The sequence below is a fragment of the Xiphophorus hellerii genome, chromosome 11, assembly GCF_003331165.1.
Source record: "Xiphophorus hellerii strain 12219 chromosome 11, Xiphophorus_hellerii-4.1, whole genome shotgun sequence".
Lineage (NCBI taxonomy): Eukaryota > Metazoa > Chordata > Actinopteri > Cyprinodontiformes > Poeciliidae > Xiphophorus > Xiphophorus hellerii.
The window spans coordinates 25,753,593-25,824,187 of NC_045682.1; the positions used below are offsets into that span (position 1 = coordinate 25,753,593).

At 36.0% G+C, this 70,595-nt stretch overlaps 3 protein-coding genes across 5 annotated transcripts; 2 read left to right on the top strand and 1 right to left on the bottom strand.

Annotated features, from left to right (window-relative positions):
• Nucleotides 1–2,178: 2,178 nt before the first annotated feature.
• On the bottom strand, nucleotides 2,179–23,070 carry rbm27 (RNA binding motif protein 27). Of its 3 annotated transcripts, none has more exons than XM_032576032.1 (21): nucleotides 22,878–23,070; nucleotides 20,406–20,524; nucleotides 18,895–19,022; nucleotides 18,653–18,732; nucleotides 17,920–18,122; nucleotides 17,208–17,519; nucleotides 16,505–16,732; nucleotides 14,529–14,717; nucleotides 13,805–13,951; nucleotides 13,355–13,508; nucleotides 12,475–12,628; nucleotides 12,145–12,369; nucleotides 11,010–11,138; nucleotides 10,483–10,599; nucleotides 10,279–10,353; nucleotides 9,979–10,155; nucleotides 9,695–9,799; nucleotides 6,712–6,939; nucleotides 6,547–6,630; nucleotides 6,347–6,466; nucleotides 2,179–4,495 (listed from the first exon to the last, which is right to left on the bottom strand). In XM_032576032.1, the coding sequence occupies exons 1-21, from the start codon at nucleotides 22,934–22,936 to the stop codon at nucleotides 4,385–4,387; spliced, it is 3,144 nt and encodes a 1,047-aa protein (XP_032431923.1). In that variant the 5' UTR covers nucleotides 22,937–23,070; the 3' UTR covers nucleotides 2,179–4,384. The 3 variants fall into 3 exon arrangements, with proteins under 3 accessions (XP_032431923.1, XP_032431924.1, XP_032431922.1); XM_032576033.1 differs by having other exon boundaries at nucleotides 6,350–6,466; nucleotides 11,007–11,138; XM_032576031.1 differs by having other exon boundaries at nucleotides 11,007–11,138.
• Nucleotides 23,071–23,296: 226 nt separating this feature from the next.
• On the top strand, nucleotides 23,297–45,812 carry lars1b (leucyl-tRNA synthetase 1b). The gene is made up of 32 exons (XM_032576030.1): nucleotides 23,297–23,432; nucleotides 23,695–23,816; nucleotides 24,319–24,406; nucleotides 24,809–24,889; nucleotides 25,208–25,345; nucleotides 25,496–25,657; nucleotides 25,842–25,954; nucleotides 26,676–26,739; nucleotides 26,984–27,072; nucleotides 27,362–27,587; nucleotides 28,648–28,735; nucleotides 29,574–29,650; nucleotides 29,792–29,845; nucleotides 29,957–30,097; nucleotides 30,393–30,470; nucleotides 30,606–30,691; nucleotides 30,893–30,958; nucleotides 31,197–31,279; nucleotides 32,463–32,601; nucleotides 32,968–33,180; nucleotides 34,134–34,191; nucleotides 35,227–35,290; nucleotides 36,511–36,694; nucleotides 37,114–37,204; nucleotides 38,186–38,326; nucleotides 39,041–39,181; nucleotides 40,724–40,834; nucleotides 41,010–41,120; nucleotides 41,980–42,084; nucleotides 42,965–43,060; nucleotides 43,254–43,386; nucleotides 45,034–45,812. Exons 1-32 carry the CDS (start codon nucleotides 23,427–23,429, stop codon nucleotides 45,237–45,239), a joined length of 3,555 nt encoding a protein of 1,184 aa, XP_032431921.1. The 5' UTR covers nucleotides 23,297–23,426; the 3' UTR covers nucleotides 45,240–45,812.
• Nucleotides 45,813–45,940: 128 nt separating this feature from the next.
• Nucleotides 45,941–50,447, top strand: plac8l1 (PLAC8 like 1). The gene is given in 6 exon segments (XM_032576036.1): nucleotides 45,941–47,346; nucleotides 47,644–47,740; nucleotides 47,742–47,813; nucleotides 47,815–47,878; nucleotides 48,398–48,534; nucleotides 48,805–50,447. Coding segments are annotated over 6 exon segments (528 nt in total). The 5' UTR covers nucleotides 45,941–47,320; the 3' UTR covers nucleotides 48,937–50,447.
• Nucleotides 50,448–70,595: the final 20,148 nt, after the last annotated feature.

A 70,595-nucleotide genomic window follows, 5' to 3' on the forward strand; every position in this document is an offset into this window, starting at 1 on the left:
TCAAATTAACAAAAAATAAGCCCACAAAACAACAACAGCAAAAACCAAAAAAACAACAGATTTTCAGATGGCCTTGTACAGCAGGAATGGTAATTCCTTTCAAACCCCACAGTTACATCCACTAACTTCATTGTATTTTATTGGGATTTTATGATAGACCATCAAATGGTGGTAAATGAATAGGAAGAGGAAGGAAAATAATAAATGGTTTTTAATAGTTTTTACAAGGCAAACTCTGGAAGGTGTGGCATGTCTTTATACTCAGCCACCTTTATTCACAAACCTCTAAAAATTCAGAATAAACAATCGCCTTCAGAAGTCAACTGTTATAGGTTTCAAAATACTTTAGACTGGTGCAGAGGTTCAACTTCCACTCTAAACAAGCAAAACATATCAAATGTTAGAATGTCCCAGTCAAAGTCTAAACCTAAATCTAATACAATAGTAAGACTTGAACATGTGGGTTTACAGACACTCATCCAAACCGACTGTCTCAAAAAGTTCACCCTCTATGTGCAAAGATGTTTGCTGTGGGGTAAGAGACTTAATTACCCCACAGCTGTAAATGCAGCAAAGGCAGTTCTAAAGACGTATTCACTCAAGATGGTTGAATAAAAAAAACACTTTACACTTTTTGGATTTTTTTTTTTGAAAAACCATCTTACTAACAGTAATTGTTGTGCAAACTGTAATAAACTGTATTGGCAGAGGAACATAAATGTTCATTGTTTAGACTGTGGTGTTGTGTAAGCCTGCACTTTAATGACAAGCCTTGACCCGTTGGCCTTGGCCTGGCTCCCCTCGACGTGAATGCTCAGTTCTCTGGAGCTGCTGCTTTACCCGACTTCTCATGTGGCTGCCTGGTTAAAACTCAGAGACCCGGATGGACAGACCGAAAGAGGAGCCATGCGGACAGAGGCCAACCTGATGACACAGTGGGTCCATCTGATCCTGCCAGCCGCCTCTCCAGTTCCCCAGACTCTGAATAATTCAGCAACATGGTGGCAGGCATCCATTACCATGGTGGCATCTTCTCATTCATTACGCAGATTAAAACAGGCAACCTTTTCTCACCATGCAAACATATTGCAGCCAAACATAAACCCATTTTTGGGTTCAGAGAGACACGGTTGTGACAGGGTTTGATAAAGTCTTGATTCTGACTGGAAAAATTCAGCTTTTGGTGCATACACACACGACAAAAAGAAAATGCTAAGTTTCGTCTGCCATAAAATCGATCTAATTGTTTTCATATGCCTTGAACAGAAAAGGAATAAAGTTTCACTTTATTCATGAGTGGTACAGTTCATTGAGGACATGCACATTCTAACAATTCTTTTCAGTGTTTGGTAAATTTTGCATCCCTGAGAAGTTACAACTACCTTCTAAAAACATTTTATTAAACTGTAAAATGTCTGCATATCAGATCTGCAAACTCTGGAGGTAGTATTAAAAAGAGAAGTTTTATCATTTGTTTCTTTTTAAAACTGTAGAGTCTATTCACTGCTAAACAGAGGTCATGGATCAGGTCAAATACCATAATTTCCAAACTATAAGCAGCTACTTTTTTCATAGGCACTGTTAGAAAAGAATATTTATAGTACACTTTTTATTTAAAAAAAATAAAATAAAATCTATGTAACTATCTCATGGAGATGTGGGATTTACAGACCTCTTTTTTTTCTTCTCAGTTAGTACATGCAATTTATATTCACACACTAACATGAATATTTAGTATCTTTTTACAATATAAAAAAGATACTAAATATTACAAGACATCATGCTGCTGTATGCTGAAGATATAATGTCTTTGACATGGGTGTTTAAAATGTGGTTAGATAGGTAAACATTAGTTCAGTGCTTCACAGCGATGATAAATTCTCAAACATTTTCAACATAAATGTTTGATTTTGTAATAAAAAACTTGGAAGAATCTGAATGGAAAAAATGGAATTCTTTTCAAGATAGATTTTGTATAGAATGTCACATTTTCTAATGTGTTTTAGCATTAAAGCTAAAACATTAGACATTTACAAAACATTAGAACTTTACCAATTATATCAATTATTTAAAAATATGTCTGAAAGTTCAAGCACATCAATACGTGGGTGATAATGCTCATAAATGCAGCATGGGAAGCAATAAAATAAAAAATACAATGAAGGAGACCACACATTATTTTAAAGGTAATGTTCTCTGGAATGCTTTTGCTTGTATCGTTTTTCTCCCCATGGCCAATATTCTCATCTTTTTGCTCAATTTTCTTTAACTTACTTTTTTTCTTTTCCAAATCCAATGATTTATATATATTTTTTTTCTTTCTTTTTTTTTTTTATCATTTTACAAGCACCCCATTCCTTTGTCTTTATTGGCAAAAGCAAACATGCTAGTAAATTATAAATCCATTTATACAAATAAAATACATGAAGAAAATACACACACATCCTGCAAATATAAACAGTAACAAATCCAAAACTATTATCCAATAAACATTTTACATTTTGTACACTATTGGGTGATAGTAGCATTACAGAAGGTTGTACAAAAACTGGGAGATGCTCAGAATATGTTTACTCCAATGAGAAAAAAAAAAAATCAAAAAAACACAACACTTAAACCTCTTTTTGGCAAAGTGAAATGTAAAAATCTAAAATGAAACACATCAGGTTCTTATCAAACTTCACTGAGACTGAAACGTGTTTAAAAGTGTTCTGTAACCTCCTAAATTGTGCCACTATTGTGGAGCTAATGTATTTACAAGCAAGCAAAATTATGCCTGCTAATAAGTTAATCTCACCTTTAGCTTGGCTTCATTCTGGATATGCTCAACCGAGTTGAGTTCTGATTATCGAAATGTAAACAATTATCTGCTGAAGGGGCATTTAAAGTCATCTTGCTTTTATTTGAGCAAACTCAGCTCATCCCATCCAGATGACTTTGGAACACAGTATATGTTACAAAAAGGCAAAAAAAAAAAACAAAACAGGAAGCAGAATCTTCAGTTGTCAAGCTTGCACACCTAAGCAGGTTTTGAACACTGACAATGTGAGGCAGCACTGCACTCATGCAAATAAGTTAGGGTGTGCTGCGTGACTCAAGTGTTTTCAAAAGTGTTTTAACAACTCAGAGCAACTCTGAGAACTGGTTTAGAGCAAACGTTCTACTTAGATGCGGAGTCAAAGGAAACAAAACAGGGTGGACTGTTCAACACATAGGTAAAATTGTGCACTCATGTCTGACCTCTTCTACCTGATATACAATCCTGTCATTTGTGAAAAACAAAAATGACAAAAAAAAAAAAAAAAAATCCAAAGTTAACAGTAATTTCTCTTCAAAGCATTTACAAAATTTACAAAAGTAAATCACAAATCCTGTAAAAACTCAGCAATGAGCTGATAGTTTAAGGCAAAGAAATTACACATTTATATATATTTCTTTAATAAAATCAAAATGTTCAGTACTACATTCAAACACCTGTCTATGGATGTCACATTTTGGAAATAGGTGATCCGACCAGCTCAACAAGTGAGGATTTTCCACCCTCTCCTAAACGCCTGTGTGGATGTGTTTTCACACCGAGTGGCACTGGACCGAGTGAGAAAGAAAATTAAAGTGGGAAAAACTGGGGATATATGCTACAAATCTGTCAGTTGACGCAGAAACTGTAATTTGTGAACACTGATCTGCTGCACCAGGATCTGTCAGTACCTGCACACTCTCTCTTATGGTTCAACAGAACCTCGATGTGCTGGGCGTGCCAAATCGAACATATGGAATCAAAAATACTTGAGATCTTTAAAAATTTTTGGGGTAATTACTGCCAAAAAATTCCACTGAGAGTAAAGTAAAATTGAAAACCATAGCAGGTACAACACAGTGCATCGATGTGGTGACAAAACATTAAATAAACAGACCTCTCTCTGGAAGCAATAGAGAAGTTTCTACTGGTGATGGAATGGGTGTCCCTGAACTGGGCGTGAGATTGTTTTGTTTTATCTTTTTTTTCCTTACAAAAAACTGGTGAGAAAAAGCTTAAATACAGTATGTATAAAAATACCTATTCACAGTAGACACAAATGTTGTGCATTACTGATATTAATCATCTGATAAGCACACTACAACATACGTAGATTTTTCTATCTATAAGAGCAAAACATTTATCACTCTCAGCAAAAGTGAGATGTTGTACATGTTTCATCGAGGGATACAAAAACTAATGACCCTCTAAGCTTTTTTTAATTGTTTATCACAAAGAAAATATGTTTTCCTTTAATTCAAGTCTAAAATTAATGCAAATAAAAAAACTGTTTCCTTGTATGCAGGGTAAAAATAATAAAAAAAGAACTGAATCCACTGGAGGGCATGCAGGGACACATCAGTCTCCTTATCGTCTCCAAGACCGGCTCTCATTCTCGTCGTCTTCATCGTCATCTTCCTCCTCTTCTTCGTCCTCCCTCCCCTCTTCGTTTCCTGGGAGATACGAGCTTGCTTCCTTCTGTTCAAATCAAAACACACCAAGTAAGGATCTTTATGCTGTTCTGGTTTTAACATATTTTAGAAACGTAGCATCTCACTTTGAGAGAAACTTTACACAATCTGTAAAGTTTCTCTCAAAGAACTTTACAGTTCTTTTGAGAACCTTATGTTCCCTTGCTTTGTAAATAAAGCAAAGGAAAATTACAAAATGTCTTAAGGAAAGAACATAAGGAGGCATGGAAGGACACAAAAAGGTTACAAAATAAAAGCAGACTGTACTTTTACTTTGAAACTTAAAAAATGAAATAGATGGCTGAAATATAACAAGTCACAGACAAAATAATGAACAACTTAAGAATTTAAAGAGAATATATCGGATTTTATAGCCAGAGAGCCCAAAAAAATTATATTATCGGATAAAAAAAAAAGAACATTCCAGTGTGTTTTGTTTTTTTTACAGCTGATAGCAAGTTTTAAAATAAATTGTGACACAAAACAGCAAAGCACAGTAGTTTTCAACAGGAAAGGGATTCTTTTCTTGCCAAAAACAAAACATTATATCAACAGGAATATTTCTAATGGATATGTGCTTATTAGCACTGCTCAGAAAAGATAGATTGAGTTTTCCCAAAGTTATGCAGGCGAAGTGAGTAACAACACAGTTAATAGATCAGAAGGGTCGACTTGTGACAGTTTTTGAATTGTCACGCTTTCACTGCTGACTTTTTTTCAGAACAAATTTTTCAAATTGTTAAATCCTGTTATCAATTTTAAATAATGAATACAAAAAAATTCCTCTACCTTCATGGTACATATATTTTTTACAGTATTAGATTTTATGTTCATCACCTAAAAACAGAAACTGACAGATGAAAGGTGGACATGAGGAGTAAATAAAGCAAAGGAAAATTAGGAAAATGGCTTAAGGAAAGGACACAAGGAGGCATGGAAGGACACAAAAAGGTTACAAAAAAGGAAAAACAACACATGAAAGAAAGAAAAAAGGAAACGTATGACAAAGTAAATATGTGCAGGTAAAGGAGGAAGGACACATGAAAGGATGGACAATAAGGATTAAAAGGAGGGAAGAGAGGGGGCAGACAGATGGAAGGAAGAACAAGTGAGAAGGAAATGTGGGAAGAAATTACAAAGAAATAAGAAAAAGAAAACATGACTGAAGGATGGAAAGTAGCAAGGAAAGTTGTAAGGAAGTGAAAAAGAAGGAGTAAAGATGGAGGATAACGGGTCATAAGGAAGAAAAGAATGACTGAAACACAGAAGGATTAAAGGAAGGGTAGATATAACATTTAGACAATGGCATAGAGAATAATTACAAATGCAACTATTTTTTTCCAAACTCATTCTCTTTTTTCAGCACTTGGTCCTGGAAAAGTCTTGAACCAAATTTGTCTCAGACAAAAACATGTCCATGGATCCTGGACGTGGCTCTGTGAGAAGGCCAACTGCATGCAGACTTAAGGAGATATAGTGATAGCTAAATTAATCCTAAAAAACAAATCTAACCTCGGAAAAAATATGTATATATATATATATAAATACCCTTCTTAAAAAAAGAGCCAAACACATTAAAGTGATACGGTGAAGAATCTGCCCTTAAACAGCTAAAAGAAACCATAGTAGAAAGATTTCACCTGATTTTAATGCAGATTTACTCAAGAGGCTGGAATGCTCTTAGCACAGAGAGGTTCCCCCTCTCTGGGAGCCGCAGTGAAAAATTCACAAGCACTAAAAACATCCAACTCCAACCTGTGAATATAACTAAAACTTCAGAAAAGTTCACCAACTTTTCTGAAAACATGTGTCAAAGCATAAAGCTTGGCCTGAACTGAGTGTGTATGATGTGCCGTACCGCCTTCTCCTCGTCTTTAGTCTCTTCCGCCTCAGGTTCAGACGTAACGGATGATGACTTGGGCTTGTACCAGGAAATCTGCAGAACGCGACCTTTGAACTTAGCTCCCTGATTTGCTGCCTAGAATACAAAATACATTTATTATTTTCAAAACATAAAAAGGACAAAGAATCTGGCATCATTTGGAGCGTGCAGCTTACATTCTCCGCTTCACTTCGTGTCTTAAAGGTCATGATAACAGTGTTGGCATCTTGGTAACGCAGTTCTTCAATTTCCCCAAATTTCTGAAAGAAAGAGAAAAAGCTTAGCACAACAATTACAGACAATTCCTGCGGATAGTTCTGTGAAATTATGTAATTACACACCACAAAATGAGGCATTAGCTCTTCCTTTTCGTCCTGCGTGATTCCTAAAATAGCGAGCGTTCTGGGCCTGTGGTCGACGACCATGCGGTTTACGACTCCACCGCGAGCCATCATCTCTCGGCTTCGGCTCCTGCCGCGGCCCGCGTGCATCGCCCCGGGATCCGGCGCCATCTTCCCTCGGCCTCTGCCTCGACCCGTTGGTGGGATGATGAGACCGAGTCGCTTCGCCTAAAGAAAAGAAAGAGACTGTTTGCTTATTTTCTTCAAGGCACAAAGTAACTAAATTGGAAAAAAAGCATGATAGTTTTCAAAATCATATCAGATAACTATATCACTAAATTATTAAACAGAGGTATAACAATAGCATAAGCAGCATCAACAGTTAATTCATTTCTTAAAGTCATTTATTTATAAGTACTGTTTATTGATCTTTTCCAACACCAGTAGCATGATTATGTTTAACAATTATCTCTCATTATTTACTTTCATTTCTAAAAAGGATTTGAAGACCCCACAATGATCGATTTGTGACCCCTAATTGGATCTTCACCCCAACATTTGCAAGCAGTGCGTCAGAGAATATTCCTAAACAAACAACATCATGAGGACCACCAAAAACAGCAGACAGATCAGGGATGAAATTGTAGAGAGGTTTAAACATGATTTTCCACTAGAGCCTTTAACATAGAGCCAGAGATACAATAGAAGGGGTCTGCTCAAAGAATGTTACTGTTAGAATGGCCTAGTTAAAGTTGTGAACTAAATCATATTAAGAATGTGTGGCTAAATAGCTCAAGGTCAGTCAGATTTGACTGCAAGTGTCTACACAAAGCAAAGCTAAATGAGAAAAAATTTCTATTTCTGTCCAAACCTGGTAGTAGCATGCCACACTTTTCAGAAACCTATGAATTATTTTCATTCCACTTCACAATTAAGCAATTATTTAACTTTGCCTATCACATAAAATTCAAATTAAATGCATTTAAGAAAAAGTTTAAGGGTGTAAATACTTTTGGAAGGGCCTGTATGATTTCTGCTCTCCCACTTCACCATTAGTTGTCCCTCCTCCATTTTTAACATGACATCTCACTTCTTAACCACTCCACAACCTAACAGCTCGTCTCTTCTCCATTTGTCCCTGCCTCACTTCTGCCTTTAATTGTCATTCTGCGATTTTCCGACACAGACCAGCAGCTCAAACTTTAATGAGACGGGCCCACATCAGTGTAAGGACTTGTGTCTGATTTGGCTTCGTTAGCGGCTACTCCTCTGGGGTTGCTTAAGTGGCTGCGGTTTAATGTGCAGAAAGAGGTTTGGGCTTGGATGGATGAGGCGGGATGGGGGGGCAGAGAATATGCATTTTTAACAACCAGCTAATTAAGGACCGCTGGGATGAAGCAAGGATGAGGGACATAGGGTGTTGCAAACTAAAGCTAAGTTGATGTTATGCTGATTGAGGGACTAAACCCATTAGTGTCTATATTTACAGTACATTTAGATGTACACTCACTCTGGATGGTCTGGGAAAAGTGATCAAAAAGGACCCTGATAACACTAACATGAATAAAAAAAACCAATAAGTTGTTGCAGCAAACACAAAGAATGTTCTGACTAGATTTGATCCCAGCTTTGCAGACACTTGGCATTTTTCACCCCACTTGTCTTAAACACTCTCTTGTTGTTTTATTGCTTATGCTTGTTTGTTTTAATACACACAAACCATTGTGCACTAAAGTAGTGCACAATGGTTTAAAGCAGTGCACTGAAGCAGTGCAGCAATCAAAATTAATTCACGGGACTCATGAGTGCAAAACTGTTAAAATATTTGAAATATAGACCTTTTTTTTTTAATGGGCGGGCATTAGGGTAATTATTTTTTAGCTTTATATCATTATATGATCATCCTCTCATCAAACACCTACCCAGAGTGATCTCCCATGGCAACCATTTGGGGGTGTCTTAAAGCCTGTTCCTATTTCCCTAAAGCTCTGCCTTGGAGGTTCAGCTCCCAGCCACAGGACACGCCTCTCACACTCAACTCCCTCAGACTAGCGGCAGCAGCAATTAGCAAACAGCTGGAACTGCATCTACTGAGCTCTGCTTTAAAACTGCAGTTTGGAAAACTAAAAGAAGTCAATGAGCGGCTACAGGCTACAAACTGAAGGCTGTTATATCAGCATATAGACTGACTATATAACTTATTACATCTTGCTACACCAGGATCACTCCAAATACATACATATTTTCCCCCCTACGGCTTGTTTATCCAAATCAGAATGATGATGAAAATCAATGTTCCACCCTATTATGCAATTTGTTTAGTACTCCAGTAGAAGTAAAGGTTTTTCTGTTGCTTTTCTTATTTACGTAAAAAAAGTAATTTGATCATGTAGGTTTTTGCTTTACGTCTCAATACTGGGATGCTGTAGCATGTTCACTCAAGGTCATCACACTTTCAGTCTCATACTGATCCAATAGCTTTCTCTCTCTTTCCCCTAAAGTTTTAACTGAACCCACATTACTGACTCAAATTATGTCTTTTTCACATACACAAGGCAAACTGTTATGTCTGACAGAAGCTGAAGAGCTCAATAAAGACCAAGTCAGCTCTTTTATTTATTTTGTGTTAAGATTTTGGTTTATATGTTTACTTTTGTTGCATATTTATGCATGCGTGGGGAAAAAAAAGTAAAAAAAAAAAAGAAAAAAAAAAAAAAAAAAGAGTAATCTTATCAGTAAACTTCCTCTGTGACATTTCTAAGAATCACATCCTCAAATTCAGCTTGCAGAAACCAAAAATGTCTGATGTTGTCTGTGTGTGTTTGGGGAACCTTAATATATATGGGGCAACACTCCGGTTGTTCAGATTAGTATTAATGAATTTTCATTTTACTCCTTTAAGGTTGATTTATATCAACAAATTAAGCATTAAATGTACTTTTAGGACTGTGTTTAGAAAATGATGTCAGTGTAATTTTTGTACCTCCACCCGTAGCTCCACAAGTTTTCTCTTAAGGTCTGTTGTGTCTTCTCCAGAGCTAATTTTTTTATGAAAGTCTAATTCAGCATCGAGCAACTCCTTCTGGGCCTGATGAGAAAACCAAGACATATAAAAACACCCTGATTATCTGGTCGTTTAATTAATAAAGTAAGTCAACGGAAGAAAAGAAAAGAGATTTTAAGGATTACCAAAGTACCATTACTTATGTTGTATAGCTTATAACTTAAAAATATTTGTACAGCATAGACATGTATTCCTAAACTTACATCAGTTTTAGTCTTAGGTTGGCTGTGGTTGGTTTTGCCACTTGAGACCTGAGAGGTGGGGTTCATTTCATTCTGCAGCTGGGTAATCTTCTCTGTTAGCTCCTTGAGAGTTTTCATAATGTTGGCCCGCTCTTCGGGCTTCATCGCTCGGTTTTTCTCCAAGCGGTTGATCAGAGCCTTAAGGAAAAGCAGTAAGAGGAAAATGAATTGAATGCAATTAAGAACACAAGGCAAGAGAAAACCTTAGAGCAAAGGTCGCATCAAAACCCAGTGGAGAGAAAACAAAAGAGGGCATGTTACTTTCTGACACTCGATCTGCGTCTTCAGCATCTCCTGTTTCTTTTTCCTCATGTCTTGTTGGAGTTTCATCGCCTCCTACAACAGAAAACAAACCCTTAGCACACTACTAGCTATCAGTAGAAAAATATTTCACAAACAAAATACTCAATCTTTTGCATCTATTCTGGAATATGTTAGCAAATAAAAAATATATATGCTACTTACTTGCTTCTTTTTAATAGCTTCCTGCACTTCCAATGCTTTTCCAGTTTTCCCAAGGCTCTTTGAGGAGGATTTGGCAGCTGTGGCTGCGTAGGGGCCTTTCTGGGTGTTTGGTGCCACCTATGTGTCACAAGAAGAAGAGGAAAAAGAAATAGAATCACGTAGGTCATCAAAACAGGAATACACACAGCTGTAAACCTTTCGTCACAGTAAAGGCATTGCCTGGAACCACCAGCTTGGAATGCAATCCTAAAAAATGGCCTGTAAGGAACTTAATGAAGCTTAAAATAGTGCAGAAGATGACATACTCTATAAACATTAAAGACATAAAAGCTTTTTAATTTTGCCATCACACCTTACTTAACTTCATGACATGCAAACCTTCCTGACGTCTTATGATGTCCAGAGTACCACTGTGGTTCAGTATAGCCATATAAAGCTGCATCATTAGTTAAATGATATATCTCTACACAAAAAAACATCAGCAAACTTATTTTTGTATACTGATGAGGAGAAGAAAAACGTACAACGAGAGCGTCAGAGCTGGGATTCATGCCGTCAGTCTTTGTTGCGATTGTGGTTCCAGGTGCTGCATTCAGGTGATGCTTGGGTACAGTATTGTTCAGCACGTAGGCACCTGGACTGTGTTGTTTAATCCCCTGCAGAAACATTACAAATGGCAAAAAAAGAAAAAAAAATTACAAATTTTAAGAAATCCAAAAAGAAATCAACTGGCGACCTGAAATTGGATGACTATTAGCTTGATCAGCAGAGTCTGCTGATGTTTTCTTGACTGACTGTTTGCAAACTGAAATCTGTCATAGTTTTCTGTGGGCAGATATGAACTGTCTATCAGAGAAAGAACCATTTGTACACTTTCCTGAGTTGAAGAATCAGAAGTCTTTGATATGGAAGTTATTTCTAAGGTAAGAAGACTCACAGCATTTTCAGTACGAGTGTCATTCTTAAAAATAATGATACCGAGGCTTCAGCGTTTGCACCACTCTGCCTTGCTGCAGCTTTTCTCAAAACAGCGCTGTCAGAAAATCAATAGCATTTAAAGCTTCACTTTGAAATGTTATGAAGCGTTTCATTGTTCCAGTCTGCAATGTTTTGCAAAATACACTGTGCATGTTGGTCAATGTGTGTGCATACATATAAAGGCATTTCTGGAAAAAAATGTTTAATTCAGTTGAACAAAGAACCTAGTTGTACTTTTGCTGCATAAGTGATGCTAAAAATCAAGTGTATGATCATTTTTATGGTGATGCAATCATTAATTACATCACCAAATCAGCAGCAGGTTAAACATTTTTAATTGCCACTGCCAGGAGTTCTGCTTCATTTGCTGAATTACTTTGGCTTTATTTGGCCGCCAGGTGTCGCTGTTTTTAAACAGGCCTAAGAACTAAACATGAGACTCTTTTAAAATGTTTTTTCAGAAAGTGAAAAAAACATTTCAACCTCCGTCTGTTAGGGATCATCCTGGAAATGTTGGCTTTCTTTTGGAAATCTCTGACCAAAGGTAGGAATCTTCACACACAGACTGCTGTTTAAGGCACAACTTTAGCTGTATAAAAATCTATGTTGTACACAAGGCTCCGTGTCTCTCCTTTTGAGATGAAAGTTTTTTTTGATTCTTTAGTGTTAGCTCTTTAAGCTAACCTTGTGCATGTTGCTGTGCGGCAGGCCTTGGCCTGGCACCGACCCGGGCCCCTGGCTCCCTGAGGTGGGCTCCTGACCAGCGGTGTTAGTGCTGGGCTCCCGGTGCCAGTACACACGGATGAAGCGGTTGTTGAGGACGGCCTCGATGCTGGATATGGCCCGTCTGGCCTCTTCGTTCTTTGTGTACTGGATCAGAGCGGCCTCTGGATCACCGCCAAACACAACCTAGGTAGAGCGTGAAAGTGAACTGGTCAGCAGAACATAAAGTTCTCTATTGCTTTCATCGTTATCACTTTTCATCTGCTTTATTGCATCCAATAAATACTGCACCTGTATATTGACAATAGTTCCAAACTTGCTGAAGTGTTCATTGAGCTTGGTGATGTTATTCAGCTCCCGTGGGATCTTGCGCACTTCCAGCTTTGTGTTCACGTAGTGGTTTCTCTTTGGAAAAATATTCTTATCTTGACCAGCAAAATTTGGCCTGAAACAACAGAAAAATTGCAACAAAAACAGTGATGTTAATCTTAGAAATAACTTTGTTTTGATAAGAGCTGACTTTTGGGACCAAAAGAACAAATATACTGTACCTAAAGAAAATTCAAAATGATAAGAAAAACTCATTGTAGACAGATTGTATGTATTAGTTTTCCTTCTTCTCTGTTCCAAATTCATTAATTACACAAAAATGTATTTTATATTTAAATATAAAATCAAGTTTATGTAATCTTGATTACAGATTACACAAACTGTAGTCGAGATTACAGTTTATGCTCTATAATAAAGTTGTAATATATATCAAAGTACCGCATCTGCAATTGAATACTAGAAGTACATTCATGTGGAAAAAAATGGATATCCTATGACAGCATTTTTCTTTATTCTAACATATTTAATATCCATATGATCCAATGAAATATTCAAGAAATAAAAACAACAATAACTAGCAATTCAAACTAATAAGAAAACCTTTTTTAAATGTTTGCACTATGCTTTATATTTTACAAACACCATGATTAAATTGTCCGAGGTCTTCATAAGGAAAGATGAAGCAGCTTTGTGTCTGGTAAGTAATTTTAAGAATCTTAAAAATCTTTTTTTTTTTTTTTTTAATAAACCTTTCCTATGTAGGGAAAATGTGGCTTCTGTGTTTCTCTTATTCTGTTATTCTATATTTTCTTCATGTTTATGTGAATCTTTGACTCCTTACTTCTCCATCCAGGGTTTCTTAGCTGCTGGACCATCGGCCATACTGGCTCCCATCGTCCTCTTCCTGCTGTCCTGTTCAGCGCTGAAGCGAGACACATTATTTCCAGGAGAGTTGGATCCAGTTGCTGGCTCTGTTTGGATCACTATGTTGGCCGCTAGAAGAGGAAATAGAAAGACAAGACATGCTTTTTAGTGAAAAAGTGATAAATCAAATGTTGCATTGACTGCATTTCATCTTTATTGTTTTGGAGACACAGTAATAATATTTTAGGATTTATGTAGACGGCATGGAATAAACTTGATTTTCTGAAGACTGGGTCATTTAGTAATAATAATAATAATAATAATTTTTACTTTATTCATCCCAGCAGGGAAAGTATTTCGCAGTTACAGCACACGACAGGAGCTGCGTCTGGAGGCAGCCAGCTGAGCCGGCGCCATTTATTGTTACCTCTGGATCCTTGTCCTTCGCCGGAGGTGAGGCCAATGAGGTTGGAGCGTTGGGTCTGAACTCGGGGAATAAACTGGCGATAAGAATTACGACCCGCAGCCGTCAGTCCTGGAGATTCTGGGTTGTAGCCTTCTGGATCATAGTTATCTAAAAAGAGATAAACAGTCATTTAAAAAATGGAAGTAATGAAGATTAAAATATTTTACTTACTAAAACCTAAAATAAAGCTGGAGCTTCCAGATATGCCCAAGTTTTAAAAAAAACACCTACATATAAAATAAAATAAAATAATTTAAAACAAAATGCTAATGATTATTAGTGTGAGCTGCAGCTTAATGTGGTAGAATTAAAACAAGAGATCTGAAAGCAAATAAGTTCAACTGGAACAGAAAAATATATTTTGTACAACTATCAGGAATCTGAAGTATGGAAGCTGCAAACTGTCACATTAGAAACACTTGTCTTTAAGATTAATAAACACCACCACCTTATGGCCAGTAAGGGATACTGCAACACTCAAAGAACATGCAAAGAAGCTCATCCATAACATAATAAAACAAATAACCAAAATCCCCACAGTGTGTAAAACATGCTTTAGTCAGAAGAAAAATCTACTGTGTGAACAGAAAAGTCAACATAAAGAAAAAGAAGAGAAATAAAGAACAGAAACTGAAACAAAAAGCCACACAGTCCCAATCTGAATAGGAGAAGCATTTCTGCTTACATTCAGACTGGACATATTGGGGCCGCAGAGACACAGATGAGGACGAGGAAGGAGGCTGAGGGGGAACAGGAGGAGGAGGAGGAAGAGTAGGTGGGAGCCCGACTCCAGGTGGTCCAATGGGGGGAGAAGAAGTGATTGCAGATTGATGGTTGGGGGTATCGATCCTGCTGGTAGCTATCAGTGGAGGTCCTGGGGGAGACAAAGGTCCAATTCAATGTGTCAGATGTATCGCATGTACAACAGTGTATGAGGTTGTTTTCTACACTGAAAAATTAATTCACTCTATACAAAAACCAAGAAATATTGGAACTCCAATAGTTTTTATATAAAATTTACACAGACAAATGGAAAAACATCTATAGAAATATGAGGTATAATCTCTTTAAAGTTTTAAAAGATTCCTAAATATTTGGGCCAAAACCTAAAGAGTAGAAGACCCATGAAAAGTAGCAACCACAACCAATAAGTGAGAGCATAGAACTGACCCAGAAATCCACCAGAACTCAGAAAATGTACAACTAAAGTCTAGAAGATTTTGTTCACATCCTGACTCCAACATTCATCCTGAGGAGATACCATTATTTACGAACACTGATTGAAAATTGACTCATGCAAAGCAGATACAGTCTCTCCATATGTGAAATTTGCAGTCAGTTTATGCGTGTTTGGAACAGATGTTGAATGGCAGTGTTGTCCTTTTGGGTTAGTGACTGAGTAAAGCCCCATATTTTTATTATTATTGTCTTTCTCTCTCATATTGCATCTGTTACTCAACATTACGAAGCTCATTAAAATTTTATTGCTGAAATAGCACCACAAAAACACAACTCAAATGAGTTTTAACAGTGTTGATGTCACAATAACAGGGTTTCTACAAAATCATGTAACAATATTCCAGAGTTTCCCAGATTTAATTTTATAGTATCCTGAATCATTTACTTTATTCTGAAAATAAGAAAAAAAGTCCATTACTACTTTACAGCAGAGGAGAAAGGTTATCTATATAAACCTTGAAGAAAATGCAACTGGAAGGACAAAGGAAATGATTCAGAGATGTAAAGAAGGACGAAAAGAAGGACACAAGGGAAGAAGGACAGAAGTGGGAATAGGAATGAAGGAAGAATGAATGATAAGAGGAAACAGGAAAAGACAGATAGTTAATGCAATGATGAAAACAAGAAAGGAAGGAAGGCAAGAAAAAAGCAAGAACACAAGGCAGGAAAGGCCCAAAGGAAGAAAGAAAAGACACAAGTACTCAAGGAAAATTGAAGGAAATAAAGAAGAAAAGACAAGGGATGAGATAAGAAGTGGACAGAAAGACAAGGAATAAAGAATAGAATGACTTAAAATAAAAAGAAGGGAAAAAAGCAGGATAGAGTAGAAAAAAAGAATATAATGAACACATAAATGAAGATAACAGAAATAAAACGACAGAAAGAATGAATGACAAAAGGAGGGACACAACATTTGGGCAAAAGGACACGGAACAAAACCTGGAATTACTAATATTTACTGGTTTTTTTATATAATAATAATATTCTGATCTTGAAATTACTAAAACCAAATTCCAGACTCTTCCAAACTGAGTAGAAACCCTGGAATAATAACGTAGATCAAGTGACTGAATGCATCTGAGAAAATTAGGAAACATCCACAGAGCCTCAGCTGACAGCACACACTGACATGTGACTAAAGTTTATTTGCATGTGAAGCTGCTAACTGCATTGAGTGTTAAGGGGCTAACACTTCAGGTGTTAAAGGGCATTGTTAGGCTCATCTAATTACTACAACTAAATTCTGACGAGGCAGGATGATTATTTATACCAGGGTAGAGAGAGCAATTGTAGACGGGCTAAACACAAAGAAACTGTTTTTAAGAAGACACATGATGTTGTCATGATAAAAAAAAAAAAAAAAAATGTCAAAGGAGGAGACAAAAAGAAAAAAGATACAAAATAAGTGTCACTAAAACTCACCTGTCATTGGGAAGACACCTGGTGGTGGTGGCTGGGAATAGGGGGGCATTGCTGGCATCCTGAGTGAGGGGGGCGGCTCAGTGATGGGGGGCATGGGCAAGCCGGCAGGAGGCATGACGGGAGGAGGCGGGAAAGGAATCATTTTGGGCAGGGTGACGTCATCAACGATGAGAGGGTCGCTGCCGTGGTCGAAGGGACACAGGTCACCCAGGACGCAGAATCCTTTCTCTGTTTGAGCAAAAAAGACACAAAAACATAAGTCAATCCCAACAGGTTCCATTCCAAATTTAAAATCTACCATAAGAGTATCAACACTGACCAAGGTGACTAAATAAAAAGCAAATGTTGAGGACAAAAGGTAGGTTAACACATCCAGTGTGCGTTTACCCCACAGCCTCATTAAAGCAGCAGGTCTCCAGTGGCTGTTTGAGCACTGTGACAGCAGAGAGCTGCAGGGACGGAGGGTTAAGTTTAAACTCTCCTGTGTGTGTGCAGAGCAGGCCTAGCGCTGTGCTACCTCCCACTGGGGACAAAGGACAGAGTGCTAAACAGTGGTCATTAGTAAAGAGACTCAACAAGGGCCTGAACCCTTGAGGGAAAGTGAAACGCCAGCTTTATACTAACCTAATACAGCTAAACTTTTCTAAGTAAGACCTTCAACGGTGTTCCCCCTTTTTTACAAAAACTTAAACTCAGCTCCTACCATCATAGTCCCTGCATCGCTGCTTGAGTGGAGTATTCTTGCCGCCGAAGGGCTTTCCGACACCATCTTGCCGCTGGGCGATGTAGTAGCTGGACCAGCTGTCTGTAGTGCTGTCGGGCAGGTGAGCCGGCGTCATAACAGGAACCCCTCCAACTGCTGAGACCCCAGCAGACGAGGTAGCAGAGGAGAAGGGATGCAGAGGGGTAGGAAGGGGCAGTAGAGGCGGTGGATGCTGCTGCTGAGGGACAGATGTTTGCGAAGCGTTGTATCCATCATTGTCTTTTCTTTCCACCTCAAACTTTGACTTGAAATCTGTTAAAAACAAGAAGAAACATTTGAAAAATCTATCGATAAACCTAATCTAAGACAGAAGAGTTTAAAGTGCCATTTCGAAAATAGCAACTTCTCGCAATACACAAGCTTAACCTTGTGGGTAATTTATCCAATTCCAACCCATGTTATGGAATCCCCAATGATGTGACTGCAAAGCTGTCCACATTGTCCTATTAAGTCTCGACAATGCAACTTAAAACAATACAATCTGCTACATTCGATCTTCTCTAAACAGTCCAAACCAGCTCAGCTCCACGGTGCTCCTGGCAGCTCTTCTACATTACTGATGCACAGTTAAAGAGCAGCTGCACACCTGGGTCTGGTCCCCTGTGACTTTATCTCGGCTTGTGTGGGAACACTCGCTTCGTTCCTCTCTCACCTCTGCCTCCTCTGTGCTCCCGGTCCCTGCTCTTCCCTCGGCTGCCGCTCCTGCTCCGGCTGCGGCTCCGGCTGTAGCTCCTCCCCCGGGGGCTGCCTCTGCGCCGCTCGTGGCGCTCTCGCTCGCGGTGGGCATCGCCGACTTTGCTGTGCCGCTCGAAGTCTCTGCGTTTGCGCTCATCTCTCCTCCTGTCTTCGCGGCTCCTGCAGGGTTTATTAGAGGGAGCGTTCGAATGACTTACCTGCGCCATAACTGCTTTGGATGAAGCAGTTAGCCGAGCAATTTTCCAACAGGACAGACTTTTGATAAAGGTCTTAATACCTTTATCAAAACGGCCTAAAGGGGCCTTTCAATAAATTACAATGTCATCCTTCCATCCAAGATTAATCTGTTCTGGGTCTTAATCCAGTTGGCAAGTATCTCAAGCAGTTAAAAAGTTGTTTCAATTTAATATTCATTTCTGAAAACTTTATTTATTATGATTATATATATACATTTATCACAATAGGGATTTCTACTACAGAAATGTGTTATTTAGGCCTGTCGCAAAGGGGGCGACAGGCCTGGTTGCCCCCTGGCTGAAGGGGGCAACCAGGCATTTATGTCAAAGAGACTGCCAATATGTTATGCAGATGTTAAGTACAATAACACACCTCTCTATATTCATGAGGTTCTGAAGTAGCCATAGAAATATAACAACATATGAAGAACACAGTTGAAGCCACAGCCTTGCCTGGATTCGTTGAAGTCAGCGCGGTTTCTCAGGGGACTTCTCCTGCGTCTGTTTTCTCTCTCTTCCTCTGGAGTTTCAGCCTGCAGGGAAACAATGATTATGTTACACAGGAAGAGATTTCAAAAGATCAACATTTCAAATATAAATTTGTTTTGATGTAAATATTAAAAAGATAAGGTAGCTCTTCTCTTTATGGAAATTGAAACTAATTTTGGAAATGTGTCCTTGTCCACTGTTCTTACCTCAACAACATCAGCCTTGAGAGGAGCTGGTTTCACCTCCTCTTTTGGACCCTCCTTGGCAGCAGGGTTACCCAGGTAGCTCTTTGTCGTCAACGACTCAAAAAGTTTATCTACAAATCCTATGGTTTCTAGAAAAGCAAAATTAAAGCAATTAACATGTTTTTATTTTGTTAGATGTGTGGCTAGTTTTATAGTTGGACTGAATAATACTCTTCATTGATGATATGCCTATTGTCCTGTTAGAAACCAATCATTTTATTCTATGATTTCTATGTTTAGCCCAGTATAATACATTACAATGTCATATAGTACAAAAACAATGTTAATATGTAAATATATGAAATACAACTAATACAACAAAATCCTAGATTTTGTTATAGTACAATAACATGTTTTTCAGCCACTGGAGAAGCAATTGGTGAATATCTGTAATGCTATATGATATAAACAAACTCAAAGACATTATTTTTGTTTTTACCATTTGCCATGCAGTAAATAATTTCATCTTATATGCTCTCAAAGAACCAAACAACTAGCTTCAATCAGCAAACTTCAGCATACTTTCTGAAAATAATAGTGTTTGGATCACAAGTCACTGTTATATGTGAGTAATATAAAACAAATAAAATCAAATCAAACATTTACAGCACTGTCTCCCTCTAGAGGTCATACGGGAGATAAGCTAACTTACAGCTTGGAAACATTATGGTTTATTTACATTAAGCCATTTTGAAGCATGCAAATTTCTCACGCTCTGAACATCTAGGTTTGACTATCCATCACTGACGCAAATTACTTTTATCATTTCTTACAAGGCTTACTACAAACCACTCAGGAGATAATCTGAAACAATGCTGTGTTTGATATGTAACCTATTTAACCTTTTGAGAAAGCCAGAACGTTTTCAAATACTAATTTTGCATAAAGTGGGTAAATATATTTGACTTTTTTTTAGCGTAAATTACTTGACATGTCTTTCTGGATGAGCCAATTTATCAAAAACTCTCCCAAGCAATATGTTAAAATTATTATTTTTTAAATAACCCATATTTTCAAAGTGACCCAAATATATTTAGCCATGTGACGTACCAGTGATATTTTCCTTTGATTGGAAGGTCAAATAAGGAAAACTCTTATTTCTCTGCCTGTCAAATGCATCAAAATATGAGAACTTTTACTTATTTAGTCCATAAACACAACACCAAATGACTAATACCTAAACTAATACCTCTGAAAAGGGAACATGCCATTCTTTTATAGTCAACATTTAATTACTGAATTAAAATACATTTCTAACTCAGTCACTATTTTTTAAACTATAACTTCCCTTCTTGACTTCCACCATAACAGAGAAGGGAACAACAAGGGCTGAAGACTAAACTAATTGTTTTTAGTTTTTTATTTTTCCCCCATTTCAGCTAACTGAGAAAGCAACACACATTTTTTAAATAAGAAAAGGAGGTCTTTCTGCATCCATTCAGCTTAAAGGAAGCTTTATGCAAACTTCTTACCCTTTTGTAGGAAGACATCAAGCTGGTCAGCACAAAGCGCTTTCAGCTCCTTCTCTGGTTTGTCTTTCTTCACAAGAGCCACTACGTAGTTGGCCAATGCAGCAGGATCAGCATCACATCTGCAAGTCAGAAGGGATGTAATGTTTATTCAAAAAGTCTAAACCATGTTTAAATTGAGCCACAGAGCTTAGGCAATTTCTTTGTAAAGTTAGTATATTAGCCAGTTATTAATGGTTTATGTCATGTTGATTTTAACAAGTTGCAGAAAAATATAAAGATGAGAAGCTGTGAAAATTTTCAACTTTAAACTAAGGAATCTGACAGCTTGAGATGGGTTGTTTCCATAATAGGTAGTCTAATGCCTCAGAAAAAACATAACTGTACCAGTGACTTGTTTGGTAATGCACAACCAGACAGGTAAAACATCTACCAATATGCACACCCATTTATATCTATAGTTTTAGATTGTATTATTGCTTGAAATAAAACTTGCTACAATAGCATTAGCCAGATATTTAAGACAGAGGAAGACTGGAGATCATTAGATGCAAATATAAGACTTATTTAATCCCGGCAGAGGAATGCCTGTGTGCCGTTTTTCCACTGTATTTTCCTGGGGTGAGGGTTAAGAGGTTAACAAGATTACACTTTAAAACAGTTTAAAGAAAGGGTCCAAAATACACTCCACCTACACAACAAGTACAAACAGACCCAAAGCATCTTGACTCACAGCTTTTTACAACAGTTTAAACTTTCCAAACACACACATACAAAAACTGTTGGCCAACAAACTAAACAAATATTTAAGAACTATCAGTGTTTCCATGAACTCTAAAGCATCAAACCAAAAACAACTTGATGTTTATTTTTCTGTTATCCTTACAGGCAAAAAAAAACAACAAAAAACTACTTTTAAAAGAAACAAATACATCTTTGTTTATTTTCAGATCATTTTTGACATCCAAATTGTTAAGCATAACGTATTTTAGAGTCACGTACAGTCACCCATAAATCTAAATGAATGGGTGATTAATTTACATTAATTATCCATTGTTCACTTCTTTATCAATTCAGAATCCAACAGCTAAAAACATATGAAATGTCCCCCTTCTATTTAAATGTTGTTGTTTTTTTTTAATACATATGAAGCTCCTTCAAAAGGTATTTATCTGTATGGTGTACCACTGCAGCAACAGTTTCAAGTCGTATGTGAGAACACTTCATGGAATTAACAAAAAATAAAGACAAATGTGGAAACGATTTATGAAGAGGGCTAGGACTGTCAGATCTGAATTTCATTATCAAAGAATTTCAGCTTAAGTCACAAATTTCATCGCAATTTTAATGATTGCAATATTGCAAATAAAAAAATAACTGATTTGAAACATGTATAAGGTTGTATAATATCAGTTATTCATACTTTCTAACTTTTTATGCCAGTGATGTATTTGGCCAGTTGGATGAACTTTTTCTCCTTTTGAGACCACATCTGATCAAGATGTTAGAGATAAAGATGCTAAAGCTCAAGAAAAGAGGTGCAAATATTGTGGGAATGGAAAAAACCGAGTTAGTTAGCTTACTAGTATTTACAGCTGATTAGCTCTGATTCCTCTTGTGATGTCATTGACTCAAGTAAACACAAACCAGAAGTAGTTGCTTTCTCCAAAGCACATTTTAGAAACAATTATGTTGTGAAATGCATATGTAAAAATCCATACTATGTTAACCAGATGGATTTTTATCGTATGTGAACGTTTGTAGCAGATCACTGGACAGTATTTTTAAAGGCTCTTTGAAAAACGACTCTACTTAATCATAAAATTCAATGCAAACAACTTGAAAACATTCGGCACGCCACAGAATTATGATCAAGCTACAAGTGAATGAAGGTCACAAATTCACAATTTAATATTCATCACCACTGACTCTTCCAGACAATTATTAAAATTTTTAGAAACATCTGTTTCCATAGAGACATTAAAAAAAACATCAAACCGTAGCAATGGTGACTAAAGTGGTTAACTAGATTAATTTCGTTTCTAAAAACCCTTAAAAACGTCTGCGTACATACAATTAACACTCGAGTGTGTAACTATGGTAACTCAAAAAGTCAAGTTACTAGCTTAAAACGGACTGCAGCGATGTACATCTAGCTTGTACTGCAGCCACAAGTAGAAAAATAACCACAAGTGTCTTGTCTTAAAGCTTAGTAATATCCTACAGAGTCGTGATAAAGTAACAGCTTGTGCTCCAAATCTAACACCAAATTATTGCAAAATTGTATTGAAAAACATATGCAACTACCCCAAATGAGGCACGTTAAACGTGGATTTCCAGAGCTAAGTGAGCAAGGATTATAGCTGCTCTCTTCCTCCAAAGGCCCTGATTATAGCACGGCTCCAATGATGCTTTAGTCAGGCTCGCCAGCTAACGTAGCATGCGAGCTAAATGTCATTTCAATTCAATACTCACATCGGCTCCAGGAGTTTTGCCAGCCACGACTTGAAGGCTTCCACATTTTCTATGATCATTGTGAAGAAGACTTTAATACTGCCTATAAATAGAAAATGTGCTTCGTCAACCCTACTTTCATCGTCTATACATTTATAAGCTTTTAGGCCTTCTGTCTTCTCTACTGGCAGGTCGCACGCACTGTTTTACGGCATGGCAACACGAGTCGAGTTGTCGTAACGTAGGCCTGACGAGGGACGTTGTAATATTTAATATAAAAGCGTCGATTTGAAAATGATGACTAAATATTAACACAAGCAGATTCCCATATTATTTTAACATTAGCAAAACCTTACATATTTAGATCAAGATAGTGGTCAGTTATCTGTTTGTCAAAGTAAACGCTTAAGACCTCGTGGAGACTGCATTACCCAGAATGCTCTGCGGAAAGACGATTGTCGGTGTCATCATTCAGACACTGGTGGCGTGGGTTTCTCTTGTCGTTGGAGTTTTATATTATTTCCTCTCTTTAAGCTACAGAAAAGCACGTTGTTGTCAAGTTGTTACAAAATGACGGTAAGTTCTAAGATGTATTTCAGAGTGATTTGTATTTCTATAAAGTAAATGAATACACTTTCTATCTTTATGTGTGAACTTATTGTAGCTGAAAGCTACTTAAGCTAGCATGAGCTCCCGAGCCAGCTGCCTAAATCTTATGCCAAAAATGAAATCAATGTCGTTATGTTTGCTATTACATTATCAACATGAGTTTACTGATATTTTAAACAGTTGATAATTTTCTCCAAGAAATAAATTCTTGCTTAACATTGTATTCAAGGAACGAAAGGGGACAGCCAAGTTGGACTACTTGAGAAAGATTGAATTGGAAATCCAGGAGAAATGGGAGAAGGAGAGAGCATTTGAGGTTGACGCACCGTCAACTGTGGGAGAAACTTCAAAGTGAGTAGCTGCTGTCATTGTCATTTAGTTTGCCTTGAAAATTTGCTCTGTTGAGGTAACAAAACGGATATCATATTTTATAGTGTACGTTAAATACAATATTTCTTCTGCAGATGTTTATCTTATTGTGATGAATATGTTCTCATTATATTATGACGTCTGTTGAAGTGAAAGAAAACATGGGTACAGAGAGAATTTAAATAAATTTAATTAAACAGGTATGTCAGCAAATAACATGTCGAATCAAACAATTTCACATCAAAAACCAATTAAACAAACTTTTACATGACACCCAGATCATATGTTTCTGTTAAAAAATTACAGAAATATCATAAAATGTGAAATTTTAGGGTGACGTTTTTTTTCATTTCAAGATAAAAATCAAATAACTGCCTCTTCACTTACAAATCTGTTACTGTCTGGTGTAAGACCACAGTTACCAAAACAGGGAGAAACTAAAAGGTCTTTCTTTATAACTTTCATTTTCTTTATTTGTTTACAGCAAAAACAAGTACTTTGTCTCCTTTCCTTATCCGTATATGAATGGTCGATTGCATCTTGGCCATACTTTCAGCTTGTCAAAGTGTGAGGTAAGTTGGAAACTCGGACTAAGGTGAATACATAGAAATTAAATTCATCCTGTTCACTTATTAGAATAAAATTGTTAGCAGTTTTTTTAAACAACCGTATTACTTGTAGTAAATTCAAAAACAAGATATGGAAGAAATAAATCACTGTAATTTCAATGTTAAAACAAATCAGAATCCTGAGCTTAATTTGGTTTTAATTGAGAATTATTAGTTTAATGTTTAATGGACTGTTCATAGAAGTGTGTTTTCCTAAGAGATTTATTGATTGTGCAGAGTGCCCTTGGTTGAAATAATATATTACATAAAAAATATTCCAGGATGCTCTACCTCTGGTAGCTTGAAAATGTTAAATATCTTCCACTTTTTCCTCTGAGCTTCTCTTGTTCTGATTTGTTCCTGCAGTTTGCTGTTGGCTTCCAGTCTCTGAAGGGGAAGAAATGCCTCTTCCCATTTGGTCTGCACTGCACAGGAATGCCAATCAAGGTTGGCATCTTCTTATTATTTTCATTTTTAGTTACTACAGTCTGTCTTTGCTTTTACTTTAAACAATAAAAAGTGTTTAGTAGTATAAGAATTCCCAACAGAAAATTAATGTAAGTTGCATTATGCAACAAGTACTTGTTGAATCTGATGGTTTTCAATAAAGAGTTTTATGAAAGTAGTTTGCGGTAACATCTCATTTGCCTTTCTGCTCCATGTATTCCACTTAAAACAATCAATAATATGATCTTCATTTCCATCACCAACTCTGTTTTAAAGCACCCACATTCTATATCTCATACATTTTGTTCATTTTATCAGGCCTGTGCAGACAAGCTGAAGAGAGAGATGGAGCTGTACGGAAACCCTCCCCTGTTTCCAGATGAGGATGAAGAGGAAAAGGAGAAACCTAAGGCTGTTGATGAAATCATCATCAAGGACAAATCAAAGGGCAGGAAGGTTGGGATCATCTGACAGCTGAAATAATTTCCTACAATGAAATTGTGTCTTAGTGTAAACGGAATGGAATATTCTATGTTTGTGTTTGTATCTATTTTTTTAACTGCTTTCATGTAAACTGTTTTCACTGACTGAAAATCTCTTTGTCAGAGTAAAGCAGTGGCCAAATCTGGATCTTCCGCATACCAGTGGGACATCATGAGGTCTTTAGGTCTAAATGACAATGAAATTGCCAAGTTTGCTGAGGCAGAACATTGGCTGGAGTACTTCCCTCCTTTGGCAATCAAAGACCTCAAACAAATGGGAGTCAAGGTGACAAAACATATAAAACTATTACTTGCAGTATTGCTTGTTTTTCTATTTTGTTTATACTCAAAGTAATTAGATTTATATAAATCTGAACTCTGTGTGCTTTTTGCGCTTTTTTGTTGTATCATTGAGGCAAATCCCTTTCATCAAAATTTAAAAAAATGTAATAATCTGTGTTATTCTGTAGGTGGATTGGAGGCGGTCTTTCATCACTACTGATGTGAACCCCTTCTACGACTCTTTCATCAGGTGGCATTTTCTCACCCTGAAAGACAGGAAGAAGATCAAGTTTGGCAAAAGGTACATTTTTAATTAGGGCTTTTTGAACAGTTGTACTTTTGTTCAGTTGCGTAAACCTATGCAATTTTTATTTCTTACATCAGTTGAATTTTACTACTTAGCACAAGTTTTCATACCACTTTGACTTGTTCATGTTTTATCAGGTTACAGCCACAAACTTTTATCATATTGTACAGGAATTTGAAAATTTAGAACATAGTTTTGAAATGGAAGAAAATTAAAACGTGTTTTCAAAATGTTTTAATTTTAAAAATCATAAAGTTTGGAGTGCATTTTATGTTGAACTCTTTTTACTATGATTCATTTGGAAAAAAGTTCAGACTTACCAAGACATGACTGTCCATCAAAACTAACAGGCTGCATAGAGAGAAAATTGATATGTGAAGAAGCCAAAATGATGGTGGTAACTCTTGTGGAGTTGGAGAGATCTGTTGACAGAATCACACAACCAACAAATCTGACCTGAATTCAGTTTACACCAAACTTCAGATTTTCAGTTGTTTAAAAAAATGTGGAAAACCACGTATCCTTCCATGTCAAAATATATGCTCCAGGGTTGTGGACACTTTAGCAAGGCAACATATTTTCCTGTGCTGTCTTCCTTGTTACCAACTGAATGTAAAATCAATTTCATAGAATGTTTATGAAAAATAAAGGATGACAACTAACTTTAAAGTTGTTTCAGTGGAGTTTGGTATGAATATTGTTTACCTCTCTACAGGTACACCATCTACTCTCCCAAGGACGGACAGCCATGCATGGATCATGACAGGCAAACTGGGGAGGTATGCACATTGTGCTTATTAAAATATCAAACACCAAATTCAAAATGTTGTAATGTGCATAAACAATGTTTATTCAATTTACTATGCATGTAAAATATTCAGCTATATCCTAACACCAGTTTATCTAAACTGAAGGCTTGTGATTCCATATAAATTAGTTTTTCATTCAAAGACATCACATGTAACCTTATTCACACTATGATGACCAAAGTGTAGCATTTTGTTTAATTTCTGTCATTTGCAGGGTGTGGGACCTCAGGAATACACACTCATCAAGATGAAGGTGGTTGAACCTTACACTGCAAAATTTAAATCCAAAGTGTTTTATAGCAGGTAAAATATCATGACTATGGTCTTTCTTGCTATGATATGTATTGTTGACTAATTCTTTTTTCTTCTTTTTTTTGCACTGGCTTTTAAACGCATAATCTCGTAATTTCTTGTTGCCAAATTGCTTGTTTGAACAGAATTGTGTGATGTCTCCTCTTCTTTTCTTTTTGCAATTTCCTAGGATTTCTTTTTTTTAATCAAGCTTATGTGAATAAATCTGAAACTAATATGACTGAATATACTAATTATTCACAAAGAAGTCAGATTTGAATACTTGCTATCCTCCCCACAGTGGTATGAAAGGCAAAAACATCTTCCTGGTTGCTGCCACTCTGAGACCGGAAACCATGTTCGGTCAGACCAACTGCTGGGTGAGACCCGACATGAAGTATGTCGCCTTTGAAACGGCCAACGGAGACGTCTTCATCTCCACCAGGAGGTCTGCCAGAAACATGTCCTTCCAGGGCTTCACCAAGGAGAATGGAGTGGTGCCAGTGATCATGGAAATACTTGGGCAGGTAGAGAGCCTGTTATGTTTTGCACCCAACAAACACAAGAGATACTAAGATAATAATCAAGTCTAGATGAATGAGAGAGAGGCAGAAAACAATGTTGACAGGCTGCCAGATTAATTTGCATTTTGATTTGAGAGATAAATTATTTAATTGAGAAACAAAGCCTTAATATCTGACATGTTCTAGATCAAAATAACTCCAGGATATCAGTTATACAAAAGAAGTGATGAACTTATGTGTTTTCACATTTATTCAGAGTGAAAAAAAAAGTTCTACATGGCTGAAGAGAAGAACGTTTTGAATTATCAAAAGGCTACCTGCGATAAGCTCAGATTGACCGATTTCAGGCTGTTCTCTGCGCTCCATTCAGAGAATTTAGCTCCTTGTCAGAGTGACATTTCCTCTCAGACTGCACAAATGGTAATCATCTATTCTGTGTGATGTAGTTCTGACTGGTGTTGAAATGCTGTGGAAAAAACCACATGCCTATGATGAAGAGCAGCAAATAGCCCCTTCAGAAACATTGTGGAACAGGTTAGGATTCAGTCTGTTACTGGGACCCTTGGGAGATGGAAGCTCCTGAAACTGGGTTATTGTTGTTAGGGGAATTGGAATCTGAACATTATTTTTACTTCATCCACTACCAGCTTTTCCATCAAGGAAGATGGTATTTATTAACATCTGCCTTAAAGACAGAGATTTCAATAACTGGCTAAAACTTGCCTTCAGTAACTGTAATGAAACTTACTGTATTTTACACAATCACAAGCTGAAAACTTGTCTAAGTTATGAAGTTAACGGTTTACATGGAGGTTGTAACTTTCAATCATAATGTTCTTAATAAGATCTCAAACTTTGTAAAAGTGTTTAGCAGCCATGTATAAATGCAAGTGCATCTAAAATATAATCTTTATTGATGTAAACATAATAATTTGCTGCTTGTTAGTTGTTTCTGAGTTTCCTATAAATATGAACTTTGAATCAGAAATTTGAACTGAATTTAAATATCTAATTCTTAAATGAGCATAAGTTCTCAATGACATAACATTGCTTCTTTGTTTAGGACATCCTTGGCTGTGCCCTAAGTGCTCCTCTGACCTCCTATAAGATCATCTATGCCTTGCCAATGCTCACCATTAAGGAGGACAAAGGTATGAGTCCTTCAAAATATATGAATTCAGTTCTTTACTGCATTAATTTGTATTAGTCTGTTTGCCAGTGTTGCTCACAAAGGCAAAAATTTGCACTTTTATAACAGTTTTCTAGATCTCTCATATTTAGGCAGTTTAGTTTTTTGTTTTTTTTTCGAACATTGCTATATTTCTTGCAATTTTTCAATGGGTAAGATATATTATATTTCAAATTTGCATTATATTTTATAAATCAGATGAAAAATTTTATGATGATATTAAATTAAGAAGAATTGGCCACAAGTGTCCTAAACACATTCATCACAGGTTAATGAAAAAATCATGAAGCGGTTTGAATCTTTTAAAAGGTCAGTGTATATAGTGATGTCCTGATGACATACTGAATGTTTTTCTTTTTTTTTCCACTTGGAGTTTAATTGGTATCCCAAATAGACCTTTATTATTGCAGATATTTTATTTTTAGCTACTGTTGCTGAAAAGCTGCTGTTTGCTCCTAAGTAATTTTTTGTCCTGTTGATGGATTTCTGTAAATATTCATAAATTGAATTTCTGAATCACTAAACCGAAATGTCACAATATCCATATGAATAATAATGAATTTCTCATGCTCAATCTGTCATCTTGTCTTGAAGGGTTATGGAGTGTAATGAGCAACAGTAAATGAGATCATGTTTGTGTGTCCTTTCTCACAGTTCGTTTGTTGCTCCAGTGCTTGCTGCACAGCAGATAATGAAATGTGGCAGCATGGGGCATTTATTAGATTTGGAACCAAGTAAAATGAAATAAATTAGTTTTGTTCATGTGCATTTTCTTGCACTTTTTTTCTCCTTGTCTCCAGGTACTGGGGTTGTTACCAGCGTGCCATCTGATGCTCCTGATGACATTGCTGCTCTCAGGGACATCAAAAAGAAACAGGTGACATAACCTTCTGCTTTAAGAGAATAACACCTATGTAAATCTTTTTATGCATAAATAATGTCTGCTGTGCAATTCATTGAGAATTCATAGAAAAAAATACAATAAATAATTAATTATTAATTCTTGAATTTCCTAAAGGCTCTAAGGGAAAAATATGGAATTGAGGATAAGATGGTGTTGCCTTTTGAGCCGGTAAGCAACTCTTTTAAAAGTAATTTTGGTTTCACTTGGACTGAACATACTTACTTAATGGTACTTTCCCAGTGTAACATTATTTATAATTTTTAAATGCCTACACCTCAGGTCCCCATCATTGAAATCCCAGGCTTTGGAAACCTTTCAGCCCCTCTCGTCTGTGATGAGCTGAAGATCCAGAGCCAAAATGACAAAGACAAACTGGCTGAAGCCAAAGAAAAGGTTTACCTGAAGGGATTTTATGAAGGGGTAGGTTTCAAACAACTAAATAATGATTTAACTTTAGGTTTGAAAAGTTTCTTTATAAATACTGGGTTGAATATAAAATTATCCACTGATGTTTGCATTTCTTTCAACTGGTTTTGATTGTTTTGTTTGTATTGTTTTGTTTCATGTCACAAAGTTGTCATGTTAATAAATTGTTGCACAGAATTCCTGTTTTTCTTGAAAGTCTACAGATACATTGCCCACTTATTGATGTGAGAAGTTTTAAAATAATTACATTTCATTAATATTAATGAACTGTTGTGAATAAATGTCTCAGATCATGCTAGTCGAGGGATACAAGGGGCAGAAGGTCCAAGATGTGAAGAAGCCGATCCAGATGATGATGGTTGAGAAGGTAACATGTTTAACTTCATCTGGATTTAGTTCTTTATACATCTGTGTACGGATGTGTTAGCGTGGGGTGTTTGTATAATGCATGTTTTTATATTACTTTACAATTTTCAGTTTGTACAATGTTTATCTGTTACAGGGTGAGGCCTTGATTTACATGGAGCCTGAGAAGCAGGTCATGTCACGTTCAGTAGATGAGTGTGTGGTGGCGCTTTGTGACCAGTGGTAAGCGCAATCTTGGTTATATAGAATTGTATTTTTGTCATTTGAATACATTTTTATTTCTATTTATGGGTATTGAGTGTTTTGAATTTTCATCTAAGCTACATGCTCTATTTGGTTCATTCATTCTAGAGAATTTTATATTTGTGTTTTGCTTCAGTCTCTGAACAGATCAATACAACTATTGTTTTGGTATTTGGACAGGTATTTGGACTACGGAGATGCTGAGTGGAAGCAGCAGGCCAATGCATCCCTCAAGTCACTGGAAACGTAAAAACAATGACTACATTATCTAAATATTTTTTGTTTGTTTCCTGTGGTTTGAGCCCACTTCTCAGGGGTCTTATAACAAATCAGAAATGCTTGTTTGCTATAATGGAAATGCATATTTATCTCCATTGTTCTTAGGCTTTTTTGGAAACTGCTGGAAAAAATTATATGAAAAGATAAAACACTCTAAGGTCAATATAATTTACCTACTCTGTATTTTTTGTGTACAAAATTCTAGATTTTGTGAGGAGACTAGAAGAAACTTTGAGGCAGCTTTAGCCTGGCTACAGGAACATGCCTGCTCTCGCACCTACGGACTTGGTAGGTAGACCAGTGCACAGTTTTGTGTAATGTGTTCAATAACATAAAAAATCCCCATAATCCTATTTCTTCTGTTTCTTCTTCACCTGACATGCAACCATGTAAAAGATGGAAGAGAACAGTGTGATGCCTGAAAGTTTCAAACTGCTGTTTGTGTAAAGGTTTTTTGTCTACAGATGGAGACAAAGGCCTGGTCACAGAGCATCTAGCACTAGCTTGTGTTCCTGCAAGAATAGATGCAGTATGGAGCCTAAATAAAATGCTAAATATATCCTGAATTCTTGTAGATTCAAATAAAATGTTTTTTTCTAAAATAAATAAAATATTTTATAAGTGTGATTACAGCTAGAGTTTTATAATTTGAGGACATAAAAATGCATTTGATGTAGTAAAACATTACAATACAGAATAAGGACAATACAGAAATTGTAATTGTAATTTTGTTGCATTTATTGAAATCTCAGTACTGTGAAAAAGTATCTAAAATATATGTTTTTGTGGTTTTTTGCTAAAAATGCATCACTGCTCAACAAGCACAAATAGTACTCTAAAAATAATGATTGCAATCAGTTATATTTTGAAGCATATATACGGCAGTTATTGATGCCCTCAAGAAGCTAATACTGGAAAATGGGTCAAAAAGTTTAAATAACAAACACATTCATTCAGATTTTTAAGTTGCAAATATTAGTTGGAGTTTCTTGTTTATTATCACACGATGCCTAATTGTTTTTCTCTAGTATGGTAACTGATACGATCATTTTCCATCATTACTTGTAACACAAAAAGATGAGCCAAGAGGATCTGAAACTAAAAACAAACTAAAAATGGATTTTTGCTCCTCGTCACCATAGCTGTTTTTTAAAGTATATAAAATCCAGGTTATCTGTCATAACAGCTGTTTAGAGATTACTTGTGGTTTTGTCTTCTGGCATCACCAGATTGCATCGCAGTTTTATTTTTGGAAGGATTACACAACTCAATCCAAATCTTTGGTTATCTACCAAGAATTTTTTTGTCTGAACGTGAACCAAGTGGAACAAGACTGATAATTTATTTAATTAGCAGTCTTAAGCATTTAATCAGTACAAAGTAATAAATATTATTTTATCTTTTAAGTATTTTTGTTGTGTGTTTCTTTGGTTGTCTGTCTGTGTGTGACTCTGTCCCGTGGTTACCATAGGAACACGGCTGCCTTGGGACGAGCAGTGGCTGATCGAGTCTTTATCAGACTCCACAATCTATATGGCTTACTACACTGTTGCCCACCTCCTCCAGGGAGGTGTGCTGAACGGACAAGGCGACTCTCCACTGGACATCAAGTAATTATTTGCCACACACAGACCTGCACTTAAAGCAAATATTGAACTTGAAGCTGTTTATGTCTGTTTTTTTTCTTCTTCTTCGTCTCTTTTTTTTCTCTGCAACAATCAACCAGACATTTTATTCCAGAGAGTTAGAATAGAGTAGACTCATTAAAAACATCTTCTAACATGTAACAAATGAAGAAAACTGATGCTGGAATCCACAATTTTGTATCACTGAAGATTGCTATAAGCACCTAAATACATCGCTCTCTCAGTAGAATACCAGATTCGTTAAAGCTTATAGTCACCCCTAGCATTTAATGCACATAAGCCCAGTATTCTGTTCCTTCTGCCCTTAGCCATGTTTTCCTTCTTTGACAGGCCGGAGCAGATGACTAGAGAGGTGTGGGACTTTATCTTCTTTAAGTCGTCTCCTTTTCCCAAGACCGACATCCCTAAGGAGCATCTGCAGAGGCTGCGGAGGGAGTTTGAGTACTGGTACCCGGTGGATGTCCGTGCGTCTGGAAAGGATCTTGTGCCCAACCACCTCACCTATTATCTGTATAACCATGTAGCCATGTGGCCCAAAGACAGGTGAGTTTTTCTTGTTTGACCTGCCGGTATAATGCCGGTTTAACTTTTAGAGTTTTATTTATAAAGTTGGGAGTTATAGTTCACATGAAAAATGTAAATGATTACAATGCCTTTCAAAAATGCCCTTGCTCATTTATCTTTATCACATTGTGCCACATTATGCCATAAACTGTTGTGTATTGGGGATTTCATTTAATATACCAATGCAAAGGAATACAAAATTATGAAATGGATGAAAAATTTCAAGTTGGTTTTAGAAATCTGAACAGTGTGATGTGTGTTCAGCACTGATCTGTGCTTTGTGAAATCATTCTCCAGTTCACCTGCTGCTGTTGGTTTTTTTCTCTCTCAACTTTGCACATCAAGACAGTGGACAAGACTTTGATTTTTTAAAATATTTTCTAATTAATCAAGTTCTACACACACTGTAGAGGTCTATAGCTGGAATATAGCCAGTCTAAATTTGCTGCAGTTCATCTTTTCTCTTGTGAGACTAATGTTGTTGTCCATGTTTTTGGACTAAAATTCACAAGCGTTAAAAAAACATTATCAGGTTTTGTCATGTTATGGTTGATGCAAACTGTTACAAATTTCAGCCACTCCAATGTGTACAGTTATGAATGTGTTCTTTGTTTTAATATCACATTTGAGTCAATGTTTACATTTCCCCTGTAATGCCTATGTGCTGAAAACATTTCTATACTTCAGAGTAGTTTCTTCATTATTCAATATGTGCCATTGCTGATGTGGCAGATGAAGCCTCCAAATGACTTGAAACCTTTTGAATAATGGGGCGTGGAGCTCTAACAGAGCCTTAACTGTATTTTTGTTTTATATTTTTATATTTTTCAACAAAGTTTCAGATGCTGCTCTCCATCAGCAAAACGACAGGAGAGGAAATTCATTTTGGAAACCCAACATTAATAGAATTAATGTTTTTTTTTCTATTACAGTGGGAAGTGGCCTCAAGCGGTTCGAGCAAACGGACACCTGCTCCTTAACTCGGAAAAGGTAAGTCAAGCATTTTTAGATCATAATGATTTTTTTTAATTTTTAGTAATACTAAAACCTGAAGAGAATATAAAGCAATTTTTTTCTTGTTTTTTTGGATGAAGGCAGCAAATGGTATATTTTGTTTTTATGAAAGATTTAGAAATAAATCTTAGAATGCATTTTTTGCTAAATGCAGAATTTAAATAACCCTTCTCCATTTTTGTTTTGTTGTTTAAAATAATTGTTTTTTATGACTGAACCTTGAAGTAGTTTGTTACGAAGCTCTAGGGGACACGGGGAAAAAAGTTTTCTTTTGTGTTACCTCGCAATATTTGCTGGTTTATTTTGTATACAGTCATAAATGTCAATTTAAAATTTCAAATGTTTACACATTTAAAGAGCCTCAGTGTTTATTCTTAACTCTTTGGTGCAAAAAACTGATTTACTCAAAAATATATTTATTCACTGCATGTCTGTTTGTGTAAGGCTGAGGGAAAACGGCCCTTTAAAAAGACACAATCAAAACTGTCACATGACTTTATTACCCTGCGATAATAACTTAAAAATGGTCCAAATAGTTTGGATGTATTTTTTTTCCTTCCTTTTTATTTCTTTCTTATGGAAAGTTTCCGTTTATATCATAGGTTTGTGGTGCATTTCTATCCTAAAGAAAAATATATAAAAATTCAGATATTTCACAGTGAGATATTAACATACATGGAACAACCTCACGAAAGCCTTATATTATAGCAGAAGGTGCGATGACCACCGTAAGTAAGGCTTACAGTATTCAATTATGTCGCATGAACTAATCAGTACATTACTGCAAGGTAACGTAAAACATATTGCGAGGTAATGCAGAAGAGATTTTTTTTCCCCATTTCCCCTAAAGGGCTCCGTACTTTGTAAAATGTTTTAAATACTTTTTGAAGTTGCTTAGTTTACCGTTTAGTATTTCTGTTTTCGATATGTACCTGTTTTTTAGTCATCTGAAGCTGATGAATGCATTTGTTTTGATCTTATATGTAAAAAATGTTTTTGTTCTTTTACTAGATGTCCAAATCAACAGGAAACTTTCTCACTCTCAGCCAAGCCATCAGCAAGTTTTCAGCTGACGGTAATGTCAATTTCTTCATCTATTCTGGATCTTTTTCATTTTATGTATCATCTTCAATCTTTTCTTCTTTTTCTCCTTATAAGAGTTTTCTTGTCCATTTCAATGTATATTTACACTACATAGGGTATTCCACTGGATTATGTTGTAAACATTTTTTGTCCAAGTAGCGGTTATGTCCAAGTCCCAGGTTACAATTAGAGTTGCTCCAGGCTGTTGTGAACAGCTTTAAGAAATAAAGCTTTTTTTTTAAAGCTGTTCATAACAGCCTATAGCAACTCTTAATTGTTATGGTAGTATGTTAGTCTTTGCTTAATTTTGAATATTCGTATAAAACATTTAAAAGAACCACAAATAATGCCCAATGTGTGCAGTTTCTTGGGTCCAACTAATTTTTATTTAGTCAGATGATGTGGGTAGTCAGATGGGTAGTCAGATGATGTGTCCTAAATCCTAAATCATGCATTCACATAGTTGACTCAAGAGGCTGCCTTCAAAATAGAAACAAAAAAGCTGAGATAATTTTAGGATGCCATGGGGACCAATAAGAATTAATTGGGATATGTTTAAAAAAGAATCTTGTGTGCTGTGTTTGTGTGAACTGCTGCTTAGACCATCATTAAAATATTTTTGAATAAAATATTTTTGAAATACAAGTTCTCTTATGAATAACAGGAATTAAAGATGCACCAATTTATAAAGTTGCCATATTTATATCAATATTCAATATTATTACTGCTGTTATGACTTATAACTGATATTTATCAATGTTGAATATATTTCCCTACCCTTTTGAAAAACATGACCATATAGTCGACATTGTTTCTCTGCTTCAATTAAACATTTCTACTTTCTGTGCTGCATCACTGTCACATGACTAAACAAACACCACATGATCTACCCTCCTCCTCAACCTGAAACACATACACAAATAGAAACAAGAGAAAAATGGAAATCAGTTATTAATATCATCCCACTTTTATTTATGGAACAGACCCCCTTATGTTAAAAAATGACTAACGGCCATATTGACATTAATGCAAATGCATTGTGCATCCCCAGTTTAAATATAGCAAATTATAAACTTAGGGAGTGCTATGTACAGTGTTTGCATTGTGCGTGTGCACTAAACACATTTGTTTTAAACACAACCCATTTTTCAGACTACATAATCTAAGTGAAGTTTGTGTTCTGTGGATTTTGCATCGCTTTGTTCTTTTCAGGTATGCGTCTGGCTCTAGCTGACGCTGGGGACACGGTGGAAGACGCTAACTTTGTGGAGACCATGGCTGACGCTGGCATTCTTCGCCTCTACACGTGGGTGGAGTGGGTGAAGGAGATGATTGCTAACCAGAACAACCTGAGGACAGGGCCCGTTGACACGTTCAACGATCGTGTGTTTGCAAGGTATGTGGTAACATGAGCTAAGTAATGGTGAGGTTTGTAAAGATCAAGAACTTGATGCATGCATTTCTTTTCATATTATCTGGAATCTGCCTTCATAATAATCTTATGACAGTACATTTCAGAAGGATGTTTTCTCTTAACTTTTTAAAAATTGTTTTGAATTTGATTAAAATTCACCCTAAAACATTTTTGAGTAACATGTATTTCATTACTTGCCATTTTTACCTGCTAATTATGAGGCACTTTCTGCAGTAGGGTTGTCTTTTATAACAAAAGGCTCTTATGTCCTAGAAAAGCTGCATTGTGAAACACTGAAGTTTTATGAAAATGAGCATTCTATCTCAGTGCAACAGCTCAGCTATTCTTATTTATTATATAATTTATATTATATAATTACATGGACTTTATCTTTTCTCCAGTGAAATGAATGCAGGCATCTTGAAGACAGAGCAGCATTATGAGAGGATGATGTACAAGGAGGCTTTGAAGAGCGGCTTTTTTGAGTTCCAGGTAAGTACATTAACTTTCTGAGAAATATCTTTAGCTCAAAAAATAAGAATGTCTCTAAAGCGTTGAGATTACACTATTATGAGAAGTGTTATGAACCATTAAAATTTCTGTAATTGTTTTGAAATATATATAAAAAATAGCAATTAAAACTTGGAAGGCAAGTGTCTAAAGATCTAAGAGCTGTTTATAAATAGTTTTCAATGTGATCTAGCCTATAATATGTTGGGTTTTTTGGGGGGTGTCACTCTATAAACAAGCTAGTTCACCAACCAATTTTAACTGATTTAGAAATGTCTTTTAAATAACTGTATTTAAAAGCATTACATTTGTTTTAGTTTTTCTACCTTTAAAAGATTACTAATTTCACATTTCTATTCTCTGTTCATTATTAGTGTGGTTTGTACTGATGTCAAAAACAGCAATCTCTTTATGTACTTGCTAAAAACCATAAAGTTCCTCAGCTCAAATTTCTAAAATGCTGCCAATATTTTATTTGCAGTATATTTATTTGCGACCCTAAAAAATATGTTGTATTTTTTCTACTGTTTTGTTTTATATTAAAAACCTTACCAGTACTAAGAATAGAAGATCTTTACATCTTCTAAACTGAACATGATTGCTGTTAATGATGCTGATTCTAAAGGAATGCCTCATGAAATTCTTGGTTGAAATCGAAAAACAATTGAGTGATGCATCAGAGGAGTAGCTCTGATTAAACACAATTTTATTAAGATGTCATTTAAGTTAATATGAAAGTTTGATCAGCTTTGACAGAAAGCACATTTATTTCGATTTGTTGCTGTTGGATCATGCTACAGTATACACTGATTCTTACAGGTCTGTTTTTCTTCATCTCCTTTTACCCTTTCATGTATCCATTTCTAAGCACTTATCAGGGATAGTACTATTGTTTTGTTGTTGGAGCATTGTGCATATTGTAACTGATGTGGAAGTTTAAAACTGTTCATGTTTTTGCTTTAGGCGACTAAAGATAAGTACCGCGAGCTGGCTATTGAAGGCATGCACAGAGACCTTGTCTTCCAGTTCATAGAGAGACAAACACTGCTGCTGGCCCCCATCTGTCCACACCTCTGTGAACACACATGGAGTCTACTGGGCAAGGTATGTAACACAGACTTTTGGTATTTCTCTGCTTTTAGTGTTCACAGTGTGCTCTCAGGGTATAAATCTGGCTTTGATTCTCTCCTCCCATCCTCTCTTGGGGCTTTTTCCTCGTCATAGACTTTTACATACAACAGAGAAATGCAGCCAACCAAAACGGGTCACCGTAATGTGTTAATTTACATTCATGAAGAGCACCTGGGATCGGAAAGCTTAAACTTCCAGGTTCACGGCTGGCCCTCAGTAGCACTTGTTCCCACTGCTCATTTACTGGTGTGAAATGGCTACTGACAAGTTCGCACTGGTGAAATCCAAGTCTGCTGGGAGCCTGTCTTCACGCTGAGCCGTTTCCTCTACACCATGAAGCAAGTGCACTCACTGTTACACGCTTCCTGTTGCACTGAGAGCCATGAATATTTTTAACACTCAAATTTGTGAATATGAAGGAGTGCTGCTGTGTTGGAGATATGTTTTTCAGTTGTTGCTTAGCAACAACAAAAGAGCCCCCCTCAACTACCTTTATTTTCCCCACAGCCTGTGCTTGGTACCACAAGCTGAAATCATATGTTGCTTTTCTACACGCTCAAGCACAACTGATTCCTGCTAGAGCCGTTACATAAGCACTGTGACTTTTGATTATATAATTGATGAGACCAGTTTTTGTTTCTGCTTTTTTAAAATAAGAATCTCCTTTCACTCTTCTCCTGCTCACAGACTGGTTCTCTAATGAAGGCATCATGGCCCGTGGCCGGCCCCATCGATGAGGTTCTTATTCGTTCTTCTCAGTACCTGATGGAGACGGCACACGACCTCCGTTTGAGACTCAAAGCATACATGCTTCCTCCCAAAAGCAAGGTATAATATGTCTACTATACTTGGTTGTGTCCCAAATCAATATGCTTACTAACTCACAGCTTCTTCAGTGAACCTTTTTATTTATGCTTTTTTATTTAGTGTTGCATATTTTTTTATTCTCTTTTGTAGATCACTTTCTTGTAAATTCTGAAGTTTTCAGTTTATCCTTTGGCAAAACTAACACAACACATCTGGCTCTAGGGAATTAAAATCAAAACCACCTATGTTTGCCATTATAGATTAGTTATCAATGAATAAAATGTCCTACACACTGGTATTAAATTTAAATCACGTGGATCTTGGAAAGGCTTCACATTTAAATTTAACGTTCTGAAACGTGTAAAAGCTGTTGCATGTTCTTTACATTGTAGATATGATGGCTTTTTGTAAGAGTAAAAATCAATTTTAAAATTGATCGAACTCTTTTCATAGTTTCTCTTTTTCCTTGTTGAATGAAAACCAAACCTTTTGTGCACAAAAACTCCCAAACAGTCAGAAACTGGAGGCTGAGTGTTTTTTTTTCTCTGTCAACAGATGTTTCACAGTTTATTATTGTTTGCACGGGAAGCACAACAATAGGAAAAAAATTAATTTAAAAGAAATCGACTTCAGACTAGAGAAGGCTTTTGTTTGGTCTTTTTTTTTAATACAAATGAGAATTTTCTTTCTTGACCATCAGGGTAAAAAGAATGTATCAAGTTTTTACTGGTTTCAGAAGCAAAATGATTTATTTGAATTATTTCTCTGTGTGTCATGCCTGAAATGCAGCAGGTGTGGATTATTGATGTTGAGCTTCCTGCAGCATCTGTTATCCTTTTGGATAAACCAAAAGTGTTGAGTCTTGTGTTCACAATGGAAAAGTTTGTCTGTTCATTATGTGGATTTCTGCAGCCGAGAGGGAAAAACAAAGCAGGTACTGACAATGTTATCTAAGACAGGCGATATCTTGGGCTTCCAGACTGAAGTTATTGATTTGTTACCAATGTTTTGGGAGCACAGGGCCAGAACTGGGAGAAAATAGGAAAAGAGAGAAACAAACAACTGGAAGGACTGACTTTAATTTTATGATATGGTTTCATATTTAATCTTTGTTAGAAAGTAGAGATTTCTGATAATATATTTCATATTAGCCTAGAAAGCTCCCGTCTGTCATTTGTGTAATATACATATTTAAAAATGACTAAAGTGGCTAGAAACAAATGTTTTGTTTCAATTAAATATAAATTATGCACAATTAAATTGCTGCAGTTGAGCTAAAAACCCATGTGACTTTACAGAAATTATATTTCTAGAATGAACCTCTTTCCCCATCATGACTCATGTGGTACAGTCTGTAGGTACACGACTGCCATGTAAATTAAATGAACAGATCACTCACTAACGAGCATCAAAAAGCATGTGTATTTGTTACATCATCCTAAGTAACCCCAAAGTTGTATTCCATTGCGACCACCTTGTGTTGTGAGTTAACAATGAATCAATCACATCTAAAAGGTTGTTTTTATTTATTTTTTTCTTAAATGCATTTTTCTCCTTTCATAGAAAGGTGACTCTAAGCCCCCTGCTAAGCCGTCCCACTGCACTATTTATGTGGCTAAGAGCTACCCTCCATGGCAACACAGCGCCTTATTTCTGCTCGGCAAGCACTACAAGGTAAAAAAAAAAAACCTTCCACAGAACAATGTTTGTTTGCTCTTTATTTTTTATATAGTTGTGTTTAAGACACAGTGCAAGTTAATGCTGGTACTCGTTCAGCTGTCCTTTTCATCTGACTGTTCACACTCAGCTTTTGTTTAAATCTGTAGCACCTCTTTGTGTTTGTGACCAGAGCAACAACGGGATCCTGCCAGACAACAAAGTCATAGCCAATGAGCTGGGAGCCCTGCCTGAGCTGAAGAAGTACATGAAGAGAGTCATGCCATTTGTTGCCATGATCAAGGTATTTATTATTAGTTTTAAGGGTCACATTGAAAGTGCACTATTCAGGCTTTTTCTGGCAAATACCAGTTTTTGACTCTGATTTTGACCAGTTCTTATTTTCTTTGTTTTAAGGCCCAATACGCGAAACTAATATGTTGTAGGGTTTTTGATTGATTGAATATTTCAGAAAAGATGCAATCATGAGATTTATCCCTGTTAATGAATAAAAACTATATATGTTTTATTTATTAGTGCAAGTCTGTAGAATTTATCAGATTTTTTGTTCAGTTTATTTTTTTACTCCAAACTTTCACAAATGCAACATTATCTTAAAATGTATTTTTCATCATTGAGAAATATTCCCATTTTGAGCTGTCTCCTGTGGTACGGTTAAGGTAGCTAATGTTTTGTACTGACTATATATGTTTTTATAATACATAGTCAGTGCGAAGCATCCAATGGTGGACAGAACTATTTAATACCTGCACTAAAATGTCATCAAAGATTGTGCTTTTCCTATCTCATTTAGAGCTTAACTATGTATATGTATAATATATATAGATATACAGTTTGATTAAAGCAGCTAATAATAATGCTGATCAAAGGCATTTCTCTTTTAAAAATGTATGAGTCACTTCTCTTAGGTGCGTTAGTCTGTATTCAAGTGATCAAACAGAATAACCCTGATAATATTCATGATAAGCTTCTTTATTTATTTATGGCTCTTTACGTCTTTTAAGCTCATCCTGCAGATACATGGTGTACATTTAGAGTAAAGTGTCCGGTTTCCAATAATTATTTTCTGCAGCTGCATTGTTAGTACTTTTAGCATTATATTCATAATCTACTTACTGTTTGATTGCGTTTGTGTTTTTTAGGAGAACCTGGAGAAGAACGGCCCCAGAGTCTTGGATCTAGAGCTGGAGTTTGATGAGCGAGCGGTTCTCATGGAGAACCTGGTGTACTTAACTAATTCTCTGGAGGTCTGTGACTTCACTCTCTTCAGATTCAACAAACACAAAGTTTCATCTGTTGTTGCTCACAATGTTTTGATTTTCAGTCTTCTGTGACCAAGCTGGCAATGATTATCTGTAACCAACTTTATTTTTCTCCTAAAAGGCTTAGTACTGACAAATAAATAAACCTACAACTCCAGATAATAATTTTTTTACAAACTAACACATATTTAAAAGAAAATTAAACCTATATGTTTGCACATTAAACTAAAAGGCTAACCTAGAATTTTTGTGCATTTCAAGGACTGGATATTACATGGTGTATTTCTTGCTGCAAAAACCAGTAGTTATACAAAGGTCCCATCAGTGATACCTCACTGAGAAAAGAACAGTCAGCAGAGAAAAGGTGTAGATGGTGAAATGACTTCAGTTTGCTGCTATAAAAGGGCTTCTGCTGAACTCAGATCACTGGGGAGTTGTTGCTTTATAAGTAATAAAGTAGCCTTAGATTGCTCACAGCCTGTCTAGATGGATAAAAATAATGGTAAAATGCAGAGGCCAAATTCCATCCAATGCAAAGCATGAGGGGTACAACAACTAAATGAGCAAATGGTGTAAAACAACAACAAAAAAACAAACATTTTCTGTCGTGCCTCTCTGTTCAGTATTCTGTTTTACATCTAGTTTAACCTCCAGTTGCTATTTTCTCTCCAAAAATACACAAAATGTGTGATATTCTGGTGTAAGACCAGGCAACAAGTCTGGGATTACTGTTTGAGTCTAGTTAACACTGCCAGTCTGTGCCAGTAGAGCAAACGCACAAAAAACATCTAAGCAATGCACCGTTGTGGTTAGTCTGCTCAGCTGTGCACTGATATGTTTTCTCCTGTTTTCTCCCCCCATACAGTTGGAGCAGATTGATGTCTTATTTGCATCAGAGGCTGATGACAAAGTGAAGGAGGATTGTTGCCCTGGGAAACCGTTCAGTGTGTTTAGATCAGAGGTAAAGGCTCCCGATGTGTGATGGATGCTAAAAAAATGACAGAAAACAGTTATTTCTGAATATTTTATGAATGTTAGCAGATACTATTTTTATGTTCAACTGCAGGTTTGTTTGCATACATGATGCATCATGTTGTCTTTATGTTGATGATTAACAAAATGATAACGAAATAAACTTTGTTGCTCCTTCCAAGCCTGGAGTAGCCGTGTCCCTGGTCAACCCTCAACCATTCAACGGCCTGTTTTCCACAAAGCTTGACATCCGGCAGGGAGACAGCAAAGACGCCATTGTCCGTCGACTAGCCAAAGTCAACAGACTCATAAAAGGTTAGCAGCACAGATTACGAAACATGATTTTATCCTTTTGAAACCCAAAATATATAAGTCTGTATTTTAGAGAGCATAAACATATTCACTCTGTTTCGATAAAATAATCTGTAAACCAGTGAGTCACTTCAGAGTTGTGTTGATTCATATTTTTGGTTTGTCACACCTCCTGGTGGATAAGCAAATTCAGATGCGCGTTGTTTCCAAATCTGCCTCAGAAATGACTTCACTGAGCCTTTGCCATCTGCCAGTATAGAAATGTAGAAAACCGAAATGGCTCATTCACTAGTATTTTGACCTTTTTGCAATCTAAACTGTGGCTAGATGCATGCTGATTGCTGAAATTACCCCTGAGATGTGCCTACAGCTTGGAAGTCCAGCTGTTACAAATTTAATTAGATTAGGTCGAATGAAGCCATAACAGCATGTAGTCTAAAGAAAATTTCATTGTGCTGCGTTAGTTTGTGTTTTGTAATTTATTCTTTATGTTTATACGATTAACCTGAAAGGCACTGCAGATAACAGTTAGCCTTTTTGGCTAAATCTGGCATGTTTTGGTGCTGGACTGAAGAACTCCCTTTAATTTGTTGATACTGAAACATAATTTTCTTTTTCATCTTTCTTAAGTAAAACTCCATATTTTTTGGTCTATAAATGCAACAACCAAGTTGTAGTTTGACATCATAACATCCAAATGGGTGTAATCCAGAATCTGCCATTCAGGCTTTAAAGAAAAGCGTAATTGTTATTGACTTGGAAGAGCATAATCATTGCATTGCTCATAAAGAATAAATATAAACCTTAACAAAACATGTAATGTAATGCAGTTTGAAGATCTATTTAAAGATTTATTATCAGACACTTTTTTGCCCAGCACATATTTCTATAAAAATACAGTAAGCAATACTGTGATTGTCTTTTTTGTCTTCATATATATATTTTTGTTAACTGTACAGGTTTGCAAAGAGATGACATGCAAATATCTGAGAATTTATGCTTTCTGGTAAAGAAATCATATTTTAATAGCTTTTTTAATCTTGATGTATAAAAAGTTTGAAACCACCTGGGCTCTTCAGAGTTTGTTGTCTCTTATTGCTCAATCATTTTCTAATCTATTAAATAGATAAAGCAATAAATGGTCAGCCGTCAAATTTTCTGATTAAAGCAGTTTCCAGTTGTTTATTAATATCAAAATGGGTTTACAATTCCTCAAACACAAAGCTTAGACGTTAAGAAACAACTTAACTCACCTGTGTTCATGTTAATCACTATGGTTTAAAAAACATTTAGGCATGTCTGTTAAGTATTTGTCTAGGATTTCTTAAATTGGTAGTCCTTTCTTTCATTTCTTACCAAAGGTTTCTTTTATGTCTGTCATATTTTTTATTGGGGTTCTTATGATCACTCATGTAATCTTGCACAACACTTCAACTCTGTCTGGGGAAAAATATGACTCCTATAAATCAATATGAATTCTCTGTGATTATGTCATCCAATTCATGACCACATTCTGTTTTATCTCACTTCCTTCCACCCATTCCCCCTTTAACCCATACTTTGATTGTCTTTTTTGTCTCTTTTCTGTTTGTTTTTTTTATCTTAATTTTCTGCCTACCCTGACTCTCGTTTTCTTAACCTCACGATTAGATCTGTCCAGAGTGAAGCTGATGAGGTATGAGGATCCTGTGCTAGGCCCACGTCGTGTGCCCATATTGGGACAGGAGGAGCAAGGCAAGCTGCCCATCTCCAGCAAGTCTGTGTTCAACATAAATCTTAATGAGAAGAAGGTCACTCTGGCTGACAACGGCCTCACTGTAGACATTGGAGATACTTTGGTTTATCTTATCCAATAACGTACAAACGGCTTTCTCACAGGCACAAAGGAGCAGGTTCAGCAGTTTCTTTGTAAAATTTCAAAAGCTATTGCAGTTAGAACAAAAATCTTTTCAGTCAGAAGAGACATAAAAAGATCACTTTTCCTTTTAATTTGTGGATGCCTACAGTTAATTAGAAGTGACAGCTAAATAACACCAGAATCTAACATTTGTTTCACAGTACTAGGACATCAGTCTACTGTGTCAGATAGTCTTTTTTAGAAGGTTCAGGTTTGGCAGTTTTGTAAATGGTCAGTCTTTTCCTGTCTGGTATTTTGAGTTTTTAAGCTTTTAAACAGATCTGTACTGAACAAACAATCCACCACACCACCACCTCCTCACAGGGTGAGCACTTGTGTTCATTGTCAGGCAGATCCTGCTGTGCTCTGAATGCCTGATGTTGTCATATAAATGGAAATGTGTCTGGTGTTATTTTATACATCAAATGTGAGGGATATCATGTCTCTTCAGCTTGTTGGGCAGCTTTTATATTTTCTAGCTGTCAGTTGTGCTTGTCTGGATTTTCCACAAAAATAAAAATATTTGAATGTTTGCAAGTTGTTTGTCTCTGCTTGTTTATATGGTCTAAGCTATAGTAGAAAAATATTCCACGAGAACTAAACTGGCAGCATTAGGTTTGCATTTTTAAATGAATACATTCTCTGCAAAATCCTGTTTGGTTCCTTAATGCTAGCCATTAAGTTGATATGGGTGACTATTATGTGAGGCATAAAGGCAGTTTGAATGTTTTGTTTTGTTGATATTATTTATCCAAAAACATCAAATTTCTATTTAAAATGCAATACAGGGATTTTCTGAACACATTCAAAGAAACAAACACAGACTCCTGTTTGTTTTCAAAGGAATGTTTTCAGACGGAAGGAGTACTGTGTGAAGTATTTTATGACTTTGTTTTTATTAAGCCAACCTGGAGGGGTTTTGAGCATGAACAGCCTGCTTGGGTCATACCACTGCATCCTGATCAGATTTAACTCTGGACTTTGACTGGGCTACTTCAGACACTTTCTTTTAGTATTTTTTTCACTCACTCAGAAGTTGGGTTGCTGTTTTGTGGGGATTATTGTCCTGCTTTAAAACTCAAGTGTGTTTGAAGTTACACGTTGATTGCAGGACATTCTTCAGGATTTTCTGCTACAGAGCAGAATTCATCATGGTTTCAGAAGTTGTACAGTCATCCTGGTGCTGAAACGGCAACAAAGCCCCAGACAGTCAAACTACTACCTCTATGTTTGATGAAGGATGTTATTTTCTGAAATGCTGTTAGATTTATACAAGGTATATAGTGACTCTTTGTATCACTATAATTGATTTCAGAGTGTACGCTTCTGAACCTCTTGGTTTCACTACATGACTTTTCAGCACGTACAAAGCTCCTCTTCCTTTTTTTCTGTCAGTTTCTAAGTCTCAAGTACAAAGTGCATCAATCTGAATAAGAGGTCATTGTTAGAACAGAGGAAATGAGCCCTCTTAAATGAAAACCGCAGAAGTTTCATGACATCTAAAACCAAGATTTTCCCTCTCAGTGCCTCATACAAGAGTTCTTTACCTCAGAGGTAAGTGTTGCATTCATTGTTTAAGAATTTATGTATAACTACATATCATGAATCAGATAAAGTGTTAGATTTGATTTATTTGGTTTGATTTTTTAAATTCTTTCTAAATTTCTTTTTGTAGTTATTTGCATGCATTTTCTTTTCAAACTTTAACAGATATCCTCTAACTTGCTTTTGTGCGAATGCATCCTTGTCCTCCCATGCTGAACATTTTATGTTTTTTGCACTCTGACGTTCATTTGCCCTCTCTTTATTTGCTGTATTAGCAGGGTGCACAGCGAAGTCTCAGACTGAAGACAGCAAGACTTATCTTAGTCACGCAGCTTCTGGCTGAGCCCTCTGACTGCAGGTTTATCTGCTCCGACACACAGCCTCTCACTGGGAGAGCGTCACTTTCGGCTCCTCTTTCCTGCTGACTCCCGGCTCCACTCTCGTCTCTCCTCCTTGTGTCACCCGTCTCAAGGAGCTTCTGGCTAGAAGCAAGTAATGGAGGAGACAACAGTTACTGACCAGTAAGTGTTTTATGCTGTCCCAAACTGCTTCATTAAGCTCCCAGTACTCGGCACAGTGTAATTCAAGGCAACAGTTTCACCACATCCCAAGTACCACTACTTGATTTACTTATTTTTGCATATCATTGGTATGCAAGTGAGAAGTTTTTCTCATCATATAACTGTATAATCCTGTGTTTTATTTATTTATTTTGTGAACAATATGAACAAGGAATAAATTAGACCTTTAGATTATATCCCTTTTATGCATATAGAGAACCAGCTTGCATTTAAAGCTGCTTTTTCTTTGTTTTTTAGACCAGAACTTTCAGTCAAAAATGTTTCAGCGTCGATGTGTCAAGATGAAGAAGTGGAAGTCTTTGACACACAAACTGATGATAGCCAGAGGTCAAACTGAATTCCCTGTGACGATGAGCCCAGTGCTAACTCAGCCTGGTCCTGGCATTGCTACAACAACCATCACCACCTGTCACACAAATGGGGGGAGACTGGAGCACTGGACTTTTTAATGTCTGTGGAGACATGACAACATGTAAGAGGCACTCACACACTACACTAAAGCACATTTCTAATTTAACATTGATGTTAATAATAAAAGCAAATGTATTTAGAACCGTGATTCATTCATTCATTCATTCATTCATTCAGGCTGTGTTCTGTTCTGGTTTTCCCAATTCTGAATCCTGTCCATCTGTCTTGCACATTCATTACCTGAACCTAAAACAACTAGAGTGTAATACAAAATACAGCTAATAAACCTTTTTACAAAAGCAAAAAATAATCAAAAGATTTTTTAAAAATTATTATTATTTATCCTGTATTTTTGTGGGACGGTGTTAATTTCATTCACATAGTAATTTGGCATGCATTAACATTTTTAATATTTATTTTCTACAAAACACTCAAAAGAAAGCATCAGTGAAGCATTTTTTAAAGTATTTTAGTTGTTTCTACTTCTTAAACACCTTTAAAGAATAATGATTTATGTCTCGAGCAAAACACTTAGAAATACTCACACAGAAACTATTGTTGCCTTCTTACATGCTTACAGGTATTATTGGGGCGCTGGTGCCGTGCTACTTAGATCTGAGTTTAGCCCAGCAGTTTGGGGAGTGTCTTTGCATGCCTCTCCTACCAGGATCCACTTTTGCCATCAGAGTTGGAATCAGGGAGCGTTACAAGATTCGGGTGAGTGCAGTACATAGTTCTTTGTTTGTTTATTTTGAAAAACAAAAAACCCCAAAATGTTCATTGTATACAGTGAAATAAAAACTTTATTCAGCATTTTATCAACAATTTTAAAAGTAAAATGTGCATTGGGACATGTGTTCTATTTTATGCCCTTGTAGTTAAAAATGTGTTCTGTGTGTGTTTCTGCTTCCTCGTTTTGTTTGCTTCCTCCACTTGCTTGCATGTACTGTATGTCTGCTCCTTGTTGTCCTACATGTTTGCCCACAGGGAAGTGTGTGTGAGGACTGGAGTGCAGTGTACTGCTGTTACCCTCTGGCTGTATGTCAAATGATAAGAGAGATGAAGCGCAGGATGAAGACCCAGACATATCAAGTGTCTACAGTGATGGAATCCTCCTGAAGAAACTGTTGTCCGTAACTGTGTCCTTTGCTTTAACTTTGCAACACGGATCAGTGAAGTCAACAGAGATTAGCATAATATATCACTGGCATAGGATTAGAGCCTTTGGAAACATTTGATCTAAAATGTAAAGACTGGAAATCAAAACAGGGTGAAACAAAATGTCCAGGTTTTAAAGCTCCACTGAGTGATATAAGATTTGGAAATGCAAAGAGAAAAAAAACTGTAATTGCTGTTTGAATATTAATAGCTTGAATTATATCTCTGAAAGAAATTATTTTGTGGTCACATTTGCATATGTATGAAAAACAGGTGGGAAGATGAAGGGTTTTCCTTTTTTTCCAATTCCAACAGATATCAAATAAACTCCAAACAGCTGGTAAAAAATTAAATCAAACAGGGAACATGTGTCAAGAGAAGAAAAGAACAAACAGTTAAACCTGTTTTACAAAAACAATAGTCCTGTTATTGTGTTCACCATGTAGGCATATTCTCTGACACGCTGTAGTCATCCTTAAAATGTATTAAATATTGCACTTATCACCATTATAATTCTGTTTTTACTCTTACAACATTGCTTTCAAAATCTAAGACTTATTTGCTACAAAAGATAAGACTTTACAACTTAATGGTTCTAATAATTTAATGCCCTCTTTCAGATTACTTTGAACCTGATTAGACCTTTGCTTAGCACTTTTTCAATCAGCGTCTGAACTAACCTTGTCACATATTTTACAATGGGCTTTAAATTGTCAAAGAAAATCAAATGTGACATAGTTGTCACAAAATTCAAGATTAGCTTAGATTTTAAGCTAATAAATGGTTAGCATTTTCTTTTTCTATTACATTGGATATGTATTTTCATTAAAAATCGTTTTATTCTGTCTATGTTCTCAACAGCCGAAGAGTTTGTATGAGAAATTAATTGTCCTTTTTTTTTAAATACACATTTTATTGTAACTGTTTACAGTAATATTTCATGACACTGATCAAGTCATTTTCTAGGCTGATTTATTTTTAAGTACTACATTTATTTTCAAAAACCCCAAATGTAATAATTGTTACTTTACAGAACCTCGTCAGCAGGTGGTGCAGTTGAACATTTTCTTACACAAATGTGAGTTATAAGGTTCATTTCCTGTATTGCGTACCCAGTTTTGTAAAGAGAAATTGACTCATATGCGTATAATGAAAATAAGTAGACACTAACACCAGTCTGTATGTTCCCCAAAAACAATGTCTTTGATTTTGCATTGCTTACTTTTTCTCTGACTTCATTAAATTAATTTGTAAATTTAAATTTTTTCAAATAAATTGGAAATTCTTTTTATATTTAGATTCTCTGACACCTTCTTTCTCTTTATTAAGTAAAGGTCACCACACAATGAAGGACAGGAAAGAGCAGATAATTCATTTTGACAGGAAGTCTTTACAGATCAAAATGATCAATTCTGTTTGAATGTCAGATCTAGAACACTGTAAATGAACTTACAATAAACTGTTTGCTTTAAGAAGGCCTAATTACTATTGTAACAGATTTACTTGTGTTCTGTATGCAGCACCAGCAGTACGGTTACCCACCATTCCCTTTGCAGTCTTTCGTCCAATACAAAAAAAAACCTGTTATTCCTTTAAACATGCATTCCTTGATTTATCCATAGGCATTGAATCATTTTATTAATCCAGTCCTGATTGCCCTGCTTCCCTGAACCTGAAATGCCAACCAGACTGAGCGGATATGAAAATGTTATTTATTCACAAAGGCAGATGGATCCTCAAAGGGCAAATATGTAATTTGTTAACTCTTGCAGTCAGTCTCCCATCTGGCAGCTTTCGTGAATGAAATGGGAAACTGGAGAAGATTGGGTTTGAGTCAAGATAAAAATATCAATCTGATTGTGTTTGGTGGAAAGTTTTAATTTCTGTTTGATGAAATGTAAAAGTTTTAAAATTGGTTAAATTCATTAGAGTGTAAGGGTAGGTCTTAGCTTCATCAAGACTGTTTGTTCTAGGTTTGAACTATGTTAAAGGTCTTTGAATGTAAAATCGGAATGGCTGGATTTACTTTAAGAAATTGTTGTTGAGAGCAGAGTTGAGCTCATCTCTGCAAATTTGCAGCCGAGATGCGCTATGGATCTAAGCATGGAGATGAAAAATGGGAATGAAGATCTTTGACCAGAGACGCAGCAGGCAGAACAGCAGTTACATGTTGGAAGAGGGTTAGTGAGGAGCAATCAACAAATAGAGAACACAAACTATGTAAAAATATACCACAGCAAAATGGAAGAGTCTGTTAAAGACTATACCTTACACCCATGGTGCTGTTTCTGTTTCTTTTCAGTCATACTGACCACGCTAAGCGCTTTACACTACAGACACATCCATCCATTCACACGTGCAAATATTGATAGACTGATCCATAGATCTGCTAATCATCTGCTCAGTGCTTGGATGGATTCAGAGTCACCTGGTGACATTGTAATGTTGAACTGTGTATCATCTGCGTAGTTATGATACCTAATCTTATTGTCATAATCGGAGCAAGCGGGAGCATACAGTATCTGAAAGGGGTCCCAGGATTGAACCTTGTGGTACCCCACACATGACTAATATATGTTTCAATGAGATATAACTTATTGACTCAAAGAAATAAGACTTGAACCAGTCAAATACAACCCAGCTCTCTAGTCACTTGCATATGTCTTAGTCAACAGTGACAAATGCTGCGCTGAAATTCTTCTACAGTCTATATATTTATTGAACACTTTGACGAGGGCAGTCTCAGCAATGTGTTGAACAAGAAGAACGGATTAATAGACATCAAAGCAATTGGTCATTGTCAAGATGCTGTTTAGCTGTTAAAACATTGTTTTTCCAGTATTTATTTATAGATCTAAGGTAAGATGTTGGTCTGTAATTCTGCAGAAGTGATTTGTCCAGATTGTTCTTTCTTTAACAGCCATTTGATTACTGCTGTTTTCAAAGCCTGGGGGAAAAACACCTGATAGGAGAGATAAGTTTACTATTTGAATTTATCAGATGCAATGATGGGCAAAAGTTGTGAGTGGAACATCAAGATGGCAAGAGGAGTTGAATTAATTTATCATTTCTTCTGAGTGTTTCTGTATTTGATGTTGATGTGAAAATTAGTCCTCCAATTTTTTTTTACATTTTCTCTTCAAAGATATTGACAAATTAGTTTCAATTAATTGAAGTTCAACTTCTACATTCATAGAAAGGTTTGTCAAACATTGTACAGGGTGGACCAATAGGTTATTTCTGGGGTTGAAAAAAAAGAAAAAGTATAAGATCAATTGGGCTATTTTTTTCTTGCTTGCTGGGTTTCATCTACCATGTAATTTAGGGTCTATGAAGACATAACCATACATACTTTGTAAGTTTTATTTTATTAGTCACATGATAGAATTTGACACAAATTCAGATACGTTTTGCTTATCATTCTGAAATTATTACAGAATAATGCCTGTATTTAATTTCTGCATCTTAACCATGAATACACTCTACATACTACAGTCTTACGTCATCTCTTCCAGATATGCTTTCACATCTCAACCGTTAGGGGGCAATGTTGCCCTAGATCTGGCTGCCGGCTTCTTTTCTATCGCTTCAATGGCTCAGCAGGGTGACATCAGTTTTAAGTGCTGATGTGAGGTCAGAGTTGGGATTTCCAAAGCAATAGCCGGGTCAAGATCTGGAACAGTGAAGCCCTTTCTAAGTCAGAAGTCAGACAGGCATCATAAAATATCTCTGCGGATGTTCTTTCCTGCTGCTTCAGCATGAAGACAACTATCCCTATAGAGGCATCAGGTGTAGAGTACAAGCTGTTATCGACAACAGCCCCCGTGGGAGTTGAGTTTTTCATGTGGGTGTGTGTGGGGGATGTATTTCCGAGAGCTGTTTCTTGCTGTTGTGCTCATTAGAAACTGGTACTCGCACAGAGAGGGAACCAAAAGATCAAGGCATCATTTGCCAAATAAATTTGCTCTCTCATACAAGAAACCAAAGGTGAAGTAATAGAGAATTTATAATTTGAAATTTATTTTGGCACATCAAACCTCTTGCTTCCTTCAATTCTTTTTTTTAAATTAATTCAGCAAATTTATCTCCACTGTCTGTGCTTATTATGTCTCCATTTAAACCTGATTTATCTAAAGCCTTCCTCTTCTTATTTCTGCCCAATGATACTTCATCTAACCAGGGCCACCTGGGGTTTGCATAACACAAACCCACACTCTCCTCCCTCCAGTCCCTGGTCGAATCAGTGTCTCTGATTCACATTTGCCTCATCCTTGTCCTTCCTCTGATTTTCAGTGTGTCTTTCTCTCTAACATAGCATCATTGTTGTGGATTTTGTTGATGTGATGGTCAGCTGCTGTTTAGCCTGGGGCTGTGGAAGCTTTGTCCTTTTGACACCAGCAGTCTTGGTTTGGTTTGTATGTGATGATGGTTTCTTGCTTGGCACTGCTCCACTTCTAATGGTAGATGGATAATTTATCTATTTGCTCTATTTTTAAGGACAATTGAAGAAATACGTTAATTTGGGAAAACATGAGAAAACCAAAATGGTCTGTTTTGCCTTCTGGACTCCATACATTGCTAACAAATTCCAGCCCTAAAATTAATTTCTTCACATAAGAGGATTTTTTTTCTTTCTTTTGATTAATTAAGCTGTGCATCCTTTGAGGCTTTTGTCTATTTTCAGAACGTCTTCCAGCATTAATTAAAATAAACAAATGTGAGCCAAGTTTACAAATTTGCCATGGCTCTTACTCTATTACATGAGTTTATTTTAGAAAAATAAATTGTTTTGCGAGCATCAAAGCAATTGACAATGTATTGAGTAAGGGCATTGACATTCTTTTTAATATTTCTTTGCAGCCTGTTATTGGTAAAATTGGTTTAAATATTTTCACGACTTATTTTTATTCAAAATATTTCTTAATGTTGTTTTTACAAAATTGATTTCTTCTGTCAGGTCATTTCACAAGCCTATCAAAGTCTTGCACAGGAAGAGATTGTACTAGAAACACAATGCCTTACAAGAGTGTTCATACCTCTTGGACTTTTAGAATAGACTAACACTAAGTAGTAAATAATTTTTAAGTAGAAGGAAAATAGGGCAGGTGAAGTACTGGCAACCTGTTCAGGGTGCATCCCAACTCTTCCCCTACGTAGGGATGGATGGATGGGAAATAGATAAATATCTGAAACAAAAACATAGACATCCACCTCATCTGATGGGAAAGGAGAGAACCAGCCAAGAGGGCCATGGAAACTCTGGAGGAGCTGCAGTGATCCACAGCTGAGCTGGGAGAATCAGTTGGTAAGGCATCTATTATTTGTGCACAGATCAAATCTGGGGTAAGTGGAATTGGGGATAAGAGGAAAACCATAGTAGAAAGAAAGCTGTTTAGGTATTTCCACTTTGCCACAAGCCATAAAGGACAAAAGAAACATGGGGAAGAAGATGCTGCAGTAAGATGAGAATAATATTTTGTTATTTTGACCTACATGTAAAGCACTGCGTAGGGTAAAACTAGAACTGCACCTTTAATGCACCATACAGTACAAAATGGTGGTTGCAGCATCATCCTGTGGGAATGCTTTGCTTCAGCAGATACATGGATGCTGGTCAGAGATTATTGACTAGAGACATGTTGGAGACCATAAAAGACTTGAGGCTAGGGTGATGGTTCGCTTTCCAGCAGGACCACAAAACAAAACATTCACAAATAAAATCATTTGGATCAAAGCTTGATTATGTTATGATTATGTTATAGAATACCTAAATCTCACTGAGAATCTATGGCAAGACTTGCTGTAATGAAAGTGAAATTTGGTTTTAAGAAGTGACCCATAGAAGCAGAGTATAAATACCAAAAGCATCTTTAAGGCTAATATTTATATATATAAAAAATAAAATAATGTTACTTTTTCCTTACACTTAGGCACACAAAATCACTGTAAAATACATTGACGTTTGTAACTGAAAAATGACAAAATACAAGAAAAAAAATCAAATCAAATCAAGGGGTTCAGATGCTTTGACAAGACACTGCCAACTTCGTCCAATGCCAATATTAAGTATGGTAAGTTGGAATTTTTTTCATTGGATCTTAAATTTGAGAGCCTCTAAAGCATGCACAACCATAAAATGTTAAAATCAGTAATGTTATTTGTGCTTGTGTAGGTGAACAGTGACTGCTGCATAAGTACTTTGCAATTTTAAGAGATAGGAAGCACCTCTAATTTAAACCCTCATTCTGCTTAATATTCCAATCATCACATTCTCTACTCTAAGCCTGAGAGGAGGCAGTGGTGTTGCTGCTGGCTTCTGTTGGTGGTTGTACTGAAATGAAAGTTAAAATATAAAGAAAGGGGTCCTCTCTTCACTTTTACTATTCTCTAGGGGGAGAAAATTTTAACCATTGACAACCAACACACAGGTTACATTTTTAAAATATGACAGTTTGTGAATATAGATCATACAATTAGTTGTTACTAATAATCCTCTTCATTATAAGTTCTAATGCTTCAGAGATTTATGCAAATATACAGTATTTGACACAAATAAATGATCTTCAGCTAAAAAACTCTTTCATCTTATTATTTATTTTTAGTTAGATTGATTACTGCAAGTGTCTCCGCAGGTCAGCCTGAGAAAACTGCAGCTGATCCAAAACTATGCTGCTTGTGTCCTCACCAAAACTAGGAGAATAGATCACATCAACACCCAGTTCTAAAGTCCACAGTAGGTTTTAAAATACTTTATTTTAATGTATTTTGCATCAAAATACATTAAAATAAAAAATAATATATTAAGCTTACCATGAAAAACTACATAATTCATTAAAAGGGGTCTTTGATATATAATTATTTCCACCATCCTCACTGTTCATGGTTGGCAAGATAAACTTGGGTTCTTGGCCAGCTTGGTTTCTGACTGTTCCAGTTTTTTAATTTTTTTTTAAACTATTCCTCTTACTGTAGATAAAAAGTGATTATGATATAATAATAATAATAAAGTTATTATTATTATTATTATTATTTTTGAAGCTTACATATTGTTATACTTTAGTGAGTTCATTTGATCATTTTCAATGGTATGTTACTTTAACAAAATTAATAAATACTGCAAATATTGTATTATTGCATTTGTTGAAGTCAACCTTTGAGATTCAATCAAGATCCATGCAACTCCTTGTAAATTATTGTCTGAACTTGTGATTCCACAACTTAGTCAATTCAATATTAACCAAAATCATGCAAACATTATTGTATTTTGTTTCTTCTGTTTCCATTCTCCACTCATCGCCAGAAGATTAGGATGCCCCCAGTTTTATGTGCAACAGATAAAAAAAAGAAATGTTACAAATCCACACTGAATAGTTTTGCTATCAACTCAGTTTGTGCCAATCTAATTAAGCCAACTTATTTCAAGATAAATCACACAACCAAAATTAATCCAGTTATAATGACGTATACCTCAAGTCAGTTTTGTTCATTACATCAGTCTTCATCTAGTGACAAAATTTAAAGTAATAGTCTCATAATGATACACTCTATTTAAAAAAAAAAACTGTGTAAATACACATTACAACAGGACCTAAATACAGGGTATCTTAACAAACAACACACATTTATTGAAATTGCTGCAAGAAAATATTTAATTTGTTTGTTTTTTTGGGTCACTATTTTTTTTATTTTGAATAAGGCCAATTAACTGCAATGTTTGAATAAATCTGAAATAAAATCATAACTATTTTCTAATTTCCAAATCTAAATTCAAATTATAATTTTAACAGCTTTTGTTAGTCTATAATTGGAGAAAAATTGCCCAATTACTTTTTTATCACAGTTATTTTCTTGTTAACTTAATGAGCTCCTCATTTATTTCAGATTTATCCTCCCATCTGTCTGTGACATAAATTATTAATGCGTTTGACTGAATATTTCTGTTACAAAGCAGAAAAAAACACCAAGTACTGAATCATTGTTTGTTCACTGGCTATATCTCTGCACAGTCGCTACAAAGATCCATAGACTTCACTGTGAGCACTTTTCATTGTGTCTAAAAAATAAATGGTCTCTATGGGAACTGCTAAAATCAATCCCCTTTTCAAAAGAAAATCTCTGTAATTAAATCTCACAGAACACCATCTTGGAAAATATTAAGGCTAATGGTTTTAACTGAGGGAGAGAAATAATTGCAACATGTGGACAGGTAGAAGAGATGAGTTTTAATATACAAAACCTGACCAATCTTCTTGGAAGATTTTATGATCACACCTCATGAAGAGATTTGTGATAATGTACTGTTGTTTGTTATGATGGACTAGCATCCTGACATTACTGGAAACCAACTTTTATCATTCAATTTTCTGTCTACCAGAAACTCCACTGATCTCCAAAAGTCATATTCAGTTGATTTTGTCACAATACAATCACAAACCTAAATAAATTTTGCAAAGATTTTTTTTTTCTTTTTTAGATAGGGGATTGTGAAAGTAGAACGTAAATACAGTTTCCACACTTTCAGAAAATTTCTGGTATAATTTGATCTGAGTATAAATGCAGTTGTTCTGTAAAGTCCTCAGTAATTTACCAGAGAACATTAGTGAATAACTAGCAAGAAACACAGTAGAGAGGTTAGGGAAAAAGGTAAGAGAGGCTCAAAGCAGGGTTGGGTTGTAAACCAATATAAGCTTTATTGATCTCATAGAGCACCATTCAATTAATCATCTGAAAGTGGATAGAGTGTGGCACAACAGCAAACCTACCAAAACATGGCGATCTACCTCAACTGACAAGAGATTTAATAAGAATATTAATGAATTAATGACCTGCATTGAAATGCTTAGCCAACAAATGCCATTTGTTAAAAAAAAATAAAATTGTTAAAGAAGTTTGAACTGTTCACAGTTAATGGAATAAATTTGATCAAAGCATATGTATGTGTTAAAATGGCATTGTCAAAGTTCAAGTCTAATTTCAGAAGACAAGTTTTGTAAAGGCTTTTAAATGTTTTTGCTTGTTTTATGCAAAAATATCTACATAGCATTCAATAAAATACATCTTATATATAGAGCTAACTAATGCACATGCAGGATGATGGTCTACTTCTACCATCATAAAACTGTAAAGAACAGTTTTAACCTGAAAAACTAAATAAATGTGATGCTGCATCACAAGGAACCGTAAGCCCACAACCATGCCCATCTCAGAAGAAGGACCTCTGATGTTCAGTTTAATGAAACAGTTTTTGAACTGTGTGCCTGGGTGGTTGTGTGTCTTAATGAGCTCCACAGAGTTACGTGTTGTTTTGATATTTTATTCTCTTTTTTTTCTTGTTGAAAACTAGAACTGGCAGCATGCACCCTGTCTTCTTAAACGCCTTGGTCTGTTTACATACAAACATAAACATACATTGCCACTTTATTTATTACTAATCAAGATGTATCTGTGTTTGAATTGTGAAACTAATTGGCTAATCTCCCATTTTTACTATCCCACACAATTTCCAAATGAGCAACAGAAAAGGCGGGCTGCAGCTTGATCTCAGTGAAGAAGTGAATCGGGTACTGTCATATTCTGTGAATATTTAATATGGAAAACAAACAAAAAAGAAACAAGTCAGAAAGTCTGAAAAACATAAAAAACTGGCTAAATGGGCTTGAATACCAGATATTAACACTGAGTGAGGAAAACAAGAGAAAGGAAATTAAAAACATTAATAAGTTAAACTGATATCTACTTTTTAATTTATACAGATAAATGCTTCATTAAACTTTAACTGCACTTTGTGAAAAATGTTTTTGAAGGATCTTGAGCTTCTGGAACATTTGTATTTGTCCATTGTATAGCATCATTATTTATTAACAATTGTAAGACAGGAAATGAACTTAATATGCTTTTAACGGTGTTCATGTCTCAGTAGACGTTTCTGTTTTCTACATAAATTACACCACTGAACACTTCAGTAATGCTATCTTAATGGAAGGAGCCACTGGCGTCCGTGCAGCAATGCTCAGGAAATATAAGCTTTGTGGTTTAAATGTTAGAACAGAATTCTTCCTACTTTCACATGACACAGAGGATGCACCATCAGCCATTAATTACTGTGGAATGTTTGTCACATTCATGATAGGGTGGATACATTAAAACATCTTAATTGGACACTATTTATAGATAATATAGATGAAAACAGTGCCGGTAGGTTTTCCACTTTTGCCAGCTGTTGTTCAGTCTGTAGAACTTAATTTAAATAAAAAATAAGTTGACAATGCATATAACTACAAAAACATTGCAGTTTACTGGATGATGTTTTTATTTTACCAACAAAGACTGCATAATAACAATGTGAGCTTACTCATTTTATCAGTGTAAACCACGCTGGGGTTTGCAATAGCTGTAGATTTTTACTCAGATCATAATTTTATCAAAATAACACAATGTAAAACAGAAGCTTATGATGGACAGGTTATGTCCTTATTATAGTCTAAAATGTTGAAAAAGATATTCAGATTTGCTTCTTTGCACGACCGATCAAATTTCAGGACATGCACAGAGTATATTGACAGCTGTCATCTCATTCAAAAACATGTAGCTGTAACCTAAGTGATTATTGAGAAGTGTATCAGTTGTATAAGGGACATGTTTTTCGTTTTGTAACCAAGTGATGGAGGATGATGTTACTCTGACACAGAGTTGTGATGGATGTGCCATTTAAGTGACAAGCGTCAGACGTTGCCTGGAATGCATCATACATTTAGGTATTTGTAATTCAAATAACACTCCTACATATTGTTGTCAAACGTAGTTGTTTTTTATATATATATTATGTGAGATGTTTCAGTGTAGAACAAATTTTTTAACCAATATATTCCCTTTTGTGTTTCCATGTGTACTTATCTAAATTTAGATGTAGATATCAAGCTAATGCAGCAAAGATTATTTTTTAGTCTAATGGAATCATCACATCAGCAACTGCAGATACTGAATCAGTCAGATGCTTTTCTTCTTTAACTATTAGTATTCAACTGCTGTTTATAGTTATGATAAAAAACTACATCAAAGTCTTGAATGGTAGGAATGAGGGAGGGCTGAACAAGCTCAGGGAAGGATGCAGGGGATGAATTCCAAAGACTTTAATTCATTCACACTCTCCTTTCCCTCACTGCACCATTGCAACTGGCTTCACAGAACCCACCTACACATTTTTCTGCACTGCGGCCTTTTGACACGTTGTAATCACATGCACACAAACACACACACGCATGTGAGTCGAGCAGCAGATGCGAACAGCACCCACATCAACACTAGAACCTCGAGAAACATGTGCAAACAAAGATACTAAAACATTATGTAACACATGCCGGCTTTTAGAAATCGTTTCATATAATATCAGTTGTATTTACAGCATAAGTACAGGTTCGAAGATTAGGTCCATCTGTGTGGAGAAACATGGGAGACACACAGCAAGTGAAACTGACGTGACAGACTGACAGACTGAAAATGGCCTGCAGGAATTTTCACAGCCCAAAGGATGATGATAGGAGACAGCAAAGCGGGGGCTCGTCTTTGAGAGATTCATGCACAGGGCGGAAGAAAATTAAATCTGAACAAGAGAACATCATGATGAGACTATAAACACAAACATTTTTTAAATATATATTGTGGTTGGAGTTTGTTGTGATGGATCTGCTGATAAATTCTAAAATGTTAGAAATTACTTTTTAAAAAATATACTGCAAAGCCTCAGCCTGAATTTGGTTTTTTTTCTAGTTTTTGCAGATTTTTTTTGTTTTTTCTTTAATTTGTGTACATTTATCCAAAAGGAACAAATTAATACAGTTAAAATTCTGTCTATATATTATGTTATAATATTATGTCTTCATCAAACACATTCTCAGTCTGTCTTTGATTCATTCAATGTACATTTAAGGAGTCCTTGAGTTTCCCACTCTAACAGACTAACAATCTCTAACACTTGCTCATGCAATGCACCCCCTATCTATTCAAATCTCCACAATGGAGCTTCAATCCCCAGCCAACCTCCTGACCCACAAAGCTCCGCCCTTCTCACACATGCGCACTGACACACACGCACACAATTCCTCCAGACTAGCAGCAGCAGCAATTAGCAAACACCTGGTGGAACCACAGGTCTTCTGAGCTGATCATACAACCAACAACACTCCTTAATGGCATCAATGGAAGACATGGAGAAGCATTGTTGTGATAAAACACTGTGAGTGTGCCAGAAATGGTATAAAGTTCTTAAAGAGACAAAGGCCAATTTCAAGGCATCAGACTGAGCTATGATGCTAAGTCCAATTTCTTTTAAATTGTTTTTGTATACACAGCATTGACATAATAATTGAAAGTAATATAATTACTTGATTGCAATATGAAATGTCAATATGTGCCTGCAAGGTACAAAAACCTCTACCCCCAACCTTCTTTAAAATGTGGGTTTTTTCCCTCACACCATAAATTTACATTACATTTAGATTTAATGTTGTAATTTCAAACATTTTCTGTGTAAGGTTAAGCTACTGCAATAAGAGATTTTCTAAGTATTTTTTTATTTATTCAGCGAGAATTGAATATAACACAACTGTAGAAACACCAGTACAGTCAAAATGCAGCTGAAATAACAGAAATCCCACAATGAAACCCCTTATCTTTGATCAGCCGTGAACCGCCTGAATGGAGGACCTGCAAAGCTAAAGCATCAGAAAAGATTTATCTCTGGAAAAAAACTCTGAAGCAAAACGTTGTCTGTATGTAACACAGCATTTTAAATTTACTAGCCAGACCAAAGGGACCTTTCTGGTTCATAAGTGATGACATAGACAAAGACGGTGTCAGATTTAAAATATTTACAATTGTTATTTGTTACTTCATATATTGTTTTACTGTTCTTTCTTTTATTATGCAGTGATGGTCTCTCACTATATGAGAGTATCTGTAAACTATATGAGTTTACAGATACTTTGGGTTACAAAATCAAGACAGTCTGAATATTTAATCTTAGTTATTCCACCGAGCTGAAAAAGGGAATTTAAATGAATACTTCCTGTTCTTTATTCTCCACTCCCTAAATCACAACTTAGTGGTTGGTTGATATCAAAACTTGTTTTCTTTGTTTTGTTTGTCATACATTATAGCTTTTGTCAGTAACTCAGAAAGCCATTTGAAATGGACTTGATGTGTTTAAAAGCTGCTGACTGAACAAAGGTTGACAGACTGATGATACTCTTGCTCATTGACCGTTCTAAAACATAAACCGAACAAAAGCCCAAGAGCTTAAATGAGGCATAAAACTGTCAGAGTTGCTTCTTATCTACTGTCAAATGTCACATCAACCAGCCATAAACATGGTAGATGACTCAAATTCTTTCAGAAAGCTTTATTTATTTAAGCTTTACTATATTTATGAATGTATTCTATTGGTAGAAACTAAAAGACTAAAAATTGTCCATAATAAAATAAGAAAATTTCAGGAAATTCAATCATATTTCTTTTTACTGTCAGCTCTGAATCTCAATCTCCATCCTAGCATTCGGATAAGGATCCTCCAGGTTTAGTAAAAAAAAATCTAATCGGCTCAGTGATCGGCAACAAATTTTCATCAGAGGTGGTGCTGTACGTCTATGAATGAAAACACCAAACACAGAGACCTTGGAGGTGTGTGTGGGGTGTGAGTGGGGGGTATCTGGGTTGAAATGGCTGCTGTACAGAAATCCTATTGCAAAGTGAAATGGCAACAAGCCCTTCTGGCAAATTGAAAGAACAACCTAAACATTCACTTTGAAGTTTTCACAAGCAAGAAGCCATCATGACACCTTCAAAGGAGGTGGGTTTCCCCCCCTTAAGGTTTTCCAGTGGATGTTAAAGACTCTGAATTGGCACAACTCAGTGTGGGTCCTGTAAGTCTGTAGGGAGAAATATTGAATGATGACCATCGACTTGTAGCAGAAGGATAGCTTCTGATGCATTTATTGCCAAGAACCATTCATCTTACAAACCAATGTCTACTTGAGTATATGAGGGGGTTTTGTATGAAGTCTTTATTCGCTACTTTAAAAAAATATATGTTCATCTGTGCTGCTTTAATAAGCTGGTTTTAAGTTAGGTTGACATTTCTCTGAGACACCGGAATAGGGGCTGCAGCTGAGGGAGTTTCTTTCACTTTGTTAGCTAAGGCTATATGCATAAAAGGTTATGTAGGTACACAGGTCCAATGAAATCAAGCTACTTGTCAAACAGATGCCTTTTGAAGTTCTATTTTGACCTTACATGCACACAGCTGTGATGGAATTAGGTGAACTTTGATCATGTGAGCCATTACAATGCATATCAATGGCTCATTTTAACTGCAAATACATTCATTTCACAGTTCATGCAAGATTCTTTCTTTCTAATTTTTACCCCCTTATTTATAACATGGTTATTTGCAAAACTCTTATCCTGATGAACTAATCTAGTCTGCAAGTCATTATCAGAATCCTTCAGAAATACCCATATGTGATGAATTGATCATTGTTCCAATCAATCAATCAATCAATCAATCAATCAATCAATCAATCAATCAATCAATCAATCAATCAATCAATCAATCAGTTTATTCACTCAGTTTAACAAATTTCATTATTAATTTACAAACACATTCTCTTACAGCAGGAAGAAGAAAAATGGAGTAGAAACTTGCCCCTTTCTCAGTCATTACAAAACCAATTTTTCTTAACTAAATACATTAACTTAACAATATAAGTTACAAACGATGTATCATTCTCCTCATTCTTAACTCAGAACTGTACAGGACTTAATTATTTTCTTATGAAGTATTTTTAATTGGTTTAAAGTAGAGCATTTTTTTCTCTCATCCAAACTGTTCCATAATTTTATCCTCAGTTTTACTTTGAAATCATACTTCCTTCTGTCATTTCTGTCACTTGAGCTTAAGACACAAACTTTTGCAAATTAATTGGCAATTATCTCTTTATAACTTTACACATAACTAAGGATTTTCAATTAAACCAAATCATTTAGCTTCAAGATATTTGATTGCAAAAACAATTTATTTGCTTGTTCTCTAGCATCTATATAAACTTCTCATAGCTTTTTTTTCACTAACCAACACTTTGATGTGTAATGATGACTTGGAAAAATTTTATGTTTCAATTGTTGATTTTTGTGTTTTTGTTATGTGAAGCACTTAAATGCCTTAATGTTGGAATGTGCTATACAAATAAAATTGTAATTTTGTGTAACAAAGAAAGGTTTGGTGTTGGCTTTATATGTATTGTTCCGTATCTTTATACAATAAGTCCAATATGGAACAACAAATGAACAGGAGAAAGTAGGGACAAAATATGACTAACTGGAATGAACCAACTCATTCCAGTTAGTCATGAGTTGGAGAAAAAAACAAGGTGGAAAAAAGACAAGGTAAGTATTTCTAAATATGAATTTTTAAATTTAAAACAGCTATGATAATTAAAGAAATCTTTAAGAATCAGACTGCAGAAGGTTTTTAGCAAAAAAGTAGGGTTTGCTCCACTTTTAAAAATGATAGGACAGTTACTTCACTTGCTACTGTACTAAGCTTGCTACCTGGACACAAGGCAACACAAAGACTGGGAAAGAAAAATGCTTTAATATTAAGAACATAGATTTTCCAGTCATTGCACCATGCACCTGCATTATGAGAAAAATAGAACTGGCTAAATAAAGCATAGGAAATAAAAAGAAAGGCTTGGCTGTGAGCACCACTCAACCTTCCAACATTACAAAAAAATATATATACAACCAAAGAAAGTTTGACTTGACAGGACAGAGCTGGAGCTGATTTTTATGCAGACACAGTAGAGGGAACCAAAAACAAGGGTTATGGAGTAAGCCTTCCCACCTCAAAGATCGAAGATCTGCAGCCTCCAGTATCAAAGCTATGCACAGAAATCACTCAGTTACAGCAACATTTTCCACAAAGCCACAAACTTTTTGTCAAAAAAGAAAAAGATTTATAAATGCAGTATATACATATATCCCTGGGAAGAGTTTTTTTTTTAAATTCACTGTTCATCTGAAAATAAATGTGAGTGGATTAGCCTCACATCCTGATCTCTGTGTGTGCACAGTCAGCCATGAATGTACAAAAAGCTTCCCATTAATCATGATGCACTGAATGAGCCCCCAGATCAATGTCTTTGTGTTGAATCATAACAGTAATAGGGAAAGAGATTAGGAAAAGACTTCTGACACAGAAAGAGTTTAATAGTCCAGGAAATCTTTGTGGTCCATCTACCACAGATTCTTCCAAAAGCTGTTGCGACATTTTTAAGTATATTTTGCATGGTTACAAAATTTGAAATAAATGAAGCATTTTTTTATATATCAATCAAGACCTGTCATATCTATGCAGTGTATGTGTTTCATTTGATGTGATTTCTATTTCATTAGGTGTATCTAAATTTGTAGAACTCAGGACATAATAAATCATGTTTGCTGTGATGTACTAGTTTCTTTTTTCCCAAAAACTTAATTATCATCTAACCATAGGGATGGAAGTTCACATGGCAGTCTATTAGTGCCACAAAGTGTTTGAATAATTGTTAGCTTAATCAAATGGTAGGTCACACTGCATAGAAATTGTTTATTCTCTTTCTGGTATGCAAAAGAGAATAAACCTTCATGCATGCAGACAGACTGTCTGCATAGCATGAGAGGAGATTAGAGGAAGTAATTATCAGATTATTACAGTAACATTGGGTTAGAATCTATGTATATTCTGTCTCAGTGGTGCATGTGTGTGTGTCAACTATGCAACCTTTGTGACATACAATCTTTTGACATGTACAAATATTTGTGGTACCATAGTTTATTTGGTGTAAATATTTTACATATTTAATGTAATTTACTCAAAGTGTTGCATCTTTCATTATCATTTAAATGTAAGGCAGACATGCAATAATGTGAGGGGGTAAAAGTATTTATATTACTTAGAAACTTCATAGCAAGGTCAACATACCGGAAACTGTTTGCTTTTTGACAGCAGAAGAAAATGGATAGACAAAATGAGAACAGCTCATAATTTGGCTTCATGAAATATTTACTATAATTTGAAGACTGATATGCTACTCTTTTTGCACATACTTACAACAATTGTCCTGAATTGCTCTGATTTGATGAACATCACCAATGAGTGAACACTGTAAGCCGTAAGTACAGTTTTAGACTACTGGAGCCAAGCTTTCTAGCTGCGTGAGACGTCCAATCAAACCATAGTCTGCAGAGTGTGAACAAATATGGGAGACTATAAATAAACTAGAATCAAACTGCCTGTCTGTTTTGAAACACAGAGCCCTGGCTGGGATCGAGCTAGCGTGTCCAATCCAGACCTCCAAAAATCTTTTGGAGGGTAATATGCAAGTTGAACATGAAAACAATGAGGAGGAATGAGTCACAAAGAAATGCTGACCAGTGGGGAGTGTTGGTCAATGTACAAATATAACACATATAAGCAAAACATTTGCTTTCATATTCAGAACTGCATCTATAATAACTTGGTTTACGTATGTGGCAATCATGCATGCTCACGGTGGTGGTAGCTACTAAAATTTAGAAAGCAGCATAAATTTAAAATGGAGGGTAGAGGCTGAAAAGAGACAAAGCTGGGTGATATTTAAGGGTGACAAAAAATCCCTTCGCTTGAGAGACAGATCGACAGTAAGTAACTGTTGCCACAGTGAAAAAGAGGAAGTGAGTTGCACACTGACACCAGGTATTCAATTACAGACTATTGTTCTGACTCCCACTCCCGGGAATACCAGCAAACATCAGCCTGTCAACAGCAGGGTGGGAAAAATGTGTGTGTGTGTGTTTGCAGTTTACAAATGGAAGTGGAAATAAAGGTGTGTCGGTGGGAGACTAAAATCTCTCACGTTAACTTAGTCAGTATCCGAGGTGAGCCTGGCCTGAGGCAAGCCCTGCAGAAATGGGGGAATAAATGACAGGCTCCATCTCTCAGCGAACACCTACATCAGTTAAGCTTTCATTAGCTCAACCGAGAGCTGTGAAAAGACAGTGAATGAAGTCAAAGACTAAAAAGTGACAGGACAGGGCACAAGAATAGATGCAAGCTTAAAAATAGGATGACAAAGACAGACAGAGACAAAGACGACTTACAAAAAGGATTAAAAAAAGAGACGTGAGGGTGGTAGGGATAATCAAATTGAAATTATGATGATACACCAAAATCCCACTTCAAACTCTTCACTCTGGTGAGATGCCCCTATGTTATCCTTGGTCTTTGTTCACTTAAGTGGTTCCCTTCATTCATAATACCGTAATAATAGTAACAATGAAATGTTAGGGAGAAGAAGTGCCCCACTCTTGGAAAGCTGAGTTCAATTGCCCAAGCTACACTCTGACTTTAGTGTAGCTTGCCAGACTTGTACAATCATGAAATCACTTAAACAAAACCTGTATGACTACATGAAGTAATCTGAAAGATCTCAGAAAGCATCATCATGCCCCCATATAAAAAAATAAAATAAACAAAAGATGAGCAAGCAGAGTCACTGAAACCAGTCTGATAATGATTTGATCATAATATTTAAGGCTTTGGGATATTATAAGTCACTACAAGTTCCTATCCACAAAAGTAGTGGTCTCTGTCTGAGCCTAAGGACTTCAAGCATCTTGGTGTCATGTTCTAAGATAGATGGGTAGATGGACTGGGGCCACAGGAGCTGCTGCTCCACTCTGCTGTGGTGAAGAAACGGCTCAGCTATAAAAGTGGATCTTTCTGACTTATAGGTAAGTCCATGTTCTGTCCTTCATGAAATATAGATTATGATGATAGAATGAGATTCTAGATGCAGGCAGCTGAAATGATGCTTTCTCTTAAGAGGTGTCAGATTTAGAGATAGAGTCATCTGGGCTTGGAGTAGAGCTGCAATTCTGCATCACAAGGGGTTGAGCATCTGATCACGATGCTTCCTGGACTCATCCCTTTGACAATAAGGCACCAAGACTTTAACTTTATTTGTCTCTTTTGTCACTTCAAGTGGAGGAAAACCCAGGAAAAACACAGGGAGGATATCCATCTTGTCACAGATGATCTGTCTCATAACACACTGTCCTGACATGGTGATAGTTCTAATAAATATGTACAAAATGATTCTTTCTAAAAGTTACTGCAACTTTTGACCCAGCATTTAGCATCAGAGCAATGCCAGAAAAATGTGCAGTTTTTATTCTTAAACCTGTCAGCGGTTTTAGTGTTGTAATTACTGTGTTGAATACATATTGATATATCTGGTCCTGTCAGACAGCAGTACTTGGTTCACTGTCCGTGACAAATGTAGCTAAAAGGAAAAGCTGTGCTACCATCGGGTTCCAGCTTTATTTTCCGCTGGAAACAACCACATCAGAAATAAAGATTTTATTCCTCTGCCACATAAAGAAAGTTTAGAATTATGCTTTCAAGGCTGTTATTATATTGTCATTTATAAAAAATAAAAAAAAACTTATGTAGGATGCTCGTGTACCAACTTGCATTCACTTAGCTTATATAAAATTATAAAATTAGAGCAGCAGCTCTAACCCACATCCCTCCTGTCCTCCCCTCTCCTAAGTGAAATTAAAGCAGCAGTATGTAACAAATATATTTGTTAAAACTGTCATTATGTTGTGACAGTATGGTATAGAAATAATCAGTGAAAAATGTATTTCATCTGCTTTCTCCCAGTACTATTTAGAAACAACCAATCAGAGGCAGGAGAGTTTTAGTGCTGTTAATCACAATCTCATGTGGCTGTCTCAGTCTCCCTTTGCGCTGTGCTATGCTGTAGCTAGCAATAACAATAAGTTGTTTCTCCACCATTAGCACATTTAGTAGTGAGTGAATGAGGTTGATTGACAGCGCTAAGACCCTCCTCCTGGTTCTGATTGGTTGTTTTTGGCCAGAATGTTGCATTACTTTAGCCATTAATAGTAGTTCAGGGAGGAGGTGGAGGAGATTGATTGTTTTCACAGATTATCTGTCTCATTTATGTTACAACAAAGGAGTATGTGGTAATTGGACGAGTAAGGAATTACTCAATATAGGTAAACCTGCGGGGTATCTACCAGAATTTAACGAACCCAAATAGCCACCCCACCAGTGAGTTTAAGTTCTTGTCCCAGTTACAGTCGGGTACTACAATTATATACTGCAGCTTGAATAAAATGCAACTACATAGCATTTTTTGAGAAGTCTGGATTACTTTATGTGTATTTTGCATGTTGCCTATGACTACTTGCATATTGTAAGCGGACTGTTGGATGTAAAATTCATGAGCAGTAAATATTGTGCCAGTTATCAGTATTGGACCAAAGAAAGCAAGGCCTTTGCAAGCCTTTAAAATTGTGACACTTTTGATGGGTCAGATAGACTCAAGAAATTGTAACAGCAGCTGCGCGCTGCTGGTTCCAAGATTCCTGGCGGCGCCCCTGGTTGTAGGTATAAAGAGACATGTATTTTGTTTATAAGTTACAAGCAAATTTCAAAATGGTATTTTCTCCTTTGTAGCTGCTCCTGACTTTAGACCTTATCTAGAAATCAGAAATGGTAAAATTATATAAACTGTTGCTGGTGTTGGTTAACATGTACTTTAGAAAATCTCCAAACAGTCCCATTAAACTGTCTACTGACTTGAATGTAAGTGCTTTGGGGGTATAAGCCTTCAGTAAAAATGTACAAGGACGTTCTTTATTGAATCCTAACAGCAAATAGTTAGATCAGTACTTCCAATCATGCAGCTAAGACCTGTGTTGTTCTGTTTGTTAGAGGTTAAGTAAACAAACAAAACTGTCAACAAAAAACAATTCAAGATCAGATACTTTATATTTTGGAATATGCTCAACAACATAGCAGCCTTCTTGTTAATTATAAATTAAATCTTGATTCAACCTTTCCCTCCACGAAGTTACATTGCTTTGTTTCACAAACATCCCAACTCTTACTTAACACACATTATGACTTCAGTGAATTTTCTTTCCTTATACTGCTTAACAATGCAGATAATGTTGTGGAAGGAAAACAAACAAACATTTGTTTTGGTGAGATGGCAGGATGATGGTACAATTTACTTCAGCAGCCAAGGTTGGGAAAATGAAAAATTTAGCTGTTGAAATCTCTTTGCAGATAATGGAATAATCCATCACCATTGCTCTCTCTCTTCATTGTCCTCTCTCTCTCTCTCACTCTCTATTTCTCTAGCTCTCTCTTTCATTCTCTCTCCCATTAATGGGATCAGGCCCTAGAAATAGACTTGACAAAGCAAGCATAGATAAGAGGTTGCATTACGTAGCATGTAAGACATCAAACATTTATTAAAACATTAAATTCAGAGATGTTGTGGTTATGGTTTCTTTTTTCTTAATATACAGTTAGCCAGGTCTGGTTTGCCACTTTGTATTCATTTTTTTAACTAATTGGTCAAATATTCAACATTTTTGTCCAAATTTATATTCAAGATTTTTGAGTTTTATTTTTTTTTAGTAAATATCTTGCTTCTTTTGGTGATTTGAAATGTTATTTTTTAGTTAACACAGTTTTGTGCCATACTGGTTTCAGCTACTTATGC

Excerpts from the sequence above, each read along its gene's own strand:
- rbm27 (XM_032576031.1), bottom strand. The coding sequence starts at position 22,936 with ATGATCATAGAAAATGTGGAAGCCTTCAAGTCGTGGCTGGCAAAACTC. Across the intron at positions 11,139-12,144 it reads CGCACAGCAACATGCACAAG|GGGATTAAACAACACAGTCC; the intron begins GTTAGCTTAAAG and ends ATGTTTCTGCAG. Across the intron at positions 6,631-6,711 it reads AGCTAATGCCTCATTTTGTG|AAATTTGGGGAAATTGAAGA; the intron begins GTGTGTAATTAC and ends TCTTTCTTTCAG.
- lars1b (XM_032576030.1), top strand. Across the intron at positions 27,073-27,361 it reads TCCAAAGTGTTTTATAGCAG|TGGTATGAAAGGCAAAAACA; the intron begins GTAAAATATCAT and ends TCCTCCCCACAG. Across the intron at positions 43,387-45,033 it reads AGTCAACAGACTCATAAAAG|ATCTGTCCAGAGTGAAGCTG; the intron begins GTTAGCAGCACA and ends CCTCACGATTAG.